This window comes from Rhinatrema bivittatum, chromosome 8 (genome assembly GCF_901001135.1).
Source record: "Rhinatrema bivittatum chromosome 8, aRhiBiv1.1, whole genome shotgun sequence".
In the NCBI taxonomy this organism is placed as follows: domain Eukaryota; kingdom Metazoa; phylum Chordata; class Amphibia; order Gymnophiona; family Rhinatrematidae; genus Rhinatrema; species Rhinatrema bivittatum.
The window spans coordinates 48,213,207-48,285,295 of record NC_042622.1 but is presented as its reverse complement, the minus strand read 5'-3'; the positions used below and the strand labels follow the sequence as shown (position 1 = coordinate 48,285,295).

General features: G+C 46.0%; 1 long non-coding RNA gene across 1 annotated transcript; it reads left to right on the top strand.

Moving 5' to 3' along the window:
• The first annotated feature begins 38,365 nt into the window (after nucleotides 1-38,365).
• LOC115096607 lies at nucleotides 38,366-48,857 on the top strand. Its single transcript, XR_003858115.1, has 3 exons — nucleotides 38,366-38,408; nucleotides 38,759-38,845; nucleotides 48,615-48,857. It is a non-coding gene; the product is annotated as an uncharacterized LOC115096607 (long non-coding RNA).
• The last annotated feature ends 23,232 nt before the right edge of the window (nucleotides 48,858-72,089 follow it).

Genomic DNA, 72,089 nt, shown 5'->3' with positions numbered 1-72,089 from the left:
ACAAAGTTCCCTCTAAGGTGTGCAGAAGACGACTGACTAGGGATGCGCATAGCCAAAATTTTCCTTTTGCTTCATTTCTTTCATTGTTTCAGAGGGATTTAGGGAGTTTCATCTAATTTATTTTTTGGAAACTAATGCATGCTATTTGAAAATTGTGTGCTCTGTTTTCTGAAATAAATATAACTTAATTTTTTGGGAGGGTGGGGTCATTTTGATTTATTTTGGATTTAATGGAATGAAACAAAAATGGCCATTTTTGGTTTGGAGTACTATTCATATTAAAACACAATCACATCCATACCAGCAACACTTTTCCTTCTACCAGGCCTGCCCCAGTCATCCTGCAATTTAAACTTTGTGGGCCTGGTGGCTCCTGCAGACTACAGAGACTAGGGATGTGAATCGTGTGCCTGATCGTCTTAACGATCGAAATCGTCTGACAGGAGAAGAAAATTGTGTTTGGCACGATTTTTTAGTTAAAAAAATTGGTTTTTCCGATTAGTGCGCACTAACGGGAGTTAGTGCGCGCAAACAGGACGTTAGTGCGCACTAACCATTGTTAGTGCGCACTAACAGAAAATGATACAATTTGACACTTTTCAGGTCAGTTAAGGTCAGTTTAGGAATGAATATGTATTCCTATTGGCTGCCCTCTTATTTATTCATGTTACCAAGGTTCCCACTGACAATATATGGGGGATGGGAAATGGAAACAGTTGGTAGCTTGAAAAAAAAGTAATGTGATCAGTCAATGTGACTAGAACTTGTGCCCTATCCCTGATACCGGGAGTGTTGTGATCTTCCTGCATGCAGTGCCATATCCCTGATACTGGGAGTGTTGTGATCTTCCTGCACGCAGTGCCCTATCCCTAATACCAGGAGTGTTGTGATCTTCCTGCACACAGTGCCCTAACCCTGATACCGGTAGTGTTGTGATCTTCCTGCACGCAGTGCCCTATCCCTGATACCAGGGGTGTTGTGATCTTCCTGCACTCAGTGCCATATCCCTGATACCGGGAGTGTTGTGATCTTCCTGCACACAGTGCCCTAACCCTGATACCAGGGGTGTTGTGATCTTCCTGCACACAGTGCCCTATCCCTGATACCAGGGGTGTTGTGATCTTCCTGCACTCAGTGCCATATCCCTGATACTGGGAGTGTTGTGATCTTCCTGTACACATTGCCCTATCCCTGATACCAGGGGTGTTGTGATCTTCCTGCACTCAGTGCCCTATCCCTGATACTGGGAGTGTTGTGATCTTCCTGCATGCAGTGCCGTATCCCTGCTCAGTGCAGGAAGATCACAACACCCCCGGTATCAGGGATAGGGCACTGCGTGCAGGAAGATCACAACACTCCCGGTATCAGGGTTAGGGCACTGCGTGCAGGAAGATCACAACACCCCTGGAATCAGGGTTAGGGCACTGCGTGCAGGAAGATCACAACACTCCCGGTATCAGGGTTAGGGAACTGTGTGCAGGAAGATCACAACACTCCCGGTATCAGGGATAGGCACACGTTCTAGTCACATTGACTGATCACATTACTTTTTTTGTCAAGCTACCAACTGTTTCCATTTCCCATTCCCCCCAACCATCACCTCAGTGGGAACCTTGGTAACATCAATAAATAAGAGGGCAGCCAGCCAATAGGAATACATATTCATTCCTAACTGACCTGAAAAGTGTCAATTTGTATCATTTTCTGTTAGTGCGCACTAACCCGATTAACGATTTTTTAACGATAAATCGTTAGAATTCCGTGTTCTTTAACGATTTAAGACGATTTTAAAATTATCAGACGATAATTTTAATCATTGAAAAACGATTCACATCCCTAACAGAGACCCACAAAGTTTAAACTGCAGGATGGTTGGAGGTAGGGAGAAAGGTGCTAGCAGACTTCTTTGCACCTTACTTGCAACATGTATAAATCTCTTTCCAGTTTTACCCCTCACTGACTTGTCTGTTCCAGACTGAACATGTAGCTAAACAACTGGATGCAGATTTGGAGAACTATCTGTGACCATACAAAGGCGGCTATTCTTTTAGTTTTAACAGCAGGCAGGATGGCAGGTCTGGCTGCCTTTTCTTACATGCTGGCATTACTCTTTGTTTTGCATTTCTCCCTTCTACTCCAACTTGTTCTATACCATCAGTGCCTTCCTTAGTGCACTCTTCAACATTACCAGTGGCCAGAGGCCATGCCGGTGTCAGTTATGCCTCGTGCAGTATGTCATCGCTGCTCCTCACCGTGGCATTGATGCTACTGACAGAGGTATCAATGCCCCCTTCTAGAATTTTTCTCCTGGGTGCAATCTGCTTGTCAAGTTGAACCCCATTGTCATCACTAGGCGATGGATGTGATGAAGCTGAGGGTGTCTGAGGAGCAGGAACAGCTGCATGACACACAGTAATTCCATACTTTGGCCTGCCTCGCCAAGTTGTGCCCACCAGAGTTTTTTTTGTCTCCAGAAATGATCCTTTCTTTCTTTCTGATTGCTTAGAGCAATGACACTTTGATTCGGTGCCACTGCAAATTGATTTTGAACTCTTAAAACTGCCACTTTTGTTACCGCTTATGGCTGGTATGCGACACAGAATCCCTCTGGCTCTCTTTTGCTCAATTTCCTGTGCCAAATTCCATCTGACTTTTTTTTCGAGCCTGCTCTGAAGGCGTTCAGGTACATACAAAGCCTGCATCTTTTAGATGACAACACAGGATTACAAAGGAGAGTGACAGGACACAGCTGGGGCAGAATCAGAGATACAGACAGATCACAGTACCAGGCTACAAAGCATAGCAGAATGGAGGGGTGTACACATTTCTCCCTCCTGTCCTCAGGTGCACTGGGAGAGGGAGCCAAATAGTTCTTTGAAATCAGTCAGTGGTTATTGTTATCTGGTGCAGAGGTCTATTTCCAGGGTTTGGGGGGGTTTCCCTCTTGTTAGTTCTTGGGTTCCCTTCACTAGTCTGTTCTTATTTTTGATCAGTTTTGGATGTCTCTGTATGGTCTACCTAGTTCAAGGTAGGCAGTACAGTCTGCTCTCCAGCTATGAAAGGGACTTCCTCCCCCCTCCTTTCTTCAGGTCAGAATTTCTTGATTGCTTTCACTTGTTTCTTGTTAGATGTAGCCCCAGCACAGGATTTTATTAGAGTCCTTGTTGGTGTGTCCAGCTGAATCAGCCCTTGGATGTCTGCGTGCCTCTCTAAGCCCTTGTATGCAGAGGCCCCTGTGATCGAGGTCAGTAGACCCTGTGTCTATGGGCTTAGAGACCCCTAGTGTTGGACCTGTAGAGAGCACTGCCTCCATTGTATGCAAAGCTATCTCATGTATATTCATTGTGGTTATCCTGAAACTCTTTGACATGTTTGTGGTTCTCGAGGACTGGAGTTGGCCATCTCTGGTGTAAAGAAATTAGGCAGTTCCAAGAAGCCAGGCAAAGAGTGAACATCTCAGCCAACTAGCGTCAGAATCAGCATGGAAAATTCTAACCCCATACTCCTAGGCTGGGCTCCCTTTATTTATTTATTTATTTATTTATTTAACGTTTTTATATACCGACATTCATCAGTGATATCACATCGGTTCACAGCGTAACATAAACTAGTGCCTGGGGTGGTGCTTTACATCGAACAAGTTTAACATAAAACAAATATAACATAATAACATGGGGGTGATTAAAAGGAGGGGGCTTGTTGCCCCTCAGAGGCCGGTGCATTACTACTAGCAGAATTTTCTCTGCCCAGGAGCCCTTTCTGGGGTTAGAACTTGAGGACTATGAGTGATATTTTTTTTTTGCCATATTGGCTACTAAGAGGGATTCAGGATCCCTGATCTGGAATGCCTTAACATTTCTGGGATGCCTAAGTAATCTGAGCCAAACCATCACCTTGTGAAAGCAGGGACTCCGAGCACTGTTGAATCTATCCTTGAAGTACCAGTGAGCCTGAATTTTCAGCTGGCACAGCTGTCTCAAAGTATGACGTAGACAAGAATTTGCTAGGAAGATTCCTATAGATTGGATTTGGTAAATATTTTCTCTTATAAAGGAAGCCAGACCAGTTGGAAACATCAGAAGGTTCTCACCTGAAATCATTCCAGGTCTGCCAGAGAGTAATACATTTTTTGAAGGGGTGAATAAACATGAGGATAAAGGTGAGCCAGTAGATGTAGTGTATTTGGATGTTCAGAAGGCGTTTGACAAAGTCCCTCATGAGAGGCTTGTAAGGAAATTAAAAAGTTATGGGATAGGAGGCGGTGCCCTTTCATGGATTACAAACTGCTTGAAAGACAGGAAACAGAGAGTAGGATTAAATGGACAATTTTCTCATGGGGAAAGGCAAAACAGTGGAGTGCCTCAGGGATCTTTACTTGGACCAGTGCTTTTCAATATATTTATAAATGATCTGGAAAGGAATATGACGAGTGAGGTAATCACATTTGCAGATGAATCAAAATTATTCATAGTTAAATTACAAGCAGACTATGATAAATTGCAGGAGGACCTTACGAGACTGGAAAATTGGGCACCCAAATGGCAGATGAAATTTAATGTGGATAAGTGCAAGGTGATGCATCTGGGAAAAATAACCCATGCTATAGTTACACAATGTTGGGTTCCATATTAGGAGCTACCACCCAGGAAAAAGATCTAGGTGTCATAGTGGATAGCACATTGACATTGTCAGCTCAGTATGCTGCAGAAGTAAAAAAAAAAAAAAAAATCAAACAGAATGTTGGGAATTATTAGGAAGGGAATGGTTAATAAAACGGAAAATGTCATAATGCCTCTGTATCGCTCCATGGTGAGACCGCACCTTGAATACTGTGTACAATTCTGGTCACCACATCTCAAAAAAGATATAGTTGCAATGGAGAAGGTACAGAGAAGGGCAGCGAAAATGATAAAAGGGGATGGAAAGGCTACCCTATGAGGAAAGGCTAAAGAGGTTAGGACTTTTCAGCTTGGAGAAGAGACGACTGAGGGGGGATATGATAGAGGTGTTTAAAATCATGAGAGGTCTAGAATGGGTAAATGTGAATCGATTATGTACTCTTTTGGATAATAGAAGGATTAGGGGGACACTCCATGAAGTTAGCAAGTAGCACATTTAAAACTAAACAGAGAAAAATCTTTTTCACTCAATGTTGCCAGAGGATGTGGTTAGTGCAGTTAGTGAAGCTGGATTTAAAAAAGGTTTGGATAAGTTCATGGAGGAGAAGTCCATTAACTGCTATTAATCAAGTTGCCTTAGAGAATAGCAACTACTATTACTGGAATCAGTAGCATGGGATCTACTTAGTGTTTGTGTACTTGCCAGATACTTGAAGCCTGGATTGGCCACCGTTGGAAACAGGATGCTGGGCTTGATGGACCCTTGATCTGACCCAGTATGGCAATTTCTTATCTTCTTATGTTCATCCCCAGATAGGTTTGGTCAGCCTTCCGCAGTGAATGTTTCATCCCTTTGGTCCACTACATCTTCTGATTGACCATGGACTTCATTAGCACCCTTGAACACATGTCAAGGCACTACTCCTACCACTGAATACCTACATTTGGTTGATTTTCATTAATAATGCTGTGAGATTATATTTTTGTCTCTGTACTATAAACCAGAGAAGCAGCACAGGTCCACTCTTCAGCCTCTGAGAAGATAATTTTTGAGTCTTCAGTGTCTGGATTTAGCTGAGTCAGAGTGAGACATCCAAACAGTACACCCAGCTGTAGTTCTTAATGTCATAGTCTAAGGCCATTATCTGGAAAACTCTGCCTCTGGGAAAATCCATGGATTATGGGAGCACTTTCCAATCACAGCTGTGGACTGTGATCATTTTGGGTTCATCTCACCTTGAAGGTTGCATGCTGGTAGATCACCAATGAGATGAAAATGCTGAACTCAGAGAATAATCCACCGTACAATACACAATTAAACAGTAGCTCATATATTTGTAACCATCTCTTGGTAAAGCTTTGGATGTTGCTTAGGTGAGTTCTTCTTATATTATTAGGTCTATCAGATGGTGTGACCTGGCACTTTTTTCAGGAATAAGTTGTATGCAAAACCTGTTTTATTGTTTTGAAGGATGGCAAATCACTTTGAAGTTGGTGTTCCCACTGGGCCACTTTTATTTTATTTACTTTTATTTGCTTTAAACGGTACATAGTATATTACTTCCGACTTACTTCCAACTGGGAGCACTTTCAACTACTTTACATTCTTATGCAGATGAACCTAATGCAGCGACCTCCCTATCGAGTGCCATATCCTTGGCAGCCACAAAAACAGTCAGATTGTTAGTGTTTAACTTCTGGTTTCTCTGCATGGACTCCGGAACAGGAAAACTTGTAATCCCAGTTCTGGCTTTGGTACAGAGATAGATAGCAAAGTCCTAGTGGGATAGCAATGCCTCTTCACCCCAGGCTGGGGCAACTAGCGGGCTTTCACTCTGGCTATTAATTTCAAGGAAATTACTGCCACTGTTTTAGCATGAAGCACTAATATTTGGGGAAAGTTTCCGGGTTCATGGAGAAGCTGGCTCACTTCCCTCTGATTTGCCTTTCTTTTCCAATAGGAGGCTGTTCCCAGAATCCTGTTCCTTTTCAGAGATTCAATTGCTGGGATTTTATGGAACACTTTGTTTCTTTTATTCATGAACCTAAGATATCTCTTTCTGGTCCTTGAGCTGCTCTATCTGAGCCCATTCGCTTCTGCTAGGGCATCAGCAGCCCTGTCAAGAGAGTCAGTTGGTTCCTGCTCTTCTCCTCGCCTGCACAATACAGGCTCCCTCCCCTCAGACCTTTCTCTGGATCTTTCTCATGAATTGCCCAGTTACATATCCTGGGCCCAACCACATGGGGTCTCACTTCAGGGGTGTTCCTGAGAAGTACCACTGCTTAAGCATAGGGTCACATATTCAACTTAATCAGGCCAATGCAATACAGTGTGCTCAGCCGAGCGCACTGTTTAACCCGTGGTTGGACACATGTTTTGGACGCGCGTCCACAACCCCATATGCTATAAGGAGATTAGCGTGACCAAAATTCCCATTCAACCCCCTGTGAAACTAATAGAGCTCATCTCCACCGATTCTAAAAAAAAAAAAAAAAAAAAAAAAAAGTGTGCACCCGACTTGCACTTTTTTACTCTCAAAATTAACGCCTGCCCAGAGCAGGTGTTAATTTTTGAGCATCCCAAAAAGTGTACAGAAAAGCAGAAAATACATGGAACAAAAAGGTCGGGTTAGGAAAAGGACCGGTCAATTAATAAGTGTCCATTTTCCTAACCTGTGGCTGTGCTGAGGAGGCACTAGGGGCGCACAAGTTCCCCTAGCGCCTCCTTTTTACCACGGCAGCCGATTTAAATATTAAATCAGGCGCCCCAGAGAGGTCGATGGTCATGCGTTGGGAGAGCAGGCGCCCATTTTCCCCATGCTGATGTTGCATCAGCCTGAATGCTATGCATTTCTTTAACTCTCTTTTATTTAAAAAAAAAATCCTTATGCAATGTAAAAAATACATATACCAAACCCAATTCTTGTACAATCCACAATGAAGATGCATAAGATATACTTGCATATATTGATCTCCTATGTTTGCACATTTATCTTTTGAATATTTATAGTGGATATTCTGAAAACCTGACTGACTATAGGTCAATCTGACGGGTTTTGTTTATTTATTTTGATTTCTTACCCATCTTTCCACATGTGCTCAAGACAGAGTACTACATCAATGCAAAATACAATTCAATAACATAACATCACAAACCCAACATAAACAAAACTATTACCCTGATACTGTATATATACAGGAAAAGCCCAATTTTATGGCACTCAACTAACCAGCATATAGCAGTGGGACCTTTTTGCTTTTACAGCTGCTAAGAAGATTTAAACAGAATGCTACTCAACATTAGGGAGCAGAGTAGTTTTTCTCTGCTGTGCTCTGTCCATGCCTGCATTGTCCCCTCCCCTCTTGTTCCCTGCAAGCAACAGGAGGGGGAGGGATTGCATTGGAGAGCAGAGTAGTTTTTCTCCGCTCTGCTCTACCCACTCCAGCATCACCCCCTTTCCTTCCAGTTACCTACAGACAGCAAGGGGCTTTCAGATAACCAGCATATTCCGTTCACCTTATGGTCTGTTCATTGTGCAGGCCAGATAATGGGGCTTTTGCTGTGTGTATAGATAGATAGATAGATAGATAGACAGAATGGGAACCTTTGTCCTAAACCTTTCTTGTCACCCTAACCAGCTAAAAAAATAAACATAGCAAAACAATATATTGGAGCATGTGAGTGTAAATGCGTGCCTGTTTATTTTTGTAAGGTATATTCTGCCATTATGACACTTCAAAGCATGCGTACATCTGATGGGAAATGTAAGGGAGGCTGCATCCCTTTTTCCTCTATTTTCCATGGAATGCAGTATCCTACCGCCGCAGGACATGTAATACTTTCTCCGCCCCGTCCTATCCTGCAGACGTCTGCTCATAAGATGCTGCTTCTGCCCAGGTGCATTTCTCCAGATTCAGTGTGACCTGACCCAGTCTGTTTGTGATCTTGTGCTGTCTGAAGTTAAAATCTTCTGCTGAAAAGGCTCAGAGATTCACGGCCTTGCAGCCACATCTGGTTAAAAATAACATCTGTGAGATATTTTGGAGGCTTTTAATAAATGGAATATTTATGAACTGAATCTTAAATAATCATGGAGACAGGGAAAAGCAGGAGTTTTTGTTTTTTCATTTGGGAATTCTAAGCAGGCTTTTGAAAAAACATTATGTTAACCCCCCCAGCCTTTCATCCCTGTGACTTTCTAATAATATGCCCCATGGATTTCTGTCATTCAAGAAACTGGCTTTTCCTTCCTTGAGCAGAAATCCTCGGCTTGCATGATAGGCAATATATGAGGATTCCCATGAGTCAGTAATAAATCAGATCATTTTTACCCCTTTCACTCCATTCTGCTATTTAAAAAAAAAACCCTCCTGTGTCTATTTTCTGAGATTAGGAATCCTGCACCTTTGAGGAAATAATTTTATACTTGATTATTCACATCCTGTTTGCCTTCTTCACTTGGGACTTCTAACATCTGTCCAACTTTCAGTCCTGCTCTCTCTCAAGCTCCGGTGCATAATGATTCTTTGTCTGAAAATATTTACTCTTGATCTGAAGAAATATAAGTCAAGGAAACGTTCTCGCTCAGTTCTCTGTGTTTAACATTTTTCTTTCTTATAGTAAGCGCTGAGAAGAGTTATTAAAGAAATGTAATGAAGGATGAGACAGTGCACGGGGTAAAGGGGGTTGACATGAGACACTTAAAAGGAGAAAGTCCGCAAAAAGAGCAAAATATCAAATAGGAAGAGATTTGAAGAGAGTGAAAAAGAGAGCTTGCAAGGGAAGCAGGAAAAGAGAGGAGAAAGAGAAGGGGGAAATGACAGACAATGGGCCAAAGAGAAGGATATTACAGTGGAAGATCAGGCAAGAGAAAGACTGAAGGAGACAAAGTAAGAAAGCAATGCCGAGAAAAGCAAAAAAAGGAACCCATGAAAGAAAGAATAAGGTGAGAACAGTTAAAAGACAAATCTTGAGAATGCAAGATGAACTGACAAAGGGGCCGATGTACTAAACTGAGGTTTGGTTAAGTTTCACGGAGAATCACACAACTTTCCATGAAAAATATAATTGTGCTAATAGCTAATGAGCTGATTTGTTTGCTTCTTCAGCTCACTGGTGATTTTTCTTACGTTCTAAGGTTGCATTTACCTGCTCTAAATAACGCCCAAAACATAAGTAAATATTGGATGTTAAAATTTGCAAACGTAATTATGCGCAATCTTTGCTATTTTTTTTCATGCATTATTGCATTTGTGAGCGCACCTTTGCACTTCAGCCTGCAAGGGAGACTGAGGGAAAACATGCTTTGCTATAGTCCTCGCAAGCTGGTCAGGAGTGGATTAAATTAGTCCAACCAAAAAGGCATCATCTACAGCTTTCTTGCTGGCCTTGCAGTTCAACAGATCCAGTTTCTCAGCGAGTTCCAATTTTAGAATCATTTTATTTCTGGGATTAATTTGGGATCCATGAACTTCATGACTGTTGGAGTCCCTAGGACTCTCTAAGAATACACCGAAGCGCTCAAATCAAGACACAGGCTTTCTAAATACCTCCTTTTCCAAAATGCCTTTTAAACATACAGGGGCGGATCTTCAAAACTCCGCGAATAGCTTACTTTTGTTTGCGCTCCAGGCGCAAACAAAAGTAAGCTGGATTTTAGTAGATACGCGCGGAGCCGCGCGTATCTACTAAAAAACCTGGGTCGGCGCGCGCAAGGCTATCAATTTTGTATAGCCGGAGCGCGCCGAGCCGCGCGGCCTACCCCCATTCCCTCCGAGGCCGCTCCCCGTTCCCTCCGAGGCCGCTCCGAAATCGGAGCGGCCTCGGAGGGAATCCTCTAACACCCTCCCCTAACCTTCCCCTCCCTTCCTCTACCTAACCCACCCGCCCGGCCCTGTCTAACCCCCCCCCCCTTACCTTTGTTGGGGGATTTACGCCTCCCAGAGGGAGGCGTAAATCCCCGCGCGCCAGCGGGCCTCCTCCGCGCCGGGCCGCGACCTGGGGGCGAGTACGGAGGGCGCGGCCACGCCCCCGGACCGCCCAGGGCCGTAGCCATGCCCCCGTACCCGCCCCCAAAATGCTGCCGACACGCCCCCAAAACGGCGCGCCGACAGGGACCGCCCCCCGACACGCCCCCCCTCGGAGAACCCCGGGACTTACGCGAGTCCCGGGGCTCTGCGCGCGCCGGTGGGCCTATGTAAAAAGGGGCGGATTTTAAAAGGCGCGCGAATAGCCTACTTTTGTTTGCGCTCCAGGCGCAAACAAAAGTACGCTGGATTTTAGTAGATACGCGCGGAGCCGCGCGTATCCACTAAAATCCTGGATCGGCGCGCGCAAGGCTATGAATTTTGTATAGCCGGCGCGCGCCGAGCCGCGCAGCCTACCCCGTTCCCTCCAAGGCCGCTCCGAAATCGGAGCGGCCTCGGAGGGAACTTTCCTTTGCCCTCCCCTCACCTTCCCCTCCCTTCCCCTACCTAACCCACCCGCCCGGCCCTGTCTAAACCCCCCCCTTACCTTTGTCGGGGGATTTACGCCTCCCTCTGGGAGGCGTAAATCCCCGCGCGCCAGCGGGCCTCCTGCGCGCCGGGCTGCGACCTGGGGGCGGTTACGGAGGGCGCGGCCACGCCCCCAGGCCGTAGCCACGCCCCCGTACCCGCCCCCAAAACGCTGCCGACACGCCCCCGAAATGCCGCGACGACCGGGCCCGCCCCCGACACGCCCCCCTCCGAGAACCCTGGGACTTACGCGAGTCCCGGGGCTCTGCGCGCGCCGGGAGGCCTATGTAAAATAGGCTTCCCGGCGCGCAGGGCCCTGCTCGCGTAAATCCGGGCGGATTTACGCGAGCAGGGCTCTGAAAATCCGCCCCACATTGTACTATTCTGGAGCCTGCACCTTCCAGATCTCAGGCAAGAGCATTGCCCTTCATTGTTCAAAAAAAGACTTAAAACATGGCTATTCAGCCTAGCCTTCCCGGACTCCTAATTCTTTCCTGCCCAGACGCCAGACTCCAGCGATCACAAACTCTTAATTCTAGCCATGTCAATCACTTAACTCCTCCTCTGATACCCCAATCAGTCGACACAGTCTGTCAGTTTCACTCCCATTATATCTCTTATCAATTTCGCTCCTAGTGGGTTTATTAGTCATCTTTTCCCTCGCCTTTCCTAAGATGCCAAGTTATGTTATGATATGTCTGGTTATGTTATGCTGTCTCATTTACCTGTCCTAAGCGCGCTTCTAAGACACCTTCTTTGTTTCAAAATATAACGATAAGTTGAGTTATATGATAAGTTAAGTTATAGTTATGATTTGTTATGATGTGCTATGAAATGTTAAGCTATACGATATGACAAGACACAGTTTCGATATGTTTAATTTATAACTCGTTCCTTATTTAATCGCCTCACTGTTCTATGTAACACTCCTTAGCGAATTTTTGTAGTTACATTGTAAACCGGTGTGATTTGTATTCTTACAGGAACATCGGTATAGAAAAATTAAAAATAAATAAATAAATAAATACAGTGGTATAAATAGTTTACTTATATGGGATTCTTATAAAGAATCTCTCTCTCTCTCCCCCCTAAAATAGCACACATTGGGCCGGATCTTAATACCTACGTGCGGGCGTACATTTGTGGGCGCAACCCGGCGTGCACAAATGTACACCCGATTTTATACTATGCACGCGCAGCTGCGCAAGTTATAAAATCCAGGGTCAGTGCACCTTGCGCGCGCCGAGCCCTTGGGGAGCCCTGCTGGCTTTCCCCGTTCCCTCCAAGGCCGCTCCGAAATCAGAGCGGCCTCGGAGGGAACTTTCCTTCCTCCCCACCCACCTTCCCCTCTCTAACCCGCCCCCCAGCACTACCTAAACCCCCCCCCAAACATTTATTTTATAAGTTGTGCGCGACAGCCGATGGCCGGTCGCGATCCCGGGCACAGTGGCTAATGGTCGCTGAGCCTGGAGGCTCCAGCCCCGTCGCCGGCCCACCAATGCCCCGCCACCTTTTTTAAAGCCCGGGACTTACACGCGTCCCGGGCTTTATGCTCGCCGCCGGGACTTTTGAAAATAGGCCCGGCGCGTGTAGGGCTTTGAAAATCTGCCCCTCAGTGTTATCTCAAAAATTACCTTAATCAGAACTAGTAACTCGACATATTTTCAGGGGTTGAAAAATACCAAGAAAATGGATGCCAGCCAACATTTTGGCAACTGGGAGCCATTTTTGTCTTTATAAACTTCTTTTGCTTATTTGGCCTTTGTTTGGTTTATTTTTTTGTGTTCTTGTGCTTATTTTGCAATTTTCCACTTTTTTCCTCTTTTTTTTTTTCTCTCTCCAGCTTCTTGTCTTCCCTCCCTCCCTATGCCTTCCCTTTCTTCTAGCCTCTCTTTCCTGTCACTGGGCCATGACCTGGAACATAATGGAAGACGTTCCTGTCAGTGGATCGGGGATGCAGCAGCAGGTGCAACGTGCCAAATTTCAACTATCCAGACAACCTGCTACTTGAGCTTTTCGTACCCTATTCATTTGGATAAACTTATTGTTGTATATGATGTTTGATAGAGAAGAAGACACTTTTGCTGCCAAGGTTTTGTATCAAATATCACTCTCAGATGAGGAATATAACAGAATGCTTAAGGGGGGAGAATACCATTTTTTAAATTTTGCAAAGCTAGCGTGCTGGAGCTGAAAACTGAGTCAATTTTTTGGTTTGATATTTGGATGGGAATTAATGTTTAAACTTTTTTAGTGTGGAAGAAATGAACAATGGTGCCTGCCTCTGACTTCCGGTACTATTTGCAATTGACTCACCAGCGGGGCAGGAGCATCTGGGGATCCCTCTTACCTCCTGAAGAAAATTTTAAGCAATGAATAGGGTACTAGGGTCTGGGGGAGAGTGGGGAGGGCTGGGAGTGATTTTTTTCCCTGTGGTAGCAGCCTTGTTTATTTTTAATGAAACAAAATTTCATTTGTTTTTTTTTCGTTTCAAAAACGTAATGAAACAAAACAGGGAATTTCATATCCAGTGAATGCACATCCCTAAGTCTTATATAATGAAACGGAAGAATTTAAGTTGGATCTGAATGTTAATGATTTTTTGAAGAATTTGAAAATAAAAAGGGCTAAAAAAACAGTCAGATCTTTCTTCCCCCACAGGAGAGGTATGTTACGATCCCGGTCACTAGCCTAGTGACCGGGCTCTTACCTTCCTCCGTGGCGCCGCGAACCGCCGGGTTTCTGGCCTCCAGGGCCGCATGGCAGCGGCGTCTCCTCGTGGAGACGTCGTCAGAAACTCCTCCCCCCAGCCCTGGTACGCGCGCGTGCGAAGAGCCGTGTTTTAAGGCGTCTGCACCCGGATGTGCAGACACGCCTCTTTTGACGTCAGCTGATTGAGCAGGGGATTTAAGCCGGGACTTTTGAAGTTGCAATTCGCCTTGCAACGAGGTTTCTCTTCGGAGTGCTAGTTGCCATCGTTCATCTGCCTGCCTGGTTCCTGACTTCAGCCTGCCTGACTCTGGTATCGTTCATCTGCCTGCCTGGTTCCTGACTTCAGCCTGCCTGACTCTGGTATCGTTTATCTGCCTGCCTGGTTCCTGACTTCTGCTTGCCTGACTCTGGTATCGTTTATCTGCCTGCCTGGTTCCTGACTTCTGCCTGCCTGACTCTGGTATCGTTTATCTGCCTGCCTGGTTCCTGACTTCTGCCTGCCTGACTCCGCTCTCTGCCTGCTTGTACCCCGGTTCGTATCGCTTCCTTGGATTCTTCTGTTATCACCTAAGACCCAGCGGTCCGGGTCCCTACAGGCTCCTCCTGGGGGGATCTCGGGCTTCCAGGGCGAAGACTCCTAAGCCCTAGTGACCCGGGCCTCTACAGCTCCTCTGGAGGGGTCACGGGTTCCCAGGTGAAGATTCATCGTTTCATCTAGTCTGCCTCCCGTCCGTCTCCCTCCGGCGGTCGGCCCAAGGATCCACTTCCGGATTGGTCAATCACAACAGTTTGCAAGGCCATGGATCCAGCAGATCTCGCTGGGCTTCAGGCCATTCCTGGGTTGGCACAACGCCTGGTGCAGCAGCAACAGGTGTTGGATTCGTTAGTAGCCACGGTTGAGCGCATGGCTACTCGAATGGACAATGAACCTCCTGGACAGGCTCCGCCTCCGGTTCCGGCTCCAGTAGTCACATTCCAGACTCAGACCCAGCTGCCTGCTCCTTCTCGTTATGCTGGGGATGCCAAAGTTTGTCGTGGTTTTCTCAATCAGTGCTATGTGCGGTTCGCTCTACTTCCCAATCAGTTTCCTACTGATGCAGTCAAGGTGGCGTACATTTTCTCCCTGCTGGATGACAAGGCGCTGAATTGGGCATCTCCTATGTGGGAGAAGAATGATGCCGCTCTCTCGAGTCTGGACCTCTTTGTGGCTGAGTTCAGAGCCGCGTTCGATGAGCCTGCTCGCCAAACTTCAGCGACTTCGGAGCTCTTGCAAATTCGCCAAGGACCACGTACACTGGCAGAGTACGCTCTGGAGTTCCGCACCCTGGCGCTTGAGGTGGGGTGGCGAGATGATGCCCTTCGGGGGATTTTTCTTGAAGGTCTAGCAGGCCGGATTAAAGACATTCTTGCTGCCAGAGAGCTCCCTGAAGATCTCAATGCTCTCATAGAGCTTGCTGGACGCATTGATCAGCGGTTGCAACAGCGGGCTAGAGAGGTACGCCCACTACGGCGCATGTCGCCACTAGCGCCGGTCTCGTCTAGACCTCTTGCCTCTGTTCCCCGGTCTACGGGGGCTACCGCAACACCATCTTCTGATGAGCCAATGCAGCTGGGAAGAACTACCCTGACTGAGGAGGAGAAGCGCCGCCGCAGGACACAAGGTCTGTGTTTGTATTGCGGCGGGAAAGGACATTTCCTGTCTAATTGCAAAGAACGGCCGGGAAACGCTCACGCCTAGGAGTAAGGGAGGAGTGTCCCCTGGGCTGTTTGAACGCTGCTCCTCAATGTACGGTACCGGTAACTTTAAAATTTCCCGAGGAGTCTTTTGAAACTCGGGCTCTGATCGACTCAGGGGCTGGAGGGAACTTCATTGCTCAGTCTCTGGTTGAGCGCCTGCAAATAACTACTCAACCTCGGGAGCCCTCCTTGCGAGTCACCTCCATTCAAGGGACTCCATTGGCCGGGAGTATCTCCTTGGTTACAGCTCCGATTTCTCTCCAGACCGGCCTATTCCACAGCGAGGTGATCTCTTTCCTGGTCTTGGAAAAGTCGGTACATCCTATAGTTCTTGGCCTACCGTGGTTACAGCAACACTCTCCCATAATTCACTGGGACATTTTACAGATTGCTCAATGGAGTCCACAGTGCTTCCAGTCCTGCATTACTACTACTGGGAGTTCTCCCATCACTCTGGCACATGCGGGGCCAATTCTTCCGGCGGTGTACAGTGAGTTCTCCGATGTATTTTCTAAGGAAAAGGCGGAGTTGCTGCCACAACACCGTCCCTTCGACTGTGCCATCGAGCTTCTTCCCGGTACTACACCACCCCGGGGTAGGGTGTATCCGTTATCCCAACCAGAGACTAAAGCCATGTCCGATTATATTAAGGAGAACCTCGCTAAGGGGTTTATACGTCAGTCTAAGTCTTCTGCAGGGGCAGGATTCTTTTTTGTAGCCAAAAAGGACGGATCTTTACGTCCTTGCATCGACTATCGTGGTTTAAATAGGATTACTAAAAAGAACCGCTACCCGTTACCCTTGATCCCAGAACTTTTGGACAGACTCCAGGGGGCTCGAGTTTTTACCAAACTGGACCTAAGAGGAGCCTACAATCTAGTGCGCATCCGTCCCGGGGATGAGTGGAAGACTGCTTTCAACACCCGGGACGGGCACTACGAATATCTGGTTATGCCATTCGGCTTGTGCAATGCTCCTGCCGTATTCCAGCATCTTATGAATGAGATTCTTAGGGAACTGCTAAACACTTGTGTCATTGTCTACCTGGATGATGTTCTCATATTTTCGCAAGATTTGGATTCTCATCGCCGACAGGTCCGGCAAGTTCTTCAAATTCTCCGAGACCAGCACCTTTACACCAAACTGGAAAAATGTCTCTTTGAGCAGGACTCTTTGCCTTTCTTAGGGTATATCGTGTCTGCCACAGGATTTCGCATGGACCCAGAGAAGGTTTCGGCCATCAAGAAGTGGCCTCAGCCTACAGGATTAAAGGCGTTGCAACGCTTTCTGGGCTTCGCCAACTTTTACAGACACTTTATTCCAGGATACTCCCGGCTGGTGGCACCTTTGACAGCCTTAACAAGGAAAGGAGCGGATGTTCGCCACTGGTCTGCAGAGGCTTGTAAAACGTTTCAAGATTTAAAGGACGCGTTTCTGTTGGATACTTGCCTACGACACCCTGATCCGTCACGTCCCTTCATAGTGGAGGTAGATGCGTCCAGTGTGGCGGTAGGTGCAGTACTTTCTCAGCACTCTAGTGCAGGAACTTTACTCCCATGCTCGTATTTCTCGAAGAGATTCACTCCTGCCGAAAACAATTACGGTATCGGCGATAAAGAACTTCTCGCCATCAAGTTGGCGTTTGAGGCATGGAGGCAGTGGCTAGAAGGAGCTCAGCACCAAATCACGGTGTACACTGACCATAAGAACCTGGAGTTTCTTTCCCAAGCCCAACGCCTCAATCCCAGGCAGGCGAGATGGTCATTGTTCTTTAGTCGGTTCGATTTTATCCTCAAGTACCGACCCGCCACTAAGAACATCCGAGCCGATGCTCTGTCCCGTAACACCATCCTTGAGGAAAGGAGTGACTCTCCACAGTATATCATTGACCCAGCCAGGATTTCTCTTGACTGCACTAGTGTATCTCAGCAAGGACGAGTAGTAGTACCTCGACGAGACCGAAGGAAGGTTCTGGAGTGGGCTCACGACTCCCTTACAGGAGGTCATGCCGGCCGAGTAAGAACTCTCACTCTCTTGAATCGATTCTACTGGTGGCCTCGGGTACGTCAGGACGTTCAGGAATACGTGGCATCTTGCCCAGTATGTGCCAGGCAAAAGCCACTTTCGGGTCGACCTTGGGGTCTGCTACAACCGTTACCCATTGCCACAGAACCATGGACACATATTGCCACAGACTTTGTGGTAGATCTCCCTCCTTCAGAGGGTAAGACTGTAATTTGGGTTATTGTGGACCGTTTTTCTAAAATGGTACATCTCGTACCACTGGACAAACTGCCTTCTGCACCTGAGTTAGCACAGCTGTTCGTACAACACATCTTTCGAGTCCATGGTCTTCCACAAAGTATAGTCTCTGACCGTGGACCTCAGTTTACAGCTCGCTATTGGCGAGCCCTTTGCAAACAGTTCGGGGTTCAGTTAAATTTCTCCACCGCTTTTCACCCCCAAAGTAATGGACAGACGGAAAGAATGAATCGGTCTCTCAAGTCTTTTCTCCGCAGTTTCATTTCTGAGAAAAGAGATAATTGGGTGGCGTTGTTGCCTTGGGCAGAATTTGCATATAATAACCATGAACACTCTGTCACGGGCCAATCACCTTTTCAAACGGTTTTTGGTCGTCATCTCAAACCTCCTGTCCCAGTTCCAGTGGAGGTGGCATCTCCTGCGGCTCAGTCAGCAGCGACTCAATTTCGTCACCTATGGCAATCACTTCAGCATCGTCTTTCGTCTGCAGCACGGAAAGCACAGACAACAGCGAATCGTCATAGACGGGCTGCCCCGACACTACTACCTGGTACTAAAGTATGGTTAAGTACCAAAAATTTGCACCTTTCAGGCTACTCTCGCAAGTTGGCTCCTAAATTCTGTGGTCCATTTCCAGTGGCAGAACGTATTGGATTGGTATCCTACAGACTTCGACTGCCATCATCATTGCGCATTCACAATGTATTTCATGTGTCCCTGTTAAAACCTGTGGTCCACTCCCGTTATCATCACCTCACTCCGGATGATGTCTCAGCATCATCTCCTGGGGATCCGATCTATCAAGTACACGAGGTACGGGACGTACGATTTCACAATCGTCGGTGGGAATATTTGCTAGCCTGGGAAGGCTGTGGTCCTGAGGAGGATTCCTGGGAACCTGCGCGGAATATCCTGGATAAGACTCTGCTGTCCCAATTTCACTTGGACAACCCTGGAAGGCCCGGTCCTTCAAAGAGGGGGCGTAAAGTGGGGGGTACTGTTACGATCCCGGTCACTAGCCTAGTGACCGGGCTCTTACCTTCCTCCGTGGCGCCGCGAACCGCCGGGTTTCTGGCCTCCAGGGCCGCATGGCAGCGGCGTCTCCTCGTGGAGACGTCGTCAGAAACTCCTCCCCCCAGCCCTGGTACCGCGCGCGCGCGAAGAGCCGTGTTTTAAGGCGTCTGCACCCGGATGTGCAGACACGCCTCTTTTGACGTCAGCTGATTGAGCAGGGGATTTAAGCCGGGACTTTTGAAGTTGCAATTCGCCTTGCAACGAGGTTTCTCTTCGGAGTGCTAGTTGCCATCGTTCATCTGCCTGCCTGGTTCCTGACTTCAGCCTGCCTGACTCTGGTATCGTTCATCTGCCTGCCTGGTTCCTGACTTCAGCCTGCCTGACTCTGGTATCGTTTATCTGCCTGCCTGGTTCCTGACTTCTGCTTGCCTGACTCTGGTATCGTTATCTGCCTGCCTGGTTCCTGACTTCTGCCTGCCTGACTCTGGTATCGTTTATCTGCCTGCCTGGTTCCTGACTTCTGCCTGCCTGACTCCGCTCTCTGCCTGCTTGTACCCCGGTTCGTATCGCTTCCTTGGATTCTTCTGTTATCACCTAAGACCCAGCGGTCCGGGTCCCTACAGGCTCCTCCTGGGGGGATCTCGGGCTTCCAGGGCGAAGACTCCTAAGCCCTAGTGACCCGGGCCTCTACAGCTCCTCTGGAGGGGTCACGGGTTCCCAGGTGAAGATTCATCGTTTCATCTAGTCTGCCTCCCGTCCGTCTCCCTCCGGCGGTCGGCCCAAGGATCCACTTCCGGATTGGTCAATCACAACAGGTAAGTAACCAAATTAATATAACATGGATTTGTTGTAGATTTCTATAGAAAGTTAAAAAAAATATTTAATACATTTGCTATTGCTAGCTGTAAAGAATCTTCTAGAAGAGGGAGGAACAACCCAGTAACTGGAACAGAGTTTTTCTAATGGAAATGTTAAAGGACAGAAATGAAGCCATAAATTGTTCTTTTTAGAAATCAATTTTTTCATGAAACTAAATCTACGGAATTTTAACAAAAATCTTCACAGGTGGAGCAGAGTCAATCATGATGCAATCAACCCATTCTAATCAGACTGGCTTTGCACCAGGCAGGGCTGGTCTTATTGTGGTTTATCTTTATTTAGATTTGCGAATCTCCTAAAATAAGCACTAGGTAATGTATAACAAATACAAGCATAAAAGTTACAACACAGTTGCAACATATAAATACATTAAAAATCCATCAAAAGATGGGACGAGCCCCATAAAGACTACTGAGAGAAATGTTTAAAGTAAAATCTGATATCTAGCCATAAGCTTGCTTGAATAACCAGGTCTCCAACATCGATTTAAAAGTTTTCAGGCTATGTGCTATACGTTACGCTCTGGCAGAGCGTTCCATAAAATCTGGGCAGCTACAGAGAATGCGCAATCTCTGGTGCAGCATGGTCGAGCATGGCGCACAGAAGCTACATGCAACAGGCCGCTTTGTGAGAAACGCAGTTGGCGTGTGGGGCAATATAGGTGTAATAATGCAGTGCCCCATGGTGTCATTGCTGAGGAGATCAATTTAAAAGTGGTAAAGGAAAATTAGTTTCTTACCTGATAATTTTCATTCCTGTAGTACCAAGGATCAGTCCAGACTGCTGGGTTATGCCTCCCTTCCAGCAGATGGAGTCAGAGAAAAGCTGAAAAGCACCCCCCCCCCACCCCCCCAGATATACTGGTATGCCACCTGCAATCCCTCAGTATAATCAATATCAAAGCAGAATGAAACATATATCTCATCCTGAGTTTTTGTTGTTTTTTTTTACAAGAACCAATGACTAGAGCAAGTAAGTATACTCTAAAATACCAGAAAAACTTTTTTTTTTTTTACAACCAATAACATGCCGAAAACAACTGTGAAGAGAAGACAACAGAAATATGATATGAATACGAGCGGACTCTCCTGTGATATACATTCTTGGGCAGGCGTCTGGACTGATCCTTGGTACTACAGGAACGAAAATTATCAGGTAAGAAACTAATTTTCCTTTCCCTGTACGTACCAGGATCAGTCCAGACTGCTGGGATGTACCCGAGCTGCCTTAAATGAGGTGAGACCCAGAGAGTCCCGCTCAAAGCACACTGCTGCCAAAAGATTCTACAGCCGGATCCCGAACATCCAACCTATAATGCCTAGCAAACATGTGCAATGATTTCCAAGTAGCCGCTCTGCAAATTTCCTGGTGCGAAACACATTGGCTTTCAGCCCATGATGCTGCCTGAGAGCGGAGAGAGTGAGCCTTAAGACTGTCAGGGTCAGGATGTCCGTGACATATGTATGTGGAAGCAATAGCATCCTTCAACCAGTGAGCAATGGTAGCTTTGGACGCTCTATTCCCCTTGTTTGGACCATTCCACAAGACAAAAAGATGATCCGACCGACGAAACTCGTTACTTCCAAATACCGCAAAAGGGCCCGCCGGACATCCAATCGCCGCAAATCTCGACCGTGAGAAGAATGGGTATCTTCCTTCGAAAAGGATGGAAGGTCCACTGACTGATTGATGTGGAAAGCCGAGACCACCTTAGGCAAGAAAGAGGGTACCGTCCTCAGGGACACTCCCGACTCTGTTATACGCAAAAATAGTTCCTTGCATGATAATGCCTGTACTTTGGAAACACGACGCGCCGAACAAATAGCCACGAGAAAAACTGTTTTGAGAGTTAAATCTTTCAAGGTGGCCCGCTTGATAGGCTCAAACGGCGAAGAACAGAGACCTCGAAGAACCAAATTTAAACTCCAAGATGGACAATGCGCTCTTACCGGAGGACGTAACTGTTTGACACCGCGTAAAAAACGAGCAACATCCGGGTGACCCGCAATGGAAGACCAATCTTACCACGCAGACAGCCCAAGGCCGCCACCTGTACTCGAAGAGAATTATAGGCCAGGCCCTTTTTCAAGCCATCTTGCAAAAACGCGAGAATATGTACTATAGAGGTCCGTCATGGGGACACCTTCAACCCACTGCACCAAGAGTCAAAAACCTTCCAGACCCTAACATAGGCAATGGAAATGGAGGTCTTGCAGGCTCTAAGAAGCGTGGAAATCACGGCTTCCGGATAACCCTTCTTTCTCAGTTGTCTCCTTTCATAAGCTAAGCCACTAGACAAAAGCGATCCACTTGATCGAAAAATACAGGACCCTGTTGTAGAAGATTCGGGATGTGTCCCAGACACAAAGGACCTTCTACCGCTAGGTTGATTAAATCCACAAACCACGATCTTCTCGGCCACTCCGGAGCCACTAGAACAACCAGCCCCCGGTGGGATTCTATGCGTCTTACAACTTTTCCCACCAGTGGCCAAGGGGGAAACACATAAAGGAGAATGTCTGGAGGCCATGGAAGCACCAGAGCATCTACCCCTTCCAAGCCGTGCTCTTTCCTGCGACTGAAGAAGCGAGCCGCCTTGGCGTTGATCCGAGTCACCATAAAATCCAAGCGTGGGGTCCCCCAGCGGCGAGTTATGAGCCGCATCGCCTTGGACGACAGCTCCCACTTTCCTGGATCCAGGCGTTGTCGGCTGAGAAAATCCGCCTGGACATTATCCACGCCTGCTTGAACTACCATCCTGAAGTCAGGCTTCTCTAAAAGATTCTTAAGGTCACAGAGAACTCGCAGCTTATAGAAACCAGATTTGAGCCCACTTCTTACATGTGGACAAAATGACAAAGAAGGGTTGAAAACGACGCCAAGGATGCGGATGGAGGTGTTAAGTGAGAAGGCAGTATTCTCAGTAGTAACTGAAGAATATTGGATCTTAGCGGGAGAGCGCTGGATCAAAAGGGACTGCGTTTTAGTACTATTTAGTGACAGTTTATTAAAGAATAACCGTTTCTTGATGGTAGGCACGTGTAGATTAACAAATTCCACTGACATTTTGAGGCCTATTTGCAAAGATAGATGGGTTCCCCTGCATACAGTAGAGTTTTTGAACTTAAAAGTTTAAGAACGGTCGTAGTGGTAGAACTGCAGTATCAGGTTGAATTGCATACAAGTGGGTGAGGGGATGCTAGGGTGAGTGTGCAAGTAGGCTAAATGCTTTGGGAAGGGGAGGGAGGGTGGTTATATACAGGAGGAGATGGGGGCCTTAACTGAAAATGCAGAGGCAGTAATGATGTTGAATATTAATTGATGATGTGCATTTAGACATCTTTGCTCAGTTTGACAAAGTCTTTATATTAATTGTTGTTTTCTACCATTAACACAATAAAAATGATTTTGGGAAAAAAATACTTATTATACGCATTTATGGTAGTTTAGGATGCAGAAACCACTTTTAATTGTATATGGAGTTATTATGGGGGAAAAAGGGAATTCTCAAAGGACTAGATTATATGAAGAGTTACTGTATATTGCATTCAACACCCACATCAGCAGTGAGGGGAAATGGATAGACATCCTCTCCTTTTCACCTGGCCAGAAGTAGGCCAGAATGTCTATTCCCACCCTGTACATTTGTATTTAATGATACAGCCACTGACTCAGTTTATCATACAGGCTTAACAGCGAGTGCACTGGTATCAAGACAGGGCAGTGGAAGCTCGTATGGCGATCATATTTGATTATATGTGACTAATCCAGGTGGCTCTGTTCCCAGATTTTTTCAAATAATAAGAAAATGTGGGGAAATTGCTGGCTATAGAAGAAAGGAGAATAAAATAGAAGCAGAGGTACTTGCCAGAGTATTCTTTAATGAGAACCATAGGTAAAGGATTTATCAAACAATTTAGATATCTGGGCATCAAGCTGACCTGTAAGGGCAAGAATTTGTATCTATACAGAATTATATAAGACCGATGGAAACAATACAACTGTGTGAAAGGGTAGAGGGCAATGCCCCTGAGTTTAGGAGGAAAAGTAAAAGTGACATGCATCAACATGTTTCCTAGACTTCTACTGCTCTTCCAGTTCTTAAAGAAGCAGAGCTGAATTTTTTTTTTGGGGGGGGGGAGGGAGTAAAAGGCTAAATATACAATTTATAATATTAAAAATCTCCTATGTAATCTGGCTACAATTTAACTGAATAATTAGATATCCAGTAAACTTTAGTTGGGTAAGTGGGGGAAACATTGAAAAGTCAGCGATGATCTGGCTAAATACTGCTGAATATTGACCCGCAATAGCAACTGGTGAGTGGAACCGTCCCCGTATTGGACAATGATTTCAAGCAATGCACCTGGAAATTGTTACACGGGGTAGGAAACAGAAGAGGAATGTATTATGATCAGACAAAACCTAGGAAAAAAAGAATGGCTCTTTGGTCTAAGCCAACCTTGGAAATATGGTATAAAATTAAAAAAAATACTCAATTTGCTATTGGTTAGCACTAAGAACTATCAGCCGGAATAACTTTCTGTGGACAAAGTTCTCCTTTCTTTGTTCTGAAAATCTGACTGTAGATGTTGGAGGGGCAAAATTTGAGGATCATTTGTCAATATGATTGTAATCTAGAGTCCTATGCTTTTGTCTTCCCTGGTATCTGAATGTTATGGTGTTTTCTGTAAGGAAGCTGCCTGAAAACAACAGTGTACTCTTTCTTTCTACAAAAACAGTTGGTGAACAGATTCAAGAAGATAAAGTCAGAGAAGAAAACAATGCAAGACTTCAAACTGGATGCTTTGAGGCCAATTTTCAAAGGCTTAGGCCTTACGTTTTGGAGTTAGGCTCTTTAATTGGCCATTTGAAATTCTTCTAGGGTTGTTTTCCTAAATTTAGGACCCTGAAAGTGGGTGGCTCCAGGAGTGGAGTTAGGGCATGGAAACAAAGGAGCTTAGTACTGATTTTCAACACTAGGGCACCTAATTTAGGAGCCTAAATATAGGCAAATGAATAAGAGGCCTAAAATTTAGGTCCCTAAATTTATTTGAAAACATTAGGATCCTAATATCAGCTGAAAATAGGCACTCAATTTAGGATTCCAATTTAGGGGACTTTTTTTTTTTAATATCAGCCTGAGTTCTCCTCATTATTAAGACCATCACATCTCCCTCCGTCTCTATTTGATTCTGTCCATGAGTCATCTTATCTATGCTGTACATTATATTGAGGACTGCTTGTCATTATGACGACTACAAATGAATGAAAGAAATACGATGATGAATGGGACGGCTGTGTCTGGAGATGTTGGTGCTACTGTTTATGAAGCATGGAGAAATATGGTGGGTTTAAACGTTTAAACACCCTGGTGCCCAGGAACATGGAAACACTCCCAACTAAAAGGAAACCCAGTCATGTTAAAATTGCTATTTGGAAAATTATTCAGTTGTGGAAGTTGTGGCTTAAAAGCAGCAGTTGACCATGGAGTATCTTGCAAATGTTACTCACAATGACATTGTGTTTCTATCATTCCTTAGCTAATGACAGTGTGATTATGAAAATTCCTGCGCCGACTGAGCTTATAATTGGATGACTGATGAGCAGCTTTGCAATCAGAACTTCCTTCATTTTTTTCCTACAATAAAATAACACTTGAAAGATAAATAAACTGCTAGCATGCTAGTAAGCTTTCGTAAGTATGAGAGTCCCCTGTATGAGCGTGAACAGCATTGTTCAAAGAAGTCCTTCTACTTGCTCTTGGTACTCTTGGTTTTGTTGATTGAGTTGTTACCATACCTCTCCGTCTTGGAGGAAGAGTCTTTCTTTTGGTTAAATTGTTGAACATTTTCCACTTACACTCCAAACAGGAGGAGCAGGGGCCTGGGGGTTACGAGAGATTTGCTTTCTTTTGATTTCATTTCATTTGCAAACTTAAACAAATGTAAAACTATGAACATTTCATTTGCGTTTTTGTTTTCCTCACTGGCCCTGGGCTCTCTGCTGCTCCTTGCTCCCACCAAAAAAATTAAAAAATGTTAAGATCTTCCAAGCCTGCCCCCACCCTCTGAATTCCTCTTACCCCATTGTTGGTCTTTAAAATCCAAAAGGAGAGGAGTGATTCCCAGTCGTGACAGCCCCACTGGATTAGTATTTTAAAATGGCACCAGCTGGCCCAAAGGCTGACACCATTTTGTTGAATGGCTGTATAACAAAACTTCAGTACAACCAATTGGTGTCAGCCTCAGTACCAGTCAGCGCCATTTTGAAATACTGACCCAGGGGACGACTCTTGTTCTATTTGGACTTGAAAGACCTAGGGTGGGAGCAGGCTAGGAGGGCTTGAATTTTCAAGTTTTTAAAGCACTGGGGGTTTTTTGGGTGAGGGAAGAAAGTTCCTTTTCGGTTTGTATTTTATTTTATTTTTCATTTGTATTGGCTGTTTTTAAATCCTTAATAGTTTCAATTATTGGATGTTATTTGATATGTCTGTTTTGAAATATTTTATTGGTGTTTGGGAAATTATACACATTTTAATATAAATTTTTAATTATTGGATGTTTTTCTATTTGTCTTTTTATTAGTGTGGTTTTACTATTTTGTTATTTGTTGTTTTATGATGAATTGTGATGTTTCTGTTTTTCTGTTGTTGTACTACATACGGAGTCTGGCTTGATGCAGAGTCTGTTTATACTTTATGGTCTCTTTATTCTGCATTTTGTGGGGGTCTGTTTATGACTGCATATGTGACCAAGGAAAGATACTCTGCTAGTGTATAGTTTCTGTATAGGAATCTTTAGCACCTTGGTTTGTTCTGTTTTCCTTAACAGGAGGTATATTGGTATTTTAGGGCAGTGTTGCCTTTCATATAGATAGGGTTGTTACTGTTTGAGCGCTGGCAGTTAGTGCTGTATTGGGATGGGAGATTTACCATTTTGTAATTGTAATTCAGTTTACTCATGGCTTTCTGAAGGCCAAGTCCACAGCCAACACTCATTATAATGGGCCTAACACCATATGGATTCCAAGTGTCTTCTCTGAAAGGGTTGGCACCACAGCAGTGCATGTAAGTATAACATACAAATTGTTGTGATATTTTTACTTCAAGACTGTACTTTGAATATCCTTTTTCATGTAAAGTTATTATAAATGCATAATTTTTAATTGTGCGTGGATAGGGCTGTGTGGGGGGAGGAGGGCAGGGTGAGAGCCTGTAAGTTTGGCCTAGGGGCGCCTAAACACTCGTGCACTGGCCTTGATTGGAAAAACAATAAAAGAAATAGGAGGGAATCCCTTATGCCCTGCCCCAGTACTCAAGAGGTTTGAGGACTTATGTTTTGTCCTTTGGGAGTACGTCTGATCTAAATTTGTATCTGCTACAAGTGAAGACTATTTTGGTGTTTCTGAGCTATTTCCTGCCCTTTGTGCTGCTGAACTGTCTTATTATTGTTCAGTAAACGTCATTCTTGTTTTGGAACACGCGGTTTTTCTTTTTGAGATGACCTCTTGTCCCCATCATAGAATCCGTGTGACAAACGCTTAACTGCATTTGTCAGTGTTTAGCAGTCTCTGAAGGTGATCCTCTGGTAAAGGGGAGGAGGGGGGAATGTTACACTAATTATACGGGTTTGGCCCATTTCCCCGCTCTGTTCTGACCCAGAACATATTCAGCCGCTGCACGCTTTTCTAGCTACAGGCCTGTGCCATAAATATCCATTTGATTATGATGTCAACCAGCAAGGGCATAATGCAACAAAAAAAATATATGGGATCCATATTGAAAAGGATCTAGCTGCATAGCTTGTGAGCTATCCAGCCAAATGCCAACTTTTGAATATTTAGGGGTAGATTTTCAAAAAGCGCGAATAGGCCTACTTTTGCTTGCGCATCAGACTCAAGCAAAAGTACGCCTGATTTTAGTAGATACGCGCGGAGCCGCGCGTATCCACTAAAATCCCTGGATCGGCGCGCGCAAGGCTATTGATTTTGTATAGCCGGCGCGCGCCGAGCCGCGCTGCCTACCCCGTTCCCTCCAAGGCCGCTCCGAAATCGGAGCGGCCTCGGAGGGAACTTTCCTTTGCCCTCCCCTCACCTTCCCCTCCCTTCCCCTACCTAACCCACCCGCCCGGCCCTGTCTAAACCCCCCCCCTTACCTTTGTCGGGGGATTTACGCCTCCCGGAGGGAGACGTAAATCCCCGCGCGCCAGCGGGCCTCCTGCGCGCCGGGCCGCGACCTGGGGGCGGGTACGGAGGGCGCGGCCACGCCCTCGGACCACCCCGGGCCGTAGCCACGCCCCCGTACCCGCCCCCAAAACGCTGCCGACACGCCCCCGAAACGCCGCGACGACCGGGCCCGCCCCCGACACGCCCCCCTCCGAAAACCCCGGGACTTACGCGAGTCCCGGGGCTCTGCGCGCGCCGGTAGGCCTATGTAAAATAGGCTTCCCGGCACGCAGGGCCCTGCTCGCGTAAATCCGCCCGGTTTTGGGCGGATTTACGCGAGCAGGGCTCTGAAAATCCGCCCCTAAGGGAACTTATCTGGCTAAATTTAGCTGGACAAAAAAAAGAGGCATGCCAGGGACATTTGGGGGCAGAGCTAAGTTAGCTGATTTTCAGCTGTATCCGGCTAAGTTAGGCAGATAACTTGAGATCTGCCTTCGAGGAATCCTAAAGTAATCCGGCTGTGGATGGCTGTTAAACTTAAGCTTTGACTGGCTACATTCAAAAGAATAGAAACGGTCAGAGGCGTTGCTGGGTACCTAAAAGATCCTAGGCACAGGCCCGTAGGCCCTCCCCCTGAGATTTTGATAACTAACTCATCGCATTCAACAGCGTCCCCCCCCCTTTCTCAGAAGAATCCTGCAAAACCACACACCGTAATTGGACATTGCACTTTTAAATATTACATTTTAGATAATCTCTATTCTCTGTTCCCATGCAGCTGTCATCCTATATGACCTGTGGCAGGGAAAGCACCCTGTTCGTTTGATCCTGGCAGGGGGTCCCAAGGCTCTCACCCACACCCGCCTCTTACCTCCCTCCTTATGGAGACAGAACAACAGTGCTCACTGCTCATAAAGCTGGAGGCACCGCTGCAAACATTTTGCATCACTGTGACAAGGTGCTGGGCATTATGTCAGTGGGCCTTATATGCAACAAAGAAGCCCCTGGCCAGTTTCAACCATCTACTAAAACTGCCACTAAAATGATTCAAGAGCATCAAGCAATCAAGTTCTTCTTTTGGTATCTATTCAGGATAGGACAGAATCCCAATGTAAACCCTGCATGTAAAAATAAATAAATAAATAAATACTCAGAACTTATAGCAAACCTGCCATACCATAACACACTAACTGCCATTCCCTCTCAGGAGTGGGTTGCTGTCAACAAACATTTTTTGTTACCTTACTCTGTCTGTAAGCTCTTTGGGCAATGGCGGGATCAGGTCTGCCATGGACCCCTCCCTCTTCGGACCATGGCGCCCTGGGAAAAATCATTGTTTGCGCCCCTCCCTCATACTGATCCCTTCTCCTTGGGACCAAAGAATAAGGAAGTCAGACTGGAAGGATGAGGGAGAAGGTCTAACACGCCCCCCCCCCCCCTCAGATTGGCACATCCAATAACACAAAATAAATCCCCCACTCTCCATGCTTGGGAACTTTAGATTTCCATTCACCCTGAGATTGTCACAGATTGGGGGAGGCACACAAAATGTATCCTCTCTCTCTCATATACACACATTCTAATATAAACAGACAGGCACACTCACACACAAACACATACACACACACACACACACGCACAAACACTTTTTCTCATGCTAACATAACCACACACAGGCTCTCTTAGTGTCAAACTCAGCCACAGATACTATCTCTCTCTCCTATACACACACACACACACAGAGACATTTCTCTCGCACATACACACATGCAGGCATTCTCACACACACACATGGGCATTTCTCTTTCACATACATACTCTCACACATGCACACTCTCACGATATTTATCTTGAGTATCGGTATATTAAAAGATTTTAAATAAATAAATAAAATAAACATGTGCACATGCTCTCTCTCATACAAATAATGCTCGTTCTAATTCTCTCTCTGACAAGCACGCACACGCTCCCTTTTACTCACACATACATAGACACTCTATGTCTCTTACATGCAGGCTCTCTCTTTCTCTCACACACACTCTCACATATGCACTCTCTTTCTCTGTCTTTCACACACATACTCTGGACCTCTCTCTCTTCCTCGGCCGCTGACTGCATGGAAACACTAGTGGCTCCACAGGGTCTCTTCTTTGGTCGCTGGCTGCAGGAAAATGCTGGCAGCCCTGCAGGACTGCTCTGCTAGCGCCTGAAGATAGAGAGACTCAGGGCACAGAGGAAGAGACTTGGCGCATGGCCCCCATGTGCCTAGTGCTAACGATGCCCTTGTAGCTGGTTAAGTGGCACAGTGTAAAAAAAATAATAGTGAAACGTAAGCCTGTGACTTGATTTCCATGCCTCCACTCAATATATTAAAAATGGGCTCTGCCAGGCTGAGCATCCCACATCCCCCTAAACCCAAAAGCAATTAAAATAGAAATGTGGTGGGATCTTCTTGGCAGCTCCTCTCTCCCCCTTCCCCCTTTCCCCTCCCTAGTGTTATATTTGTGTTTTCTGCAGGAAAACCCTGCGACTGGCTGCACTCACCTCCAAGAACCGCAGATGCCAAGGAAGTCTCTGCTGTGGCTGGAACAACGCTGCCATGCTTCTCCTGTTGGTTCCCTTAGATGCGTGTGCATGGCACGCCCTGAACTTTAAGGCCCCACAGCGGGAAAGTGCCTGAGGTGCCAGGAGATGACAATAAAAGAACTAGGGGGCACTCCATGAAGTTAGCAAGTGGCTCATTTAAAACAAATCGGAGAAAATTATTTTTCACTCAACGCATAATTAAGCTCTGGAATTCATTGCCAGAGGATGTGGTTACAGCAGTTAGTGCAACTGGGTTTAAAAAAGGTTTGGATAAGTTCCTAGAGGAGAAGTCCATAAACTGTTACTAATCAATAAGGAATAGTAGCTTGGGATCTATTTAATGTTTGGGTACTTGCCAGATACTTGTGAGTTGGATTGGCCACTGTTGGAAACAGGATACTGGAACTGATGGACCCTTGGTCTGACCCAGTATGGCATGTTCTTATGTTATGATGTTAGAGCCGGCTGGGGATTTAAACCCCAGAAGCGCTCCCAGTTGTTGCTCTGCAGTATGCGTTGCCTGCATTTGGTCCAGCTTCATCCTTGCCTCATCTCTTCCAAGCCTGCCTTGCCGTTCTTATCCAGCCTGCCCTGCCTCGTCTTGACCAGTTTGCCTTGCCTTGCCCTTCCTCTCCAGCCTGCTTCACCTCGTCCAGTCCTTCCTGCCTTGCTCTTCCCTTGCCTTGGACTGATTTCTTGCCACTGACCTTTGCCTGGATCTTGACTACTCTCCGCCCCTTCCACAATCCTGGCAGGTTTCAACATTGCTGTGGTAGCTGAAAATCCCAGCCCTGCTGTCACCCAGCGTTGAAAGCTGTCAGAATCAGGGTAGGAGTGTACCAGGATCCTGGCACAAAGGCAGGATTTCTGAAGGTACCGAGTGTGTGGGAGGGTTAGAGATGGGATGGAGGGGAGAGAGAAGGGAGCATTACTTCGACTATTTGCTGAACTGGGTGTAAGGAAGGTGGATCCTTAGTGCTGTGGTTGGCACAATTTAGAGAGTGAATCCCCTAGGCCCACACCGGCAGCTGGCGAATGTACCCTGGGACGGGACTGGACAGGAGCTTCACCTTTTCCAACCCCTTTCCCCGCAGGTTGACCCCCTCGGGTTCCAGGGGCTGGCAGGACTTAGGCGAGAGTCCCACAAGGTAAGAAGAGCTGGAGGGTCCAGGGCCGAGCTGGGTCCAGGCAGGCAGCAACGAAAGCGAGGCACTGAGGACAGGCCAAGGATCAGGACAGGCAGCGAGCATCAAGGTCCGGTTTCCAGGCAAGGGGCAGGGGCAGGCGGGAAGCAAAGAAAACAAACCAAAAAAAAAAACCCAAACCCTACAGATGTCCTAGGACAGAAACAGAACATCGGGCTCAGAGAAGATGAACAGCTCTGCACTCAGTCCTACATGCGTGAGAAAAAAACATTTGAGGAACTGCAGGGAGTGTCCTTCCATGTCCTCTTGTTTTTCACTTCTAACACCTGGACTGGAAATTGTTTTATTCAAAACCTGGCAATTCCATGAAAACACTGACACACGTCTGTTATTTAACAGAACAAAATGGATCCCTGGAGAGAGAGCGAGAGAGAAGACAAAGGATCTTACTAGGCAACAAGTCTGCAGTTTTGGTGCAGACTCCTAAACCCCCAAGCACTAGCCTGGTATTTACCTATAGGTGGTGTAATCCACAGCCGAAGAAAAATGAGCAGGAAGAAAAAAAAGTCTCCGATTGTATTGCTTTATTGGATTGTATTCGTGTGACCGCCAATCTCAATTTGTTAAACATCATCCCAGGGAAACGCTAACGAGGGTGATGTAAGGTTCAGCGTTAGTATCTGAAGTCTCCATCTCTTTGTTGATGGCTGCTTTAGAATACGATCAAATGACTTTATGCTTTCCGGGATGTTTTTGGATGTATCTGATTTTGTCTTTTTTCCCCACCCTCCCAAGAGATCTGCAGTCCTGCTTTCATCTTAAAGTGTTTAGTTAGGAAAGCATCTGTGAGATTAGAAGGTCCCCTTTCTATAAGTGTCCCAGCAGGAGCACTGGGAGATTAAGTGACTAGCTGGATGCTGTACAGAGATTGCTTGATATGGGACGTTCAACTAGTTTCAGCCCTCCCTCAATAGGCTACATTGGCAGTCCCCGCTAAAGTAATGGAGCCCTACCTAGTGAGTTGAAGGCCCGGAGAGGTCTTAGAGGACTGCTGTTTCCCCAGAAACGAGAGCCCAGATGGTGAATTTATCGATGGGTCATCAGCCAAGTCAACAGAGATGTTTGGTGTAGAAAGAAGCACGAACATACCATATGTACTGGCCTAAATTACAGTGGAGCTGGTTCAGTAAACTCCCACTCTCCTTCTTCTCATGTCTCTCCTCTCAATTGCTTTCTTTCCAGGGCTCCCTCCACACCTCCTCCTCCTCCTTCTGCTCTCCCCTACTCATCCTGCCAGACCTCTGAACCTTCTCCTCCATACTCACCCTCCTCATCCCCTGTCCCTTCTGCATTCTGCACCCTACACTTTTTTGCCTACGGGCCCATTTTGCTTAGAATATTAGATAGGCAAGTCATAAATATTATCAACTAAATTATATTAAATTAAATTCTGTATCCCAACCATTCTCATCCCACTTGCACTCCTTGGATGACCACTCATGCCTGCGTACACCCAGCCCCTCGCACGCTGCATTCCTGTTACATTCTCGCCTGCCCTCTCCTGCCATTCAAGCTCTAGAACGACTAGAAACGAGAGATGGAAATGTAGCGGTCCATATTCAGAAGCATGCTGCCGGAAACTCAGACGTTATCTGACTAAATTAGGATTTGGGCACGTATCTGGCTAAATTCTAGCAGGATCATAAGATTTCTGGTCAAATTCTAGCTGGCTAATTTAGGGGTGTTCCGGGGTGTAACTGGGAGGAGCTGAGTTAGCTGGATGAGTTATCTGGCTATCTCTAATATTCCGAGTCAGCCAGATAACTTATCTGGCTAACTCTGGTCAGCCCACAGACCTTTCCTAAAGTTAGCTGGATAAGCATATCCAGCTAACTTTAAGATAGCCTGATATATTCAGCTAACTTTATCTGGCTAACTAGCCTAGCTGCTCAACGGCTAAATATGGACCGTATACATAAACACACACTCAGAAGAAACAATAGAATACATCAGAAAAGGTCATAGGTCATTGAGAAGACCCCACACTATAACAAGTCTTGAGCCACAAATGCTTATCTACACTTGCTACACACTTTTTGGAGGTAATTTCTTATCTAGGCACATAAATGCAAAGCTGTTGTGTACTTCTAACCATGGGCTTTGCACCAATTCTGCACAAGTTCACTTTCCCTTTGAACGCTGCCCTGGGAAAACGTACCCTCAGAGGTTTGCACCTGCTCTTTCACTGAGTACTTTCCCCCACAAAACAGCGTACAAAACTTTGAAAATCTAAACTTTGCTTGTTACTTTCATCTCCCTGTCAACTTCGCCTCTGAGCCCACATACATTTTGTTCAGGGAAAAGCACGTGCGTTGTGGATCCCCATGTGCAACTTTTATCCAGGTAAGGAGTGGGCTTCTGAAAATTGCCTTCCCCAAGCAAACTCTCCCCTCCTTAGTCCAGCTGCTGTCTTCCTCCTCTGAGCACTGACTCTCGTGGCCCACACACACCTGCCTTCTACCTGTTCCCTGCCAGGGGTGGGAGCCAGGAAGCAATCATTTGCATGCAAAGCTGCACATCCAAGGTTCTGAAAATGATTTTTTTATGCACCTGGGCGAAGCTGCACATCGTGTTAATGCATGTTTTTACAATTTCACAAGTATCCTATATAAAAATAACAAAAGAGTTATGTGGGAACTTGCAAGTCTAGTGAATCGGACTGTATGTGGTTATTTATTTCAGAATTTATCACACCACAGCAGGGCAATTTACAACAAAGTGTCTATAAGTACAATGAGTCCTTTCCCCAAAGAGCTTACATATTAAGGGCCTCATGTTCTATGCAATTTTCCTTTAAGTCCCAAAATTCGTAAAAAAAAAAACATGTTGAGGGGAATTTTATTAATGTGCGCATAGAGCTAAAGTCTGCGAGCAGAAAATACTTGCAAACTTCAGCCTGAATTTTCAAAGCAGACTTAAACATGCAAGTCTGCTTTGAATATTGGTGTTGTGAAAATTAGAGCAGACTTACACATTTACATGTACGCTTGCTCTGGAACAGGTGTAAATGTATGTGTATACATTTGCATGCGTATCTCTGAAAATCAAAAGTATATGTGTAAATGACTTCCCTGCCCCAACTCCGCTCCTGGAATGCCTCTCTTTTGCGCACGTACAGGGTCAGTGCTTCCACCTGGTGAAATAGGTGGTCGCCTAGAGCGCCAGCCCTTAGGGGGCACCAAACTCACCAGTACAAGCCCCCTGCCCATCAAAGATAGAGAGGGACCGTCTGTGGAGCACGTTCCGGCTGTGGCTAAAGATAAGGAAGAAGGGCCTTAGCCCAAGGAAAGATACCAGCCAGGGAGAGCCACAGGTAGAGCTCATCCATCCGCCACCAAAGAAAACAAAGAGAGAAGCCTGGAAAGGCCGCGGGCAGTACTCATCCTGTCCACAGCCAAAGATGCACAAACGTGAGGCCTGGGAGAGCTGTGGGCAGTCCTTCCTGCCCATGGCTGAAGAAGAGAAAGAGACGGGACCCATCCTGCCTGCGGCCAAAAAAGTGAAAGTGGGAGGGCCATGGGCAGAGACTTCCCTTGATTCACTCGATGGCGGCGTTCTTGAACGCCATGGAGGCGGCGGTTCTTTGAGAAAAATTGGAAAGGTAACTTACAAAGGGAGAGTTACAAAATATTCAAGAGTGGGCGTTCCGTGAATTCTTGTTGGAGAGACGTCGGAAAGTGAGAGTCGGGTAGTACACTTATATGTACGTTCAGAAACATTTTTTTGGGACGTGCAGATGAAACCCGTGTGGAAATATACGGATGATGTATGAGCAGTAGGAGATTCCTCAAAATTTCTCCTGAAGAAGCCTGTGGGAAGGCAAAACATGTTGAGAAGATGAAGAAGAATTGAAGGATTTTTGTTCTTTCAACGAACAAAAATTTGTGCAATAGAATTTTCTCTGCTTGTTAACAAACTGTATTTAAAATTGTATTTAAAAAATGTATATTGTACTGTCAAGGGGGTTTTGCATTTGTGTGTGACACAATTTGAAGATATGAGGTATTTTAATGGTGAGAGGTATGAGGAATGTGAGTAGTATGGATGATGTATGATTAGAGCGTGAGATTGAGTAGGTATTTTTAGATGAATATTCCTTGGGGTGATGTGGTAAGGATTTAAATAGTGTTTTGCAAATTCTTTGATTCAATAAAGATTGAGATAATATAATATTTGTGTCACTATATGTTATTTAGTATTAATAATCTCGTGATATATAATTAAATTGCCAGAATAGTATTTTTTTTTCACAGGCAAGGTTGTTATTGTTTAAGTACTAGCATTTAGTGTTGTTTTGGTATGGGAGGTGTACTATATTGTAATTATAATTCAGTTTACTCATGGCTTTCTGAGCGTCAAGCCCTCACTCAACAATAAGCTTAATTCCATATGGGTTCCAAGTGCCTTTTTTTTTTTTTTTGCTTTTTTGCTGGGTTTGCTGGTTGACACCACAGCAGTGCTTGTAAATATAATATACCTGGTGTAAGTGATATTTCTACCTCAGAAAACTGAACTTTGAATATTGTTTTCATGTAAAACCTGTTAGTATAAAAGGCATAATTTTAAGTTGTATGTGGGCTGGGCTGGAGGTGTGGACAGGGTCGAGACCAGGGAGAGGGGTCACAAAGCTGCAAGGTTCACCTAGGGTGCCTAATATCCTTGCACCGGCCCTTTGTGCATAAAAATACACTCCTAGGTGAGCTACACGCATACAACATAAGAACATAAGAACATAAGAAAATGCCATACTGGGTCAGACCAAGGGTCCATCAAGTCCAGTATCCTGTTTCCAACAGTGGCCAATCCAGGCCATAAGAACCTGGCAAGTACCCAAAAACTAAGTCTATTCCATGTAACCATTGCTAATGGCAGTGGCTATTCTCTAAGGGGCGGATTTTAAAAGGCGCGCGAATAGCCTACTTTTGTTTGCGCTCCAGGCGCAAACAAAAGTACGCTGGATTTTAGTAGATACGCGCGGAGCCGCGCGTATCTGCTAAAAACCTGGATCGGCGCGCGCAAGGCTATCGATTTTGTATAGCCGGCGCGCGCCGAGCCGCGCAGCCTACCCCCATTCCCTCCAAGGCCGCTCCGAAATCGGAGCGGCCTTGGAGGGAATCCTCTAACGCCCTCCCCTCACCTTCCCCTCCCTTCCTCTACCTAACCCACCCCCCGGCCCTGTCTACACCCCCCCCCTTACCTTTCTCCGGGGATTTACGCCTCCCGGAGGGAGAAGTAAATCCCCGCGTGCGAGCGGGCCTCCTGCGCGCCGGGCCGCGACCTGGGGGCGGGTACGGAGGGCGTGGCCACGCCCCCGGACCGCCCCGGGCCGTAGCCATGCCCCCGTACCCGCCCCCAAAACGCTGCCGACACGCCCCCGAAACGCCGCAACGACCGGGCCCGCCCCCCGACACGCCCCCCTCGGAGAACCCCGGGACTTACGCGAGTCCCGGGGCTCTGCGCGCGCCGGGAGGCCTATGTAAAATAGGCTTCCCGGTGCGCAGGGCCCTGCTCGCGTAAATCCGCCCGGTTTTGGGCGGATTTACGCGAGCAGGGCTCTGAAAATCCGCCCCTAAGTGAACTTAATAGCAGGTAATGGACTTCTCCTCCAAGAACTTATCCAATCCTTTTTTAAACACAGCTATACTAACTGCACTAACCACATCCTCTGGCAACAAATTTCAGAGTTTAATTGTGCGTTGAGTAAAAAAGAACTTTCTCCGATTAGTTTTAAATGTGCCCCATGCTAACTTCATGGAGTGCCCCCTAGTCTTTCTACTATCCGAAAGAGTAAATAACCGATTCACATCTACCCGTTCTAGACCTCTCATGATTTTAAACACCTCTATCATATCCCCCCTCAGTCGTCTCTTCTCCAAGCTGAAAAGTCCTAACCTCTTTAGTCTTTCCTCATAGGGGAGTTGTTCCATTCCCCTTATCATTTTGGTAACCCTTCTCTGTACCTCCGGGTAATTTTCAAAAGCCCATTTACACATGCAGAACCTCTTGAAAATCAGGCTTCTAAGGCAATGGGAGATAAAGTGAGTTGCCCAAGCCCATAAGGCATGTCATTGGAAAAAGCAGCGCATGAACCCTGGTCTCCTGGCTCCTAGCCCATTAATATAACCACTAAACCCATTCCCATGCCCATACCTGTGCTTCTAAGTAAATATTTTTTTAATTAGAATGTGCCAGCGAGATGGTTTCCAGAACTTAAAAACACAAACTTACACTAACATCAATACCACACACCAAACTATCTGTCTCTGTAGAGAGCAGCATTTTCTTGCATTTAGAAGACCTTTACCCTCTTCACCTCTGACATGTGATGTTGGTCCCCCTTGTGGTAGAAATGACCAGCAGCCTTAGAAAAGATGTCCCTGTCTTTCTTTTTACAGGTCTAGTCCGAGAAGGGAAGCGCTCAGAATACCTCCATTACAAAATCTGAAGAGATTCCAGGATACCCCTGAGAGCGCTCTTCGCGCTTCTGCACTCCATCAGCCCAGTTTACCGTAAAGTAACGATGTTCACCTTTGCGGATAAATCACATCTTATTCGCCATCTCCCACCCCCAGCTCCATCTTTATGCTCAGATTTTCCTCCCTGTCATAAAACTTCATCCCCTCACTGCCGGCCCCCTGCACGATCTGCCGTGTTCATCCTTTCTTTCTTTCTTTTTTTTTTTTAGAAAATGGATGATCCCGCGTTTCTGTGTCAGGGGGCAAAGGGAAAGCAGGTACACAGCATGGCTTCAGGCTCTTGTTAGCATTGAAAGATGAACTTAAGCAGAGGGGGGGAGGGGCGATGACATGGGTAAATCCCATTTTTCATATCGGACAAGTTCCGATCCTGACAGGGAAATGCAGTTTTCTGCAGGCACTTTATATTCTGAAGGTTGGCCTCCCCCAAACCAATTCTAAGGTTGAAAATACTAAATTAAACTTGTCAGTAAAAAAAAAAAAATAATAATTACCTTGAGTTACTTTAATGAACTTTCTAATAAGGATGTGCTTGGAAAAAATCTTTAATTTCGTGTTTGGTTTCTTTTTTTTTTTTTTCTCTTCCTTTTGTTTCCTTCTTTTAAAGCGCGCTACAAGACGGAAATAACGCGAAGCAAAAATTCGCAGTGTTCATGTCATTTCGGATCCGAAAAGGAACACACCGAAAAATGCCGTTGGTATTTCTCTGGTTTTTAAACGACAGCACATTCTCCCTTCCTTTACTTCTTTTCCTTTTCCTGCTTTGCTGTTTCTCTCTCTCTTTTTTTTTTTTTCCATTGACCCCGCTCTTTCCCTTCTCCGTTTCCAGTCTCCCATCTCCTCTTCGGTCACCTCTTTTATTTATTTATTTGATTTTCTTTTCTGGAATATTTTATGACTTAACCTCCAACAAGGCTGGTCTGTGCCGGAGAGCTGAAAGATGGTGACCCCTTTCACGCAGGTGTAAACAGAGCCGCGGTAAATTTGTGTAACTGCTGTGGTCCGGTCTAACCCCGGTGCAAAATCAAAGTCAGCGGCGTCCCGCAGAGACCCTCAGCTATGCAAACTATGAAACAGGGCAATGTGCAGGCAACATCTGCAGCTCCAGAGCTTGCCGCTTCACTGCCTACACTGGAAAGTTAATATTGCTGCTGCAGGAAGGAGCAATCTTTCTTTTTGATTTATATCTCAGAATCCGGGATAAACTGAGTAGGGTTTTTTTTTTTAACTTTAGATTCTTTCCACTGCAATCATGTTTTTGGCATGCATTTTACAATGGGGTCAGATGGCTGAGAATAACTAATGGAGGAATGGGGGTGATGGGAAAAAAGAGCAATAGAACTTGATTTAAAAAAAAAAACCAAAACGAAATGTGCATGGGGGAGGGGCTGAAGAAAAGAATAATTTTTTTTTAGACGTAAAACAAAATCTTTACATTTATAAATCATGATAAAAGCGATTACAGAGGGGCGATACATTTCAGATCTCGATACAGAGGGGCGATACATTTCAGCATAGTATTGGGGTTCCCGCATTAGTCCACTTGAATGTGATCAGACACTTTACGACAAACACTCAGGCCGATGCAATATTGTGCGATGAGCCTAGCACACAGGTTAACGAGCGCTTGGAAACGCGTTTTGGACATGTTCCATAACCCTGGATGCAATAAGGGGATCAATGCGTCCAAAATGCGAGTCCAAACTCGCTGCAGCTAATAGCGCTCATCACATATAAATTCCATGTAGATGAGCAATGCAAAAAATTGCCATGCACCCAAGGCGCACTTTTTAACCCATCAAATTTTATGCATGCCCGGAGCAGGCGTAAAGTCTTCCCACGCGTCAAGGGCTCAACTAAGTAGGAAGAACCACAGAAAGCAGCACCATGCAAAAAAAAGTCTTGACTTAAAAAAAATAAATTTCGAGGCACACAATATACACCCACACTATACACACTCAGGGCTATGTATATTGTACGTGCGTATTGTGCCAGTAAATTAGCTGCTGCGGGATAAAACGGATGCCCATAAACCGTGCATCCCTTTTGGTAACCTGCACAGACAGGGCACTTAATATTTTTTTAATTTTTATTTATTTATTTGTTTTTATATACCAACAGTTAGGGAACATCTTTAATTTATTCACTGCTTCACTTGCTGCCGATTGGTCCATTCACTGTCACATGTCAGTAAAAAGGACAAATCGGGAATAGCCCTGCAAGTGGGAGGGGAGGGAGCTGTGGCCAGGCTGTTGTGGACACAAGGAGCCACTTCTCCTGGGTGCCCAATGCAGAGCACTAGGGACGCACAAATTATCCATTGCACATCCCTTTTAGCGCAGCAGCTCATTTGCATATTGCATAGAGTGCACACGTTTTTTACACACATGTTGTTGCATTGGCCTGAAAATGAGTTAAGGCCATTGGCTTTCTCACCCTTATCAGACATAGGCCCGTTGGAGCCGTAAAAGTTTACAGTCTGTCACCTCTGACAACCTCTGCTTCCCCAGATGCCCTTACTAAACTGTAATGGCTTATGCAGACAACCTCATGCCTATCTGACCCTATACTTTTGCAAACAGCTTGCCTGTGCTTTTTCTTCAGTGACCTGATAAAGGGAGCACAGCTTTGAAAAGCTAAGATGGATTGAGCATGCCCAATAAAAAGATATCACCTACAGCTTGTCATCGAACCCTTATTTCTTGCTATAAGGATTACTTATAAAACTGCCAGCACTGGTGCAAATTCTGCAGCTTCATTTTCTCTTGAACTTTGCACGAATTTTCAAAGTGAAAGTGCACATGTGATTTCCCTTTGAAAATGATCCCAGACTAAAAGCTACCTGCACTCCGTAATTTGGGCGGGTTTGTTTTCCCCAACAGAGAAATTACACTCGCACTTTTGAAAATTGCGCGTAAGTGCAAACCCCTCCCTACTCCCACCCCCAGGGACACCTTCCCTATTGTGTGTGAGCCTTTACCTGCACAAAAGGCGGGCAATTTCAGGAAAGCCCATTTCTGTGGCCAAAGCACCGTTTTGGCCATGGGGAGGGCTTTGAAAATAGCTCTCATAATAGCAAGTCATTGATAACCTGTAGACATTGCAGACACTTCGAGGATAACCTTCACAACTATTCGCGACACAGTGTTTAGGCGCGCAAGTGGAATCGCAGAGATTTACCTTCAAATGTTTTAAGCTGCTTGGCGGGAGCCGCAGAATTTATAAAATATAACGTAGTTCTGCTGGGAAAATGCATGCATATGTTTCAATATGAGCAAAGATTTCCAGTATGAGGAAAGCTTGTACTTTCTCTACCTATTTTATAAGCATATGCGTGTATATTTTATGCATGAAAAAAAACCAAACAAACATATTCACGCAAATCCCCAATTTAAGCGCAGAGGCAGGTATGTTTTAAAATATGCACGCGTACTTGAAATCCCCAGTTTGCTGATGCCTCTGCCCGTTCATCCAGCCCGTTTCCTGTCCACCGAAACTCTCCTAGCACTTCACCTTGAACGCTCCCCGTTCACCCAGACTTCCCACTCAACAACAGCAGAAAACAGATGAGTCTGATATCAGTTGTGCTAGTCAATTAGCAGGTGTAACATTGTTCGAATAAGTTGCCTAATGTATTTGCATAAATCTCTTACCAAACAGCAACTTTTTGCACATACCTTTTGGCCCTGCCCCGGAATGCCCCGAGACTGCTCCTTTTCTGAGCAGGTAAATGTATGTGCAAAACTGAAAATACGCGCACACCTTTGAAATTTATAAAATAGCGTGTACATGATATACAAGCAACTTACGTGCCTATATGCTAATTTTCTGTGTCAAGCCCCTTTGAAAATGTACTCAATTGTCTGTTCACACGCCAGTCCCTGCATCCAGAGTCAATGTAATGCAAGTATATTAGGTTACATTTCACTTCACTAGTACCTGAGCTTTTTTTTTCTGGAGAGGGAGCAAGGAGCATTCGAAAGGCGTTTATGGGGCAATTTTCAAAACTCCCTCCGTCGATGCACAGTCCACTGGCACTTTTACCCATGGGCTTTACCACAGTTTTTAGGGGGAGAGTGCAGTGGTACTTTTCCTTTCAAACCTGCTCCTCTGAAAAAAGAACTTGCAGGCATCCGTACCTGGCTTTCTCCAAGTACGTTTTTTCCCTGGAAAATACCGTGCATAGATTTGAAAATGTCATCTACATATGTTGTTTTCTTCTCCCAACCTACACACGTGCCCCAGAATGCCTGCCTCATACCTGGCAAAAAGTGCCTGCGTTGTTAATCCCCATGCATGCTTCTACCTGGGGAAGGGGCAGGCAACTTTCAGACACTCAATGCACCCAGGTACTTACCCACATACGGCGAACGGCTACTGAAAACTGCCTTTTTAGAGCTATTCCATATGAAACTAACTCTCCCCATTCTCTGAAACCAGTGTCCCAGTATTAGATTGCTTAAACTGAGGGCTAAATACTTATTCTTCCTGAGAATTAATCCTGAAACTAATCTCTTTGCATCCCAAAATGGTTGATTCACTCTTTTAGCATGTAACAGAGGACAAATCTTCTTACAATCAATGTCTGTTTATTAATATTCAGGCCGATTCAGTAAAATGCGCAGGAGAGCGGGCGCTCCGAGGCGAGCGCCCGCTCTCTCAATGCACGCCAAGGCCACTCTCCTGGGCACGCGATTCTGTATGCAAATGAGGGCCCGCGGTAAAAAGGAGGCGCTAGGGACACTAGCGCGTCCCTAGCACCTCCTTATTGGCAGAAGCGGCGGTTGTCAGCGGGTTTGACAGCCGACGCTTAATTTTACCGGCATCGGTTGTCGAACCTGCTGACAGCCACAGGTTTGGAAACCGAACGCCGGCAAAATTGAGCTTCCATTTTCCAACCCGCAAAATGTGCAGCTTGGCTGCACATTTTACTTTCTGTATCGCACGGGAATAACTAATAGGCTCAACAATCATTTGTATGTTGAGGGTGCTATTAGTTTTGGGGGGGGTTGGATGTGCGTTTTCCATGCGCTATTACCCCTTACTGTATAAGGGGTAAAAATAGCGCATGGAAAACGCGCGTCCAAACCTGGGTTAACAGTGCGGTCGGCGTGAGCGCACCGTATTGAATCGGCCTGATTGCTTGCTCCACTGTTTGGCACCGAAGGCCGTCCTCTCTCTCCCTCCCAACCAGTTGTATATTCTCCCTGAACCCTGTGTCCTAGTCCTGGACTGCCAGAGACTCATATATCGACCATCTGGTTCCCAACAATTTGGGGCGGATTTTCAGAGCCCTGCTCGCCTAAATCCGCCCAAAACCGGGCGGATTTAGGTGAGCAGGGCCCTGCGCGCCGGTGAGCCTATTTTACATAGGCCTACCGGCGCGCGCAGAGCCCCGGGACTCGCGTAAGTCCCGGGGTTCTCCGAGGGGGGCGTGTCGGGGGCGGGCCCGGTTGTCGCGGCATTTCGGGGGCGGGTACGGGGGCGTGGCTATGGCCCGGGGCGGTCCGGGGGCGTGGCCGCGCCCTCCGTACCCGCCCCCAGGTCGCGGCCCGGCGCGCAGGAGGCCCGCTCGCGCGCGGGGATTTACTTCTCCCTCCGGGAGGCGTAAATCCCCGGAGAAAGGTAAGGGGGGGTGTAGACAGGGCCGGGCGGGTGGGTTAGGTAGAGGAAGGGAGGGGAAGGTGAGGGGAGGGCGTTAGAGGATTCCCTCCAAGGCCGCTCCGATTTCGGAGCGGCCTTGGAGGGAATGGGCGTAGGCTGCGCGGCTCGGCGCACGCCGGCTATACAAAATCGATAGCCTTGCGCGCGCCGATCCAGGTTTTTAGCAGATACGCGCGGCTCCGCGCGTATCTACTAAAATCCAGCGTACTTTTGTTTGCGCCTGGAGCGCAAACAAAAGTAGGCCTATTCGCGGAGTATGAAAATCCGCCCCTTTGAATTTAGCAGGCCAAGATCTCGTTAGCAATGTACTCTGAAATGCCAGCTACTGCGCGGACGGCGTTCTGCTGATTTGCTTGTTCCCAGAAAGGAAAAGGAAATAGGGGTCCAGGGTTCACGTGGAAGAAGATCATCCATTTTGGCCCACCATCTCCCTCTCTAGCTTCTGGATCGCTGAAGGCCGGAGCTTTACCATGACTGAGTTGACAGCATATTTTTTAAGGATTACTACCGAGTGTAATTAGGCCATGCTCATGGAAGATCTCATCACTGAGGCAGTTCCCTTGCATTTTAAGACAGTGTATATGCAAATTCAAATCTTGGAAGAATAATTACTGTGTTGAATGATATTCCATTCTAGTCTGGCCAGCATAAACATTAGAAGGAACTGAATAACGTCAAGCCATTCTGAGTGATCAGACTTGCTCTGCAAGCTCCAGTCCCATTTCCCTGCTAATGCAAGAGTGCATGTTTAAATGAAAACCAGATCCTATTTGGCAGGAATCTGAAAGATACGGTTGACTGTGCGTAAGAAGGACCAGGGAGGACCTCCTTACGATAGTAAAATATAAGCAGTAAGGACCTTTGCAATCAGTCACCACACATTGTCTCATGTTTCCTAAGCTGACTCTTATGTTGTAAAAAATGGAAGATGGGGTACAAGCAATGTTCCTCCTTTCTCCTTCTACGTTCCGCTCATTCAGAGCCAGGGCTGGGTTTCTGGTACCATGAGGATTCCTAGGTAACCACACAGGGATTTTTCCCCACCCTCCCACTGTTCCTAGTCCATTCATTGCAGTAATGGCAGTAACTAGTAGGAACCCTGCACTGGCGCTCCTTCCAGGACTCCAAATCCATTCTTCATCTGTTGCCCTTGATGTTGACCAGGGGCTTTGAATGTTGCCTCTGCAGCCAGCAACCCCAGCCCTGGCAGATCCAGGGTGCAGAAGGCCCAATCCAGAAACTGGGGACCCTCCACATAGCAGCATACAGGGCTGCCACTGAGCCGTTGGGCCAATCCCCCTGTTTTGTCTTATCTGTCTTTCTAGCCATCAAAGGATTATATGTGTAAAGCTTTTATAATATCTGCTAGCAAACATCTTAGTATCTATAGTACCTGTGTCCTCCTATTTTACTATTATGGATACATCACTGTACATTTCTGGGGTTCAAAATATGATTTCTTTATGACGTTGCAAGGATCCCTTTGTGGGCTAGCAAAAGGCTTCCTGATTCACCAGTATGTCTATGACGAAATCATCCATGCTCGGAACAAACCCCGAGATGACCGAGGATATCTCCTCAATGTACATCTGATCAGGCAAAATAATTTAGTTTAATTTGGACCCGTTTGCATGGCTTCCTTGGATCCAAAACGCCGCTGTAGGGTTTTGCAGCAGTATCTCTTACCGTATACTCGTTGCTCACGTTTGCTGTCATTTGATATTTAGAGAAGTTTTTGTGCTGTGCAGAGGATAAGACTAAAACCAAGGGTGCTGGCAAATCACCAAGTGTGATGCCTCTCAGGAAGCCAATGGTGATGGAGGGCTCTTCCAAACATGGCTGGAGTTACTTTGCTAGGTTAGAGCAATTTTTCTCCTGCCCTTTTGATCACCCCAGCTCATGTGGTGCTTTCCCACCACCTGGGGACCTGCAGTCCTGCTTTTCCTATTAAGGAAGCGGCTACAAGCCCTAGAATGTTTTGACATGAGCTTTATGAAAACAGGGGCTGACCCAAAAATCACGCAGATGGCCTGTGTCCAGTTGACAGGTATGGGAAAGTGAAATCATTTTACTGCCTGACAAGGGCCATGTCTTCTGCCAGTAATCTTGTGAAAAAAAGAAAATGAATACCTGATGAGAGGAGAAACCTGCTGTTCTCTGAATGGCTGCGTAAGTGTAAGGTTTTTGGTCGGTTCTGTAGAATGGTTCGCTTGTGCTCAGCTCCTCCCACTTACATTACTGCAGGCTCCAAAAAAGAAATGCTGCAATTATTTTTCACGTGGATTTTACACTATTCTCTCATTGTGCCTTCTTCCAGTCAATTACTGGGCTATTTGCTATGGGGTAGATTTTCAGAAGATTTATCTGTTCTGACTTCCTACGTTAGCCCGACAAATCTAACCAGGAGAAAAACTCCCCTGTTATGACTAACTTGAAGAGTGCAATTTAAAAGCCCGGCACACGCCAAAATCAGGAGTTGTTGTGCACCCACCAAATTTTAAGAACTGCCCAGATGCATGTGTATCACCCGCTGTGTGCACATCTCACTCGATTTTAAAAAGGGGGTACGGTCTGGATGGGGCATGGGTGTTTCAGTGGGGCCAAGAGATGTGTGCGTAAATACTTACACGCCCCAGCGTGCGCCCACTTCTACTGTCACATAACTTTACTTCTGCTATAGAGGAAGTGTAACACGTAAAAGAAATTAGCCATTTCTGCTGGGTTTAAAGGATCTGGGATAACTGGGGGGAAGGGGGGGGGGAGTGTAGGCTATCAAACAAGGGGGGGTTGGAGGTCCTAACGCTTAACTGGGCAAACTGGAGGATGAACTGGTGAAACTGGCGACGGTGTGGACGCGCGCCCGTTGTTAAATACCCTGACTTATGCGGTAGAATCTGTATTTGTGCAGCTAGACGTGTGCTCACTTAAAATTGGGCGCACATGGGCATGCGGCCAGGCTATTTTATAACGTGCGCCAGTTTGAAAGTAACCGTCCATATGTGCACATTTTAAATCACAAGGTGCACACATTTAGCCGGTATGAAAACGGGCAGAGCTAGAGGTGTTCCTGTCGCAGGTTTGATTTATCCAGGGGTCCCCAAACTTTTCAAGAGAAGGGCCACGTAGGACATTTCAAATCATTGAGAGGGCCATCTTGGGGAGGGGGCGTTTCAGAGTTTGCTGAGGAAGGAGACAGCTCCTTGGAGTTGTTTTCTGAGAAGGGCTTGAGGGGGAGGGGTCACATCCAACCCTTTCAGTGATTTGAAATGCTGGGTAAGGGGAGGCAGGGGGCAAGGTTCCCAGGAGGGTAGGGGTACAGCAGATAGAGGGGCAGTAATAATATTTCTAGATTTCTGTCACATCACCAGAAACCTTTTACCCTGCCTCCCCTTTCCCCAATATCTGCCCGCCTAGGGGGCAGGGAGGGTGGATGGGGAAATGGTGTGTGTGTGGGGTGTGTGTGAGTGTGTGTATGTGTGTGTGTGAGTGTGAGTGTGTATGTGTGTGTGTGTGTGTATGTGTGTGTGTGTGTGTATATGTGTGTGTGTGTGAGTGTGTATGTGTGTGTGTGTGTGTGTGTGTGTGTATGTGTGTGTGTGGGGGGTATATGTGTGTGTGTGGGGGGGGATGGTGCACTCACTCTCTCTCTCACTCACACTTCCCTATGCATTCCTGCTCCCTCTCTACTTCTTTCCCCTTTCTCATCCCTTTCCTCCACCCTTTTCCCCCTCCACTTACTCCCCTCTCTTGCAAAATGCCAGGTTTGTAGTATGAGCAAAACAACCCCTCTGGAGACCCTAATCCAGGTATAAGTATAGGGGCTTGATATTGGCTTATAATAATGAGGATTTCTGCACCCTGTGCCAAGGAGACCTGCATCCTTAGAAGATGATGTCTAGGCCCTCCCCATCTCAGCTCTATAGAGATGGCAGCACCGTTCTTGCCTGGCTTATCCTGACAGCCTGGCAGAACCCAGGAATGGGATGGGTACATAAGGAGGGGGAAAGGAGGGGTGGGAACAATTCTGTCATTTCATTCATTCATTTATTTATTTATTTATTTATAGACATTTTGGTATTGCGCCTTTTCCCCAAAGTTGGTCTCAAGGCGGATTACAATACATTGAAATGAGCAGAGGCATTAGAACAGCTTACAGGCAAATCAGAATTTGCAATTAATGTGGCACTGGGATCCAGCAGAGGAAAACCCATTTCTGAAAACTATAACACAGTCCCTCATCGGGGGTTCAGGAGGTTGGGTCGTTAGCGTTAGCCTTTTTTTCCCCCGAACTTAAGGTAGTACGGTGCCAGGTGCAGGGATAGTGGTTAATGATTTTTCTATCTCAGCACAAGTCTTTTTTCACTTTAAACATGGTTACAATGAAATATGTTAGCAATTTGGGTGTCACTGTCTCCTGAGAGGCATGAGGTCTCTCACTACTGAGCTGTAATTTTTTGCTACAAACTCATCTTGGGGTTTTCCTCTCTTCTCGTTCTTTCCCTATCCTTCTCCTCTACCTGCACTTTACCATTCCTTCACAGGATAATCCTGATTTGTTTTATTCGTACTTTTAGGGTTACAGCCTGGTGTACAACAGCCTACTTCTGGCTTTGTGGCATGCAAAATAATCAAATGTAGTCAAAATAAGCCGGGGTTGCTAATGGTCTCTTTCCTTTACGTCAACATTTTCAGCATTTCTGTTGGGCTCTCCCTTTTTTTCCTTCCAATTCAACTTTTTATCACGTTTTCAAATATTACTTTCCAAGCATTCAAAAATGCAACTGCAATTGCATTCACAGGTTTTAGAAACAAACCAGAAGAACAGAAGGAAAACAAAGAATCAAGGGAGCAAGAAATCAGAATGTAGGAATCGCCGAGAGAGCGAACCATTCCTTAACCATCTCGTTGCCAGAATACTCTCTGGATCGTCATCCACCTCTTCTCTGCATTTGAATTCCTAACAGCGGTCTCGCCAAGCATCCGAGTGAACATCTTGGGGGTCATCCGCCTTCTACTGCGCAGGCTCACAGAACTTGCAGGTCTAATGAGCTCTTAGACCAGGGGTCAGGAACCTTTTTGGCTGAGAGAGCCATAAACGCCACATATTTTAAAATGTAATTCCATGAGAGCCATACAATATGTTTAAAACTAAATACAAGTAAATGTGTGCATTTTATGTAAGATCCCACTTTTAATGTACAATAAGTCTCTGAAAATATTACACCAGGCCTTAAGACACCAATACATCTCCTATTAGGAAAACGGACCAAGTCAGGCTGCTATAGAGTCCTACACAGAAACAACACGCCAGCAGAAAACCTCACCTGAATCACGTGCTGTCCCTCACCTAACATAGAATAAAGAGACCAAAACGCATAACAAGAAGCATGCAGAAAAAACTGAATTGGAAACTGTAACAAGCCAGAGTCTCTGTATGCAGTGTAACAAAGGAAAAAAGAAACATCACCCATCCTTATAAAACAAATCAAGAAATATAAAATCATCAGCAGTAAAACTGTACTAACAAAAAGAACATATTTCGAAACAGCTGATGAGAGGAATATCCAATAATTAAAACTCATATAAAACATTTCCAGATACCAACAAAATATTTCAAAATAGCAGACACAAAGATCCAGTAATGAAAAATAATAAGGATACAAAAATTTTTTTGCTCTGCATACCTGGGAACATTTGATATCCAGGTGTCCTGAGATTGTTCTGAATTAGCAGGAGGTGGGGTGGTTTGCTTGGAACTTTCTCCTCTCTCAGTCACATACCAGCGCTCTCTCTCACACTGGCTCTCAATGACACACCTATACACACATGCTCTCAGTACTCACATATACACATGTTTTTTCTCTCTCACTTATATAGGCTCTTAATTACACATTTACACACATGCTGTCTATCTTTTCACGCTTACACACACACACAGGCTTTCAATCACATAAATACATGCTGTCTTTTTCTCTCACACACAGACTCTCATTCACATGCTTACAAACATGTCCTCTCTTTCTCTCATTTACACACAGGCTCTCAATCACATACTCACATGCTCCCTCACCTAAATCAGCTCTCAATCACATACAGACACACATGGTCTCTCTCTCTCATTTAAACACAGGCTCTCAATCACATACTCACATGCTCCATCACCTAAACCAGCTGTCAATCAGACACAGACACACATGATCTCTCTCTTACTTATACACACAGGCTCTTAATCATACATACACATGATTTCTCTCACACACAAAGGATCTCAATCATACACACATACTCTTTCACACAAACAGGTTTTCAATCACAAACTTACACATACAGGTTCCCAATGGTAAACTTACATTCATGCTCTCTCTCTCACAGGCAGGCTCTCAATCACAGACATACTCTCTTTCACATACACAGGCTCTCAATCATTCACATACATGCAATCTCACTCACACACACAGGATCTCAAACACACACGCTTGCTCGCTCATTCACTCTCTCTCTCCCCCAACCCCACCCCAGGAACTCGCGGCAGCAGCAGCCTCCTCCCAACACTAACCTCCTTCATTTTCAGCCCTCGCGGAGGCGGAGTCCCATCGGCCGCGGTTGAAACTCTTCATTTTCCTCCGAGCCGCGCTGCAGTCTTCTTCCCACAAGCGTGGCCTCTTCTTCTCGCGCAGGCACCCGATGCTCACCACTTCCTCTTCCGGGCCGCGGGAAGAAGAGAGCACGCCGGTGCTGAGCGGCACCGGCGTGCTCTCTTCTTCCTGCGGCCCGGAAGAGGAAGTGGTGAGCATCGGGTGCCTGCGCGGGAAGACTCCCGCGCAGGCACCCGATGACTCCAGCGCTGGCACCCGGCTGACTCCAGTCGTGCCGCTGCCGGCGTGCTCTCTCCTCCTCCTCCCCCCCCCCCGCGGCCCGGAAGAGGAAGTGGAGAGCATCGGGTGCCTGCGCGGGAAGAAGAGACCACACTAGCGTGGTCTCTTCTTCCGCGCAGGCACCCGATGCTCACCACTTCCTCTTCCGGGCCGCGGGGGGGGGGGGGGAGGAGGAGAAGAGAGCACGCCGGTGCCGCTGACTCCAGCTGTCCCGCCGCGTTCCGCCCGGGCTGACAGCATTTTAAGCCCGGGCGGCGGAGGACCGGGGAGCAGCTGGGTCAGCGGGGAACCGCGAAGTGTGGCGACACTTGTCTGCGAGCCAGATGCAGCCCTCAAAAGAGCCATATCTGGCTCGCGAGCCATGGGTTCCCGACCCCTGTCTTAGACCCATGTTTATCTCTTCCGAAAGCTTGCAGAAAGGGGTGCCAAGCTTCACAGAATTTCTCCTGATTTCCTCGCCTGTCTAACGCTTAACCTTTCCGTAGCTGCACATTCCCATACTCTGTCCTGACCGAGCAGGTCTGGGTCTATATCAGCTTTCCATTCTGCCGCCAATGAGACTTTAGCTGTCGCCCACAGAGGTCTTATTAATTTGTCTTTCACTGCATAACCTTCTTTGATTGGTACACCTAATAAAACTATCTCCAGGCATCCAAGAGATATCTTGCACTGTGATTCCCTTAAGGCACCCCCACATTGTTTTCCAAAACCTTTGGATCACTGGAAAATACTTTTGTTTCATGTTTCATTTTTTGATTTATTTCATTTCGTTTCCATCTTTTAACACTCACTAAATCTTTGTAGAGTGCGCTAAAAGACGGAAACGGAACAAAATTAAAATTTGCTGGCCTTTTTTTATTTGGGGATTGGAAAGAAAATAAAGCATGCCATTGGTATTTCTCTGTCATTTTTAATAACAGCACATCCCTACCAGGCAGCACCACTGCATGTGCAAGAAGGATTCTTGGACACAGCTTCTCCAGTATTTTGCTCCGTGTTCATTTGTCAGCTTGTTAACCCTTATAGGGGTTAAGTGCCGTCTCATTATAATTTTATGACTATTCTCCACAAGCGTTACAGTAGTTGCAGACTGTTTTGCTTTCTTTCAACCTGTGTTCCACTGAATCTCTGCTCTGTCTTTTCGATACGCTGGCCTGAAAGCTCCAAGGCATGAGACACAGGCTGACCTAGGCCTGCTTTTAGCCCCCTTGCAGTAGTTCGGGTTCCAGCTGGAGCCAGCCCCCACCCTCCCCTACTGAGCAAACTCCTTCACCGTGTCCAAGGTGGAGCAATTTATGTTGGGTTTAGCACTTCCAATCGTTTTGTAAAGTTGGCTCTCGTGTTCCAGTTTATCCCTGAAAAGCAGGGTTAGAAATCCATAGATGCAGGACTGGCTCAAGCTGTCGCCTTACCTATGCCAGTATATCTCAATAGAGGGTTAAATGCGTCCCTTTAGTCCTGAAAAAGTTCATCAGAAAGGAAGACTGAGATTGCATATGCTAGGGAAGGCTAAGAGCACTGCAAGCATGCATGCAAACTCAGAATAGTAACCATTTTCCAGGATCTTATATTAAGCTTTCACAGAGGGAGCTCTTTTGATTACTCGTGATGTCACACTTCGTTTTACTTCCGTATCCGTTCCTTGAGTAAGCAGCATTTTAACCACTGCGTGTGTGTGCTGTCTGAGTTCAAAGGAAGTGTAGTATGTGCAAGAACAGAAAGGGAGATGATGATATATCACTGGAATTGTACTTAGATGAGACTTGTCGTAGGCTATGGATGGAATCTCTGCTAAACCGAATGACTCTTACCGTGTTCAGAGATGACTCTTACCGTGTTCAGAGATGACTCTTACCGTGTTCAGAGATATTATTGATATTTCACTGTTCCTTGTAATAATGTTCATTGGTTGATTGTTATTGTTCAATGTTCTATGTAAAAAACCCCGGTCTAACCTCCCAGACCAGGGCAACCTTTTTGTTACTTGTAAACCGGATTGATTTGTATTGCATACAGGAATTCCGGTATATAAAAATTAAAAATAAATAAATAAATAAATGACAAAATCCAACCTCCCATTTTCAAAATAAGAAATAATTGTAAATTGCTCGGGCAGCCGTGTTATTTCTGGCTTAAAGCAATATATCTGCTCCCAGCCTAAGCAGATGGCGATCCTCCTTTAATAGCTTCCAAATGTTGGCTTGAGACTCACGGCTTCAGCAACACTTTCTAAATAAATAGGAGAGCATTGTCCCGAGATGCTGGGAGCCAGATTCTACACCCCGTGTATGCCTCGTCTGCGGTTAAGTATAAGGAAAGACATCCTCCAGGACGGGAGAAGAGCTTTGCACACATGTTTATACTTAAAGAGGATTCATTTAGAAAATGACGGGGGTTCCCGGTTTCCAGAAACCTGGAGGAGAGGGAAGGGGCTTAAACTCAATATTGCTTTCTAGAAAGGCCATCTTGCAGGCTTTTTGCCCGATGCGTAAATGAGCCCTTTCGGGCATGACTTGAGCATCTCCTTGCTGGAATTAGCGTGTACATCAGCAGCAGAAAAGGAATGAAGCCCCTGGCATGCCCTAAATCGCCTCTGTGCCAAGATGTCGGGTCAAGCGTGGACAGGGAAAAATGGCGGCCGCTCTGGCGGGACCACTCCAGAGCTGCAACATTTTTGGCTCTGCACATTTCTCCTCTTCTTGGGGGGGTGGCTCCTGCACGGCGCAGGATCCTGCTGAGGCCAGCTTACCGGCACAATGGAAAGAAATGTGACTTTTTGGTGAATTGTGCCGGTAGCGTAAGATCAGTGATCTCAACGGCCCCTGCTCTTTTGGTGAGGTCAGGGGGTAGATAGGAGCGTTTACCAAGGGGGTAGATAGGAGGGTTTACCAAACGGTGACACTCTCCGGTGATAAAACCGCCGTGTCCACCTGACACAGATTTGGAGGTAAAAGGAGTACCAGGGGAGCCAGAGTCAGAAGGCAGTCTGAGGGTGCCACCTCCCCATGAGTGGTGGTACGTATTGGGGGAGGGGGAGGGGGGTCTTTCCTTGTCACAACCGAGGAAAGGCTGGAGAAGAAGAAATCCTGTCCAGAGAAGGGGACTGGGGCCCAAGATCGGGGTGCCCAGTACTTCCAGGAAAGACAAGTCCTCGTGGGTCAACAGGTCAATTCTTCTGAACTGAGAGAGGTTTGTGGAAAAGTCGGAGGATTTTGTCTTAGTGGAAGTTTGAAACAGGAAGAGACTGCCCAGATGAGGAAGGGTCCTCATCTGAAAGAGCAGTGAGCCAGAAGCTCCCCAGGGACTGAGGAAAGCAAAGGAGAACCACTGACCGAGTAGGTACCTGAGAGGACCCACGGGAGGAGGGTTCCTGTCCTGCAGAGCTGACTTGTTTCGGGAGAGCAATTGTTCTTGCTGCTGAAAGTGACTGAGATATTTTGGTGCTCTTTTTGGGCTTTGTCTTGCTGTAGAGTGCACTAGCCGTGGTGTTTTACTACTTCTATTTTTTCCTGCTAGCAGCACCAGTAAAGAACTTTTACTTTGATCAACAATTTTTGGAGTCTGTGTGGTGTTTTTTTGTACCTGGACAGGGCTGATAAGCAGAAGAGCCCCAGTGAGGAAATACCCTAAGGGGTGAATTTTCAAAACATTTACATGAGTAAAATTAGCATATATGCATGTAAGTAGCTCGAAGCCACCTACACATTATATTATAAACATCAAAACTATGCGCATATTTTCGGTCTCGCACCACAACACTAAGCAACCCATTGGGCCGATGGTTAGTAAAAGCCACATAGTCTGGCAGGGTTAAGACATATGTGCGCAAGTTGCTATTTTATAGGAGAGTCATATGCGTACATTTGGCAACTGATTTTCCTAACTTTACACCTGCTAATTATCACGCACAATGGACTTCAGCCTCTTCTGTTGTTTACTGTTGGTTAAGTGGGAGGTCTGGGTGAACTCGGGGAGTTTCAGAGTAAAGAGCCAGGAGGGTCTTGATGACCTGGAGAAGGACTGGGTGAACTGGTAGAGATTACGGCAAACTGGTGATTTCAATTATGCGTGCTTATCTTAAAATATACCGACTTCTGCGCATAAACATGGTTTAACATGGACAAGTCACAATTTTTTTCACGTGTAAAATATACGTGCTTATGTTTTTAAATTGATAGGAAAAGCACGTGCTTTCAGTGCACTGCAGGTATTTGTACATAAGGAAACATATGCGCATATGTTAGGTTTTAGACACATGCGTATTTTAAAGCACGGGCATGCCTGCTATCTGCAGGTTATAAGGTAATATAATAAATCTCTGTGTGGGCATATACATGCATCTATAGGGCCACACAGAGTTGTTTGAAAGTTATCCATTAAGGGCTTATATATGAGTGAGATTTAGGAACTGTGTTTGGCCAGGAGAGGGGGAGGGGGGGGGGGTGGGCAGGGGAATGGATTTTCTGTAGGCTGTGGGTAAGTTTAGATTGAATAAACACCAGAATGGTCTGAAGAGCCTGTAATGCATGAGCCTCCGAAGCTCCTTTCTTCAAATGTGGGGCTGATCTGAAATTGGAAATGCCAACATATCTCCTGCCTGATAAACAAAGTTCATTCCCGCCCTTCCTGCTGCAGATAACGTTCTTGGAAATGTAAATGGAGGGAACCATCCACAGCCCAGGAAAGGCCTGGAAGGAAAGCCAAGGATCCAAGCCTCCTAGCAGGATATGAACACTATCTGCTGGGCACTGGGCTTGGTACGTTCTACCTGTTTGTAAAGCCATGGGAGGAATTCACCTCAAGTAGACCTGAACCATTTTCTGTTTCTATCATTTTTATTTCAACTTCATGTGTTTTTTTGTGTGTCTAACAATAGCATTGCAGAGTTGTGAAAAGAGAATAGTACATGGAGAGAGTGAGGATATGCTGTTTATCTTCGACTCACGGACCTGATTCACTCAAGAGGAGTCATGCAAAGTCCTTCGTGAACTCTGAAAGACCCTCAGCAGCAAGGGTGCATAAATAATGAATCTACCATCTACCTATCGGGCTGATACAGTAACGCGCGGCCGTGGTTACCCTGTTTTTAACCCGCTTTGGACGCATATTTTGGACGCGTAAGGTTAACCCGCAATTCAGTATCCGGTTTTACGCGTCCTTACCGCTTGCCGAAATGGATGCATATCCGTCTCCGCCCTCCGCATGTATAAGATATGTTAATGATCGATTTAGCTATTCCCTCCGAAACAGTAACGTGCGCCCAGATTATCGCCTTTTTAACCAGCTTATTTGCCGCGTCTTTAACCTGCATATTTACCGCCTACCCTGACCCTGGCGTTAGTGTGGTGTTCAGTCAGCGTCCAAGGTCGCGGCGTCCGTTCATGGACCTTCCCGCCTGTAGGCCCCGCTGCCTTGAGCGCCCGGCCGGATGTCCAAGGTCGCGGCTTGGACGTCCAGCCGGGGACTCAAGGCAGCAGGGTCTGTAGAAAAGAACCATCCATTTACCTGGTGGAATAACATTTCAAATGACATTTGAAATGACAGGTACCAGCGCACTCTGGATACTGTATAGGCGCTGCATACCGCTCTATACAGTAAAATGGATTGCGAACGCCTACCGCTTCATTGACGCGCTTTGGACGCCGCTTGGATTTGCGTCTAATTTGAATACTGAATTGAGCGGCTTGTGAACCAAGATGTGCGCGCGGCAAACGAGGGTGCGCCCGGCACTGCTGCACTGTTTCTTATGCGTCCTTACTGTATCGGCCCGAATGTGATATTTTATCTAATGTCATGTGTTTCTGAAAATCTGGTTGGCTTTGTTTTCTTTTTTTTTTTTTACAGGGATTCGCTTTAAAACTGTGAACACTTTTTAAGTTTGATCAAAAATTGCTTATTTCTCACAGAAATTTAGGAAATAATTATGAGAAATAAATACTGCAAGACTGTAGAAATAAGCAACTTATGTGTCAGAGTCCATAAATTGGGCCCTTGCTTTTCTAAAAGCTAGACAAATATTGAGCCTCTATTCTCGAGACGTTTACCACCAGTGGGAAGAGACAGAAAGCCCCAGTGTGTTGTTCTTCTGATTTTTGGACCGGTGCAATCAGACCCTGGGAGAGTCCTGCTGTATTACTCTTGCTGGGGTTGCTCTCATAGATGGAATTCTGCTGCAAAGTGAATTGTGGAGAGCTGCCAAACTGTTGCTGGAACCAGATGGCTAGCTAAGAGAAACTCTCTTTCTGCTTTAGACCAGGGGTTCTCAACCCAGTCCTTGCGACACCTCTAGACAGTCAGGTTTTCAGGATAGCCACAAGGAATATGGCATCAGGTAGATTTGCATACACTAGGTCTCAAAGTATGCAAATCCATCTCATGAAAATCTGACTGGGTAGGTGTGCCTCCAAGAGAGGGCTGGGAAACATTGCTCTAGAGACTCTGTCACGGAAGGGTGGGGGAGTGGCGTGCTTCCGCAGCACTCTCCAGTCCTGGTAGACTCTTCAGGGGGGGGTCAGCCTGGTACTCAGGCCACCATGGAATGGGGCTTGGATTTAATTCACCCATGTCTAGAAAGAACTGATGCATTTGATAGATTAGCTTTTAAAAGCCAGAGCTCCTGACAGAACTAGCTAATACTAAGGCAACAAAGTTGGCAATGTCAGACAGTATAGTGCTTACAGAAGTTCGGTGTTACAACTGCACACTATGTAGCTGTTACTAACCATAGGTCATTCAGGTTGCTCCAGTGCTGTTGTGCCTCAGTTCTCCATCCTGAGAATGAGCAGGCTTACGCGATGGAAGGGCATGTTTCCAGGAACAGGTCACTCAGCTGGACTGACTCTGTTACTTTTATTCCCACTTCACTGCTTGAGACAATATGCAACACCCCGGGAGCACATTGCTTTAATTTAACCTTTGGCTGCTACAGCGTGATCAGGTCCAGATTTGCTTTGTTTTGTTGGTCTCACTGAACTGTTTGGACAGTTATACATGGCATCATGCCCTACCCTAGCCATTGATTTTCCCTTGATCTGGATCTCACTTTTAAAACCTGCTTTGTGCCTTTTAATTCTCACCTTTTGTGGCTATTTTTGCCATGCCTCTAGTAGTAATGAAATAAGAAAAGGGGATGGGGAGAGGAGAAAGGAAAGAGAAATGCATGCATGGGAAGAGAATCACTTACTGCTAAGTTCATACTTTTTCTTTAACAAATAATCATGACGATTTGATGTGGATACAGCCAATAGGATCCCAATGTGCATTGCAATGTATCTCTAGAAAAATAAACAGGACCATCACCGAGGTGGATGCCCTGGCTGCACATTTCTGGTCCTTGAACCATGTAAGAGCTTCCATATGGTTGAAGAGAGAAGAAATAATGTTATTATTTTTGTCACTTAATTGTAAAAGGTTAGACTGAAGCAGGGAAAGATACAGTAACGGGACCCCCAAACTGAGGTCTCTTCTGGAGGTTTGGTATTTAGGAGACTTTAGGTGTGGGGGGGGGGGGGGGCAGAAGCCCTATGGGACCTCTGTTGGGAGATTTGGAAGAGGAAAATGGTATTGGGCCACAGTACCAGTGAATTGCCACTATATGGCATAAGAAACAGTGTTGTCCTAGGTTATATAAGAACATAAGACCTGCCATACTGGGTCAGAGCAAAGGTCCATCAAGCCCAGTATCCTGTTTCCAACAATGGCCAAGTCAGGTCACAAGTACCTAGCAGGATCGCAAGGGGTAGACAGATTCCAAGCTGCTTATCCCAAGAATAAGCAGTGGATTTCTGCATCTCCACCTTAATAATGGTTTATGGACTTTTCCCCCAGGAACTTGTCCAAATCTTTTTTAAACACAGCTACACTAATAGCTTTCATCACATCCTCTGGCAAGGAATTCCAGAGCTTAATTATGCATGGAGTATAAAAAAAATATTTTTTCTTATTAGTTTTAAATGTATCACTTAGTAACTTCATTGTGAGTCCCCTGGTTTTTGTACTTTTCGAAAGAGTAAACAACTGATTCATGTTTAATCGTTCCATTGCACTCATCATGCTGAGGATCAAGTGAGAGTGAGAAAGAAGGGGTTGTCCAAAAGGAGGAATGCCCGCAAGGAGGAGCAGAGTGCGGAGGAGGCGGGGGAAATCCTAAGCGCTGCAGGGGAGATGGACACAGGTCCTGTGGGAGAGGCACCTGGTGGCCCGTGCAGTCTGAGTCCTGGGAAAGGAGTGTAAGATGTGTGGGGTGTGTTAGTGACCCCGAGGCATAATCTATGGATGTGAGCCCCATACTCCACTTGTTTAGTAGGTGAAGGAGCGAGTTGCACTTTAGGGATGTAGGCCATATGTTCCTGCTGAAAGTTGGTTCAAAGGAGTAAAGAGGAGTAAGTTAGGGAAGTGAGGAGTAGGTTTTGGAGGAGATAATGGGAAGGATGGAAGAAAGGGGGCATTTCTCTCGGAGATGGTATCCTAAGTCTTGTGGTACATTTTAAGTGATGTAACCTTATCTTCAATGAAAATCCTGTTGAACTCTGAGTTATTCGGTAATCTTGTTCTACCCTGTACATTATTGCATATAGTTGGCGGCTGGTAAATGGTTCATGGTTTGCATTATACTTCGGCGTGGATTGGAGATTTGTCACATGCCTTGGGTAGCCAGCAATGAGGATCCAGAGACCTATAGAGGGACCAGGGGAGATCCTAGGAGGGGGTCTCCCTGTGCAGCCCAAGAAAAGCAACCTAGCCCACGGCCTCTAGCCCGCATCCACCCAATTTGCTGAACACAAAAATCCTGAGAGCCTGACACTAAGGAGTCGAACAGTGTAAGGACCTCTAATCATAAACAGATCGATACAGAAAGAAACACGGGAGAGCGGGCGCTCCATGTTGAGCGCCCGCCCACCTCTCCTGGGCGCATGATTCAGTATTTAAATGAGGTGGTTGTTAGGAACTGGAGCGTGGACCCTTGTTCTGAGGTAGAGTCTGCCCTGCCGCAAAGGAGGAAAATCCTCGTCGGTCTCTACCGTCAGATGGCGAGGCTTGTTGAAGATGTAGAGAGGACTTCACCCTGGAAGCTCGTGATCCCCCCAGGAGGAGCCCGTAGGGACACGACCGCTGGGACTTAGGCGACTCCCTGAAGACTGAAGATGGTCTGGATGCAGGCGCCTCCTGCAGGTCGTGGGTTCCAGACGGCTGGCGCCTCCAGCAGGTCGTAGGTAGTCTCTGTAGAGAAGTTGAAGAAAATCCAAAAGCCGGTCCAGGAGTCTGAGTCCAAAGAGCGGTCCACAGCCAGTCCAGGGGTCGGTCTCCAGAGAGCGGTCCAAAGCCAATCCAGAGATCGGAGTCCAGAGAGCGGTCCAAGCCAGTCCAGGGGTCGGGGTCCAGAAGAATCAATCCAGCAAGGAGGGCAGAGCAGAAGCGGGACGAAGAACCAGGATACCAGGAACACAGGAACCAAGCGAAAACCTCAATACCAAGGCAAGGTCTGGCTCTCAGACCTTGCCTTAAATGCAGGAGCCAGGAGGTGGAGTCCCAGGGTGAGCCATGACAATATCTGGTCATGGCTCCTTTAAATCTAGCTTCAGCCGCGCGCGCGGCTCCTAGAGAGCTGAGGGGGAGGAGTTAGACCACCGAGCACCAGGCGGCCATGCGGGACCGCAGCAGCCCCCACGAACACCCGAACAGGTCCTTCCTGCACCGCGGGAGCCTCCAGCGCTCCCGGTGAGTATTCTTAGTGTCGTGACCGCTGACCTGACTCTGACTGCGGCCCGCTGCGGCCGGGATTCCTAACAGTGGTGCGCTAATAAGGAGGTGCTAGGGGCAATAGCGCATCCCTAGTGCCTCCTTATTAGCGGTAGAGGGGGCTGTCAGTGGGTCCGACAACCGACGCTCTGTTTTACCGGCGTCGGTTTCCGAGCCCGCTGACAGCCACGGGTTAGGAAAACGGACGCCGGTAAAAGTGAACATCCGTTTTGCTAACCAATACTAATGCTAATCAATATTATATCAACAAGAACGGCAGATAAGTAGTGATCTAAGAGCTGCAAAAAAAAAAAAATGACAATATGTTCACGGGGAGAAGTCGTGGTGTAAGGTTTAGAGCAATGAATTACAAGGCAGAAGAAATCCTAGGATGCAAGTTTGAACGTCCCTGCAGACACTGAGATTCTATATAATCTCTTTCTTGTGTAACCTCACTTAGGGTGCATTTTCAGGCCGATACAGTACGGTGTGCTCGGCCGAGTGCACTGTTTAGCATGCGATTGGCCACGCGTTTTCGACGAGTGTCTATTACCCCTTATACAGTAAGCAGTTTAGCACATTGAAAATGAGCGGCCAACTCCCTCCCCCAAAAAACCTAATAGCGCTCATCACATGCAAATGCATGTTGAAGAGGTTATTAGTTAGTCCCCGGGTCACTGAAATGAATCCTAGCAATATTAAGTTTTGGTTCCTCCGACTTAATATTGCTAGGATTCATTTCAGTGACCCGGGGACTAACTAATAACCTCTTCAACATGCATTTGCATGTGATGAGCGCTATTAGGTTTTTTGGGGGAGGGAGTTGGCCGCTCATTTTCAATGTGCTAAACTGCTTACTGTATAAGGGGTAATAGACACTCGTCGAAAACACGTGGCCAATCGCATGCTAAACAGTGCACTCGGCCGAGCACACCGTACTGTATCGGCCTGAAAATGCACCCTAAGTGAGGTTACACAAGAAAGAGATTATATAGAATCTCAGTGTCTGCAGGGACGTTCAAACTTGCATCCTAGGATTTCTTCTGCCTTGTAATTCATTGCTCTAAACCTTACACCACGACTTCTCCCCGTGAACATATTGTCATTTATTTTTTTTTTGCAGCTCTTAGATCACTACTTATCTGCCGTTCTTGTTGATATAGTATTGATATAGTACTGAAACTATTCTAAATTTCTCATAGGTAGATTAGTTCTTCCAGAATTACTGTAGGTCAGATTTCTCAAAACTCTATGGACTATGAAGGGCCATAACATAACCCTGGGTGTGAAGGAAAGAGAAAACCAGAAATCAACTGAAGTCTCTGGCATTGCATCAGGAATGAAATCGGGCAGTCCAGGGCTACTAATTCTATGTAACCCACCAGTCCAGGACTACTAATTTATCTTTGCAGGATTTCACTGTAACCAACATTAAAACCTTTTCTTTCAGGACTGTTTTTGTTTCTGTCTCACCAGTGTATAAAAAGGTGATTTAGGATTCCTTTATTAATGGAAAAGTAGAAGATCATTACTCTCCCTTTTCCCCAGCACTCTGCTGGGATGCCTCTCCAGCAAAGTGGCCTCATGCAGGAGAAACACCGGGGAAGGCGTCAGAGTTCTCCTAGGCTCCCCACCCAGGGAGGACAATTCTCAAAGCCATTTGCCCTCCTATTGAAAGATTGCCCTCCCTCGGTGTGGCTAAGAGTCTGTGCACCATTCAACGACACCCATTCGCATTCAGAGGAGGTGCTCCCAGTTTAGGCTGGGGGCAGAGACAGGTTTAGGGTTGTGCCACTCCTAGGCACTATTGCTCCTGCCATCTCCTTCCCCACACACCCAATAGGGTCAGACAGCAGGGAGCAGGAGGTCCAAGTCACAGCCCCACAGTTTTCTGCGGCAGCTCAGGGGTAGATTCTGTGGCAAAAACTGGAAAATTCTGAAGCACACTGGCAAACATTTCCATCTTTTAGATTATGCTATAAAAATTAAATAAGTTTCCAACCTTGCTGGAGTTTTGTGCAAGTGATTTTTTTTATTGGGTGAGGAAAAAGGGATCTTAAGTATCAATACAGGGAAGCGATCTCAGGGATGGGCAGGAAGGAAGGAGAGGGTGAGAGGACCAGGGATGGGGAGAGGAAAGGAAAGGAGGAAGACTAGGAATGGGATGAGGAGATGGTGAAAGGACTGGGGGACAGAAGGGAGTATGAGAAGGAAAGGGGACCGGGGATGGGGGAAGGAGAGGTAGAAAGGGGATGGGGAGTATGGGAGATGGGGAAAATCAGGAATCTGGGATGGGAGAAAAACAGGGAGCTGAAGGGAGGTTCTGGGATTGGGAACTGAGAGGAAGGAGTAGGACAAGTTGGGGGGTAGGTTCCAGGATCTAGAGAGAAGGGAGAGAAAGGATTTGGGGGATAGAATCTGAGGGAGAGAGAATCTGGATTGCAGTGTGTGGAGGAGGAGGAAGGATAGGAGGCAGGTGTCCCTGCTGTGCTCTGGTTCTGTTCGCCTTACATCCCCTCTCTAACCTCTCAGTCTGGCGCACACACACACAACAGTACCAATCCCTTCTCGTTCACATATACACAAACACTGCCCCCTTCTCCCCCAGCTGATCCATTCTCACCCCCTTCCTCTCTTCCTACCCCACAGTGATCCCCATTCAGCCCCTCCTAACCTTACCAAAATGATCCCCATTGCTTTGTCTGCTCCAGGCTGACGCCCCCTCCCGTTCTGTTCCCTTCATACTGCCTGGGAAGGGGAGGGGCTGGATCAGGAAGCAGAAGGCTGTTCTCTGCTGAGTGAGAGAATAACCGGAAGGCAATAAATCTTCAGCCAGCCTGCCGGCACCCCCACAGCTTTTGCCACTCTAAGTATTCACATTAAGAGGAGATGCAAAGGTCCATGGGGAGGGATATTTCTACCCAAAGCGTGTTCCAAAATGCAAGTACACGGGAGGCTTTCGTTTTGAAAACTGCGGCAAGCTCTGCAGGAATAAAAGCGCCCCTGGAGTTTATCCCAATGTGGACAGTCTGAAAATCGCCCCTCAGCAGAATTTTGAAAGACTGCCTCTAGGCCTGTGCCGCATTCAGCAGAACGCACTCTCTCTATACAGCTTCTGATGATGCCTGACCGACCCCGCGATCAGTTCCCATTGACCTCAACAGGCTAGAATGTGAGAGCCAGGTAAAGCCACGGAATCGTTTTCTGAGTCACTGAGGGTGGCCTTTTTAGTGTTTTCTCCCCCTCCCCCCCTTCCTGTCTGCAACACTCCTGTGGGTTTTGGTGTGCTGCCCATGTTCTAGAAAGCTGTGTTAATACGTTTTACCTGATTGGATGTGTCTGCCCATACACATTGGAGCACTTTAGGAGTGTGACTAGATTAGTCAATAAAGCAAAAAGGGAAGGTGCTTATTATTCTTGGGTCTTGCGCTAACGTCTTAAAACTGGAATGTTATAGAGCGGGAGAGACTGGAAAAAGATCTAAAAGTTGAAATCTTGCCATAGAAGCACGGACCTCTTTCAGTCCTGCTCCCTCCTCCCTCTACTTTTCCTTCCCCTCTTCTCCTGTTCATACACTGCATACTGTTACAAGAAAAAGCTGCTTCCCAAAAGATAGTTGTACTGGTAGGTTAACTCCTTGCTAGAAGACCCATCTGGACTTGCTGTTAAGACTCCCACAAAGCAATGACTGCCAGCAGGAGGACGTGGTCATCGAGTGCCAGCGAACGAATTCGTCGCAAGATGTTTAATACATTTTTCCCTGAAAGAGACCTCTGCTTGAGCAGCAGGTTTCTTGTGGGCTCGTTACCTTGCCAGAAATCAATAAGAAAGTGTAAAGTGGCCCCACAACCTCAGGTGAAATCCTGTATTCAGTGGTGAAGCTGACTTTATAATCAGTGACGTTCTACCAGTTTCTTATCGAGGTCCTTGCTCCATGTACACAAAATTACGAAAAATAATTTAACCATGGACCCCCCCATGAACCATCTCCAGTCCATTATTATTCATTGTTTGTAATACAAAAAGAGGCTAGCAGGAAAGTCCTAGAAATATATGTTGAAACAGACCACTTTATTGTTGTTTTTATTAATTAAAAAGTTAATATACTGGGTGAATCAGTGGCGGTCATTCAGTGAGTTACCTTCACACGGGCCAATACAGTAAAGTCCGCGGGAGAGTGGGCGAACAGGCCACTCTAACGTGCGCGCGATTCTGTATTCAAATTAGGTCCGGCGGTAAAAACAGGTAAAAAGAGGCGCTAGGTACACTAGCGCGTCCCTAGCGCCTCTTTTTGGACAGGAGCGGCGGCTGTCAGCGGGTTTGACGCTCAATTTTGCCGGCGTCGGTTCTCAAACCTGCTGACAGCCACGGGTTTGGAAACCGGACGCCGGCAAAATTGAACGTCCAGTTTTCAAGCCGTGGGCCGACTTCAAATTTTTTATTTTTTTTTAACTTTTTGTAACTTTCGGGACCCCCGACTTAATACTGCTATGATATTAAGTGGGAAGGTGCACAGAAAAGCAGTTTTTACTGCTTTTCTGTGCACTTTCCCGGTGCCCGGAGAAATTAGCGCCAACCTTTGGGTAGGCGCTAATTTCTGAAAGTAAAATGTGCGGCTTGGCTGCACATTTTACTTTCTGGATCGTGTGGGAATAACTAATAGGGCCATCAACATGCATTTGCATGTTGCGGGCGCTATTAGGTTCGGGGGGGGGGGGGGGGGTTGGACTCATGTTTTCGACTCCTTAATGAATAAGGGGTAACGCTAGCGCGTCGAAAACGTGCGTTCAATCGTGGGTTAACAGTGCGCTCCGCCAGAGCGCACTGTACTGTATTGGCCCAACAGTGAGCCAAGTCTCACCTAGCTCTGCTCCAATGTTTTCTTTTTTAATCCCAGATATTTTAGCCTTCATTTGCAACTGCCTGCCCTTCTCCCCTGTTTTAAACCACTTCTTTCTAGCCTAGTCATCCCCATGACAGTGCTCTGCCAGGGCTATCTATCAGAACCAGGTATGTATTCTGAGCCCGGCCATTAAGTGTGACTGTTGAGCAATGGCTGCTACTCCCTTTTTCCTTCACTCCCCTCTGGGGCTGTGAATGTTGCCTCTGCAGCACTTACAGCCTTGGTCAGACCAAGGAAAAGAAACTAGGGTCAGGAATCTGATCTCTTGGCATAGTGCACAGAGCAGTGATGCTTATGTAGATAAGGATGGAAAGGGAGGATGGAGAAACTAGATTGAAGTGAAGCTATGGAGAGTCTAATGAGGAGATTTTATGGGGGACTGATGGACTGGATTGGGTAAGAGATAATACACACCCTCTCATACAGACACACCCCCTCTCATAAAGACATCCACCCGCACCCACCTTCCCTCTCATACACACACCCACCCTTTCATATACACACATATACATACCCCCACCCTCTCATACTCACAAAGTCTCTCTCACACACAGGGACTCACTCTCACAGGGCAAGTCTCTTTCACACACACACTTTGGACCTTTTCTCTGGCTGCACAGTAAGGCTTCTTCTGCCGCCGGCTATGAGAAAAACTCTGGCGGCACCTCAGACCCTTTCCTGCTGCTGGCTGCGGAGGAAACGCTGGAGACACCGTAGGCCATTTCCTGCTGCCAGAACCATGCCACAAAAAATTTGAACAGAATTTAAAAACATGGCTCTTCAAAAAAGCATACAGTTTGTGAACTCTATCCATTTTGTTTCATATATCATTTCATGACATTGTATAGAATTTCCCCATTCATCCTTTCAGTTTATTTGCCATCTACTTTTAACACTCTTTGGTAATATTTATTTCAAATTATTCTTACTATAATAGTAATTCTCAGTCTATTAATCTTGTATTTTAAGAAATTATTAATTAGTATGAGTTACCCTCACATTCTGTCATAATTGATCTGCTATGTCTATTCTGATATTCTTGATCCCCTTGTACCCTACCCCTCCTTGGAAGTATTGTTGAGTTTTATTGTGTATTATCCTAAAGTATTAGTTACGTTTTTATTGTTTACAAACTTGTTTCGCCTTAACTTAATTTTGATTGTAAAGCTCATTGCTAATTTAATGTTCTCTGTGAACCAAGGTGATGTTTGCTAACGAACCGCGGTATATAAAAATCCTTAAATAAATAATAATAAATAAATATTTGGCTGCTGGATTGTCCTTTTCGCTGGCAGGGAATGAGAATCCCACCAGTACATCACAGTTCTGGGTTGCTGGGACCTTCGTTTTGCTGGCAGGGAGTGGGAACCCTGCCAGCACGTCACAATTCCACACTGCTGCAGGACCTTTCTTTTGCTGGTGAGGAGTGGAAACTCCGCCAGCATGTCGCTGCTTCACGCTGCCAGCACTGCAGGTTTTCCTGCTGCTAGAGTTTTGCTGAATGAAGGGTGAGGCAGCTATGGCAGGAAGGTTTCAGCGGGCAATTTTGTCGCCTGAAGCGGCCGCCTCACCCTGCCTCATAGAGCTGCCCCTGAGTCTGGTGTAGCACCTTATAGACTAACTAATTTATTGAGACATGAGCTTTCAAGGACAGAGTCCACTTTGCCTGATGCATCTGACAAACTGGTCACCTTATAGACTAATCAATAATTAGGTGCATGTGGAGTTATTTTAGAGTGATGTACATCAAAGTACAAAATCTTGTACTTAGGAATAGGGACCAGATGTTTGATCATGGTCAATAGCGGCAAATATAATTTTTTTTAATGATTATTGTTTGCATGTTTATTTATTGTGCTGTGTTTTTGGCTTTATTTTTTTATGATATGTTGATGAATTTTTCTCATTCACTGTACACTGCTTTAGCTAAATTTAAAATTTTTTAAAGTGATTTATAAAAAATGAAATGAAATTAAAATTCAGATTCGACTGTTAGTTGTGAGAATTATATTTTGTGATGCTTTAAACAATTCAGGATGTAAAAGAAAGCCCAAACAGTCATATCTGTCTCCAGTCGCATGTTGAATATCAGATGCCGTGACGCAGGTCCCTGCATACAGGTTCTCTCTCAGCCTCTCCAGATCCCATCGCTCTGTCTTCCAGAGATTACCTGCCTCTTTGTACCTTCAAATCACAGCAGTTGGTATTGTGCACTGGAGTCCGTCTCACGGACTGAGAGGGAACAGTCTCAATGCCTTTATCTCCGCTTGCAGTCATTCATATTTAACAAAATGATTCTTTTTGGTGGATTCTTTTCCAGCAACTACTCCAGCAAACTCCACTTTCCCCAAATTCTGTCACAGTTCAACAACTTTTCTAAAGCAGGCATGCAAGTGTCTGCTCAAAGTGCTGGTTTCAGCCTTTCTGGATTTCCCTGGGGTTTGCCTGCTTCAGCAGGGGCTCAATGGTCTGTTCAGATTTTCTCACACATGCACTCCCAACGTTATCTAACTCTTGACGTTATCACAGGAAAAGAAGTTTAATGATTCCCCTTATGGATTTTGTTTTTCTTTAGGATCTATCTCATATTATAAGAGCGTCTTCAGAATCCCCCAGCACCTCTGTTCTCAGGCAATAAATGTCCGTTTTATCTTCCCTCCAAATGAGTCCGTGATCAGCCTCTTTGCTCCTCACACTTCTCTTGTAGAACTCCTGCTGTGATTATTTTCTGGGCAGTAACTTCTAATCCGTGCCAAATTTTCCCGTGTTTCTGTCTTTCGTATTCCTGCCACGTGCTTTTTCTTGCATGATATCCCACAGTCTTAGCTCAGCCACCAGCTACCAGCTCCACTTAAAGAGACAGTAGCAGACATTTGCCCCAGTGCATAAATACACAATATAACACTTTCCCCCTTTTTTTAACACTTCTGCATTTTAGTCCCTGATTACACTAGTAATCAAGGAGGGGTTTGGAACCCACCCACCAGCAACTTGGTAACACATACAAGCTTAAAGCTACTTCTACTACTGCTAACCCTAGAAGGGCTTCTGATGATGAACATTTACTGTCCACTTCCAAAATTACAAGGTAAATTGTGTATTCTCACTGATGTGTATCAGAGTTTTCATTTCTTCTTTATGTTAAACTTGAAGGGAAACATTAGAGATCATATAGATAGACATGGTTTAATGGGACACACCCAGCATGGAATTATATCTAGCAGAATCTCCCTGCCCCTTTTTTGACTAACCACTATCATGTATCCCACTTAGTTAATTATTACTTGTATAATCTTCCATATTATTCGTATGTTATTGTTTTTGTTATTATTGTTAGTTCTACTGTTCCTATTATAATCATGTGACAAATGTAAAGCCTGTTGCTAAGTTCTGTTCCCTGTAAACCGATGAGATGTTCCCAACGTTCGTCGGTATATAAAGGATATTAAATAAATAAATAAATAAATAAATAAATAAATAAATTACCCAAGGGAAGTTTTTTCTTTGCAAATTAGTTACATTTATTTGCAGGGATTAATAAACATGTGGATAAAGGGGAGTCAGTAGATGTAGTGTACTTGGATTTTCAGAAGGTTATTGACAAAGTCCCACATGAGAGGCTTCTAAGAAAACTAAAACGTCATGGGATAGGAGGCATTGTCCTTTCGTGGATTAAAATCTGGCTAAAAGACAGGAAACAGAGAGTAGGATTAAATGGTCAGTTTTCACAGTGGAAAAAGGTAAACAGTGGAGTGCCTCAGGGATCTGTACTTGGACCGGTGCTTTTCAATATATTTATAAATGATCTGGGAAGGGCCTACTCACCCCAGGATTCCAGCTGCCAGCTCCAGTTCACCTTCGCTCACGGCGGTGGGCAGTTGCCTCCATCCCCGAGTGCCTGCAGCCACCTCTGCCGCTTCTGACTCTTGCGCGGTTCCTCCCTGCGCCCAGCGGGTCTCCCCGTGTGGGCCGCGGAGTGACACCGCCGCCCTGCTTCCTCTGGACCCTGGCTTAGGCGCACTCACTCTTAAAGGGGCCACGGCAGGAAAGTAGCCATTGGCCCCGGATGATGACATCACTGGGCCTCTGTATAAAAGGCAGGGCCCAGCCACTTATTCCCTTCCTTGGTAACAGGTCTCCACAATTGCTCGTGTGCTTGTTGCTTGTTCCTGTCATCGTTCCTGTCTCCTGTTCCTGTCGTTGTTCCTGTTCCTGCTTGTTCCTTCATCTGCTCCTTGTACCCTTGGACTGATTCTCTGGTATTGACCCCTGCTTCGTCTGGACTACGCTTGGACTGATTCTCTGGTATTGACCCCTGCTTCGTCTGGACTACGCTTGGACTGATTCTCTGGTATTGACCCCTGCTTCGTCTGGACTACGCTTGGACTGATTCTCTGATATTGACCCCTGCTTCGTCTGGACTACGCTTGGACTGATTCTCTGGTATTGACCTCTGCTTTGTCTGGACTACGCTTGATCTGATCTCTTGGCTCTGAGAGTTGTCACACGGAGGCCTGCCTAAGTCCAGCCAGCCCCGGCACCCAAGGGCTCAACCTAAGGGGAACATGGGCTGGTATTGGTGAAGCTCCAGTCGGCCTCTGTCTCCTAGCCTGCTCCGCGGGCTTGCCCTGCGGGTAGCGTCAACCCCACCTTGGACCAAGGGTCCAGCATCAGCGCAACAACGATTAGTTAAATCGGATCATGATAAATTGCAGAGGATCTTCTGAGATGGAAAATTGGGCATCCAAATGGCAGATGAAATTTAATGTGGACAAGTACAATGTGTTGCATTTAGGGAAAAATAACCCATGCTGTAGTTATACGATGTTAGGTTCCATATTAGGAGCTACCACCCAGGAAAAAGATCTAGGCATCATAGTGGATAATACATTGAAATCGTCGGTGCAGTGTGCTGCAGCAGTCAAAAAAGCAAACAGAATGTTAGGGATTATTAGAAAGGGAATGGTTAATAGAACAGAAAATGTCATAATGCCTCTGTATCGCTCCATGGTGAGACCACACCTAGAATACTGTGTTCAATTCTGGTCGCCGCATCTCAAAAAAGATATAGTTGCGATGGAGAAGGTACAGAGAAGGGCAACCAAAATGATAAAGGGGAATGGAACAGCTCCCCTATGAAGAAAGACTAAAGAGGTTAGGGCTGTTCAGGGGGAATAATGTAAAAGTCTATAAAATCATGAAAGGACTTGAACGGGTAAATGTGAATTGGTTATTTACTCTCAGATAATAGAAGGACTAAGGGTTACTCCATGAAGTTAGCAAGTAGCCCATTTAAATAAATTAGAGAAAATTCTTTTTCACTCAGTGACCAGTTAAGCTCAGGAATTTGTTGCTGTGAGGTTAGGACCTGTAGTGTAGCTGGGTTTAAAAAAAGGTTTGGATAAGTTCCTGGAGGAGAAGTCCATAAACTGCTATTAATCAAGTTGACTTAGGTAATAGCCACTGCTATTACTGGCATCAGTAGCATGGGATCTATTTAATGTTTGGGCACTTGCCAGGTACTTGTAGCCTGGCAAGTGGCCACTGTTGGAAACAGGATGCTGGTCTTGATGGACCCTTGGTCTGACCCCCCAGTATGGCAATTTCTTATGAGGTCAGAGGTATTCCATAAGGATATCTTGAAAAGGGCATTGGAGAAAGCAAATCTCAGCATAGAGAACTAGGAAGAATAAGCCAGAGATAAATGGAAGTGGAAATCTGTCTAATGATTCTGTTCAGGTGGGAGCATCAGCAGCATCATCTTAAATGGCACAATATCAAGCTAATTTATTTTCCCTAAATTGTCACAGAGGCTTCATTTCAAACGGTGGATTTACTTCTTAAGCCCAGCTAGCAGGTGTTAAATTTCCTTCTGGTTCTGTAGCTATAATCAGGCTGTTTCCCTTCTTTTTGTTTTCTCAGTTTCATACTGGAGGGTTTTTTTTATTTTATTTATTGAACACTAACCCACCGTTCCTCAAAGAAACCCTAAAACGGAGTAAACCTGGAAATTGTGGGCTCATGTGATCTTAGGGGGAAAGAGACCTCATAAAATATAGGGAACAGAGTTTAACTCTTAGACAAACAAGTTCCCAAGCTCTGCCATGGTGCTTGCCTGTGCTATATTTCCACATTCAGTCACATCATCACCGTCTCATTGCTGTTATTACTTTCCAGCTAGATTAAATGATTTATTATTGCTTCTTATGGCAATAATCAATCATGCCTTAATTCAAGGTTGCTAGGCTAATGCACTTCTTATGCGTAAAGGTGAGATATGTGCCAAAAAAAACCCCCTTATTTATTTATATTTATAGCCCACTTTTTCAGGCACTTCAAAGATGCTTTTACACCCAATGGATGATTTGGGGGGAGGGGTGTTTCCAGCACATATCTCTCAATCATGCAGGAGATAAATGTCAACCCTGTAAGTTTGAGTCTCCTAGTGCACAAGGACCCTGCATAATTTGATTTCTTCTAAAATCCAGTTGAATTTGTTTTACCTGACTGGGTAAAATGTTTGTTTGTTTGTTTATTTATTTATTCATTTATTTAAGCTTTTTATATATACCGACAATCGTTGGGAACATCTTATCGGTTTACAGAGAAAATAATGCAGCAACAGGCTTTACATGGAACACTTGATAACAGGAAAATGTGACAAATGAGTCCATTTTTGGTTCATTCGGTCTGAAATGGACAGAAAATGAACTCATTACGAAAAATCCAAAAGCTATTCAGATTTTTTTGTTTGATAA